Consider the following 72,089-nt stretch of genomic DNA (forward strand, 5'->3'; position numbering starts at 1 on the left):
ACATAAACCAAACATTGGAGGTGGTCATTTCTTCATGCGCAGTGAATAACTCGGCACTCTAAAGCACCCGAGAGCGTTTTTTTCGATGCCAACCTAACCAGAGTGACGGGAGCGGCACAATTCAGAAAAAGCGCTCAGCTCGCCGAGAAAATGCGATTTAAGCAATAAAATTAGAAATGCTTATAAAACATAAACCAAACGTTGGAGGTGGTCATTTCTTCATGCGCAGTGATAAACTCGGCACTCTAAAGCACCCGAGAGCGTTTTTTTCGATGCCAACCTAACCAGAGTTACGGGAGCGGCACAATTCAGAAAAAGCGCTCAGCTCGCCGAGAAAATGCGATTTAAGCAATAAAATTAAAAATGCTTATAAAACATAAACCGAACGTTGGAGGTGGTCATTTCTTAATGCGCAGTAATAAACTCGGCACTCTAAGCACCCGAGAGCGTTTTTTTCGATGCCAACCTAACCAGAGTGACGGGAGCGGCACAATTCAGAAAAAGCGCTCAGCTCGCCGAGAAAATGCGATTTAAGCAATAAAATTAAAAATGCTTATAAAACATAAACCAAACGTTGGAGGTGGTCATTTCTTCATGCGCAGTGATAAACTCGGCACTCTAAAGCACCCGAGAGCGTTTTTTTCGATGCCAACCTAACCAGAGTGACGGGAGCGGCACAATTCAGAAAAAGTGCTCAGCTCGCCGAGAAAATGCGATTTAAGCAATAAAATTAAAAATGCTTACAAAACATAAACCAAACGTTGGAGGTGGTCATTTCTTCATGCGCAGTGATAAACTCGGCACTCTAAAGCACCCGAGAGCGTTTTTTTCGATGCCAACCTAACCAGAGTGACGGGAGCGGCACAATTCAGAAAAAGTGCTCAGCTCGCCGAGAAAATGCGATTCAAGCAATAAAATTAAAAATGCTTATTAAACATAAACCAAACGTTGGAGGTGGTCATTTCTTCATGCGCAGTGAATAACTCGGCACTCTAAAGCACCCGAGAGCGTTTTTTTCGATGCCAACCTAACCAGAGTGACGGGAGCGGCACAATTCAGAAAAAGTGCTCAGCTCGCCGAGAAAATGCGATTTAAGCAATAAAATTAAAAATGCTTATAAAACATAAACCAAACGTTGGAGGTGGTCATTTCTTAATGCGCAGTAATAAACTCGGCACTCTAAAGCACCCGAGAGCGTTTTTTTCGATGCCAACCTAACCAGAGTGACGGGAGCGGCACAATTCAGAAAAAGTGCTCAGCTCGCCGAGAAAATGCGATTTAAGCAATAAAATTAAAAAGGCTTATAAAACATAAACCAAACGTTGGAGGTGGTCATTTCTTAATGCGCAGTAATAAACTCGGCACTCTAAAGCACCCGAGAGCGTTTTTTTCGATGCCAACCTAACCAGAGTGACGGGAGCGGCACAATTCAGAAAAAGTGCTCAGCTCGCCGAGAAAATGCGATTTAAGCAATAAAATTAAAAATGCTTATAAAACATAAACCAAACGTTGGAGGTGGTCATTTCTTAATGCGCAGTAATAAACTCGGCACTCTAAAGCACCCGAGAGCGTTTTTTTCGATGCCAACCTAACCAGAGTGACGGGAGCGGCACAATTCAGAAAAAGTGCTCAGCTCGCCGAGAAAATGCGATTTAAGCAATAAAATTAAAAATGCTTATAAAACATAAACCAAACGTTGGAGGTGGTCATTTCTTAATGCGCAGTAATAAACTCGGCACTCTAAAGCACCCGAGAGCGTTTTTTTCGATGCCAACCTAACCAGAGTGACGGGAGCGGCACAATTCAGAAAAAGCGCTCAGCTCGCCGAGAAAATGCGATTTAGGCAATAAAATTAAAAATGCTTATAAAACATAAACCAAACGTTGGAGGTGGTCATTTCTTAATGCGCAGTAATAAACTCAGCACTCTAAAGCACCCGAGAGCGTTTTTTTCGATGCCAACCTAACCAGAGTGACGGGAGCGGCACAATTCAGAAAAAGCGCTCAGCTCGCCGAGAAAATGTGATTTAAGCAATAAAATTAAAAATGCTTATAAAACATAAACCAAACGTTGGAGGTGGTCATTTCTTCATGCGCAGTGAATAACTCGGCACTCTAAAGCACCCGAGAGCGTTTTTTTCGATGCCAAGTGACGGGAGCGGCACAATTCAGAAAAAGTGCTCAGCTCGCCGAGAAAATGCGATTTAAGCAATAAAATTAAAAATGCTTATAAAACATAAACCAAACGTTGGAGGTGGTCATTTCTTAATGCGCAGTAATAAACTCGGCACTCTAAAGCACCCGAGAGCGTTTTTTTCGATGCCAACCTAACCAGAGTGACGGGAGCGGCACAATTCAGAAAAAGTGCTCAGCTCGCCGAGAAAATGCGATTTAAGCAATAAAATTAAAAATGCTTATAAAACACAAACCAAACGTTGGAGGTGGTCATTTCTTAATGCGCAGTAATAAACTCGGCACTCTAAAGCACCCGAGAGCGTTTTTTTCGATGCCAACCTAACCAGAGTGACGGGAGCGGCACAATTCAGAAAAAGTGCTCAGCTCGCCGAGAAAATGCGATTTAAGCAATAAAATTAAAAATGCTTATTAAACATAAACCAAACGTTGGAGGTGGTCATTTCTTCATGCGCAGTGAATAACTCGGCACTCTAAAGCACCCGATAGCGTTTTTTTCGATGCCAACCTAACCAGAGTGACGGGAGCGGCACAATTCAGAAAAAGAGCTCGCCGAGAAAATGCGATTTAAGCAATAAAATTAAAAATGCTTATAAAACATAAACCAAACGTTGGAGGTGGTCATTTCTTAATGCGCAGTAATAAACTCGGCACTCTAAAGCACCCGAGAGCGTTTTTTTCGATGCCAACCTAACCAGAGTGACGGGAGCGGCACAATTCAGAAAAAGTGCTCAGCTCGCCGAGAAAATGCGATTTAAGCAATAAAATTAAAAATGCTTATAAAACACAAACCAAACGTTGGAGGTGGTCATTTCTTAATGCGCAGTAATAAACTCGGCACTCTAAAGCACCCGAGAGCGTTTTTTTCGATGCCAACCTAACCAGAGTGACGGGAGCGGCACAATTCAGAAAAAGTGCTCAGCTCGCCGAGAAAATGCGATTTAAGCAATAAAATTAAAAATGCTTATTAAACATAAACCAAACGTTGGAGGTGGTCATTTCTTCATGCGCAGTGAATAACTCGGCACTCTAAAGCACCCGATAGCGTTTTTTTCGATGCCAACCTAACCAGAGTGACGGGAGCGGCACAATTCAGAAAAAGAGCTCGCCGAGAAAATGCGATTTAAGCAATAAAATTAAAAATGCTTATAAAACATAAACCAAACGTTGGAGGTGGTCATTTCTTAATGCGCAGTAATAAACTCGGCACTCTAAAGCACCCGAGAGCGTTTTTTTCGATGCCAACCTAACCAGAGTGACGGGAGCGGCACAATTCAGAAAAAGTGCTCAGCTCGCCGAGAAAATGCGATTTAAGCAATAAAATTAAAAATGCTTATAAAACATAAACCAAACGTTGGAGGTGGTTATTTCTTAATGCGCAGTAATAAACTCGGCACTCTAAGCACCCGAGAGCGTTTTTTTCGATGCCAACCTAACCAGAGTGACGGGAGCGGCACAATTCAGAAAAAGCGCTCAGCTCGCCGAGAAAATGCGATTTAAGCAATTAAATTAAAAATGCTTATAAAACATAAACCAAACGTTGGAGGTGGTCATTTCTTCATGCGCAGTGATAAACTCGGCACTCTAAAGCACCCGAGAGCGTTTTTTTCGATGCCAACCTAACCAGAGTGACGGGAGCGGCACAATTCAGAAAAAGTGCTCAGCTCGCCGAGAAAATGCGATTTAAGCAATAAAATTAAAAATGCTTATAAAACATAAACCAAACGTTGGAGGTGGTCATTTCTTCATGCGCAGTGATAAACTCGGCACTCTAAAGCACCCGAGAGCGTTTTTTTCGATGCCAACCTAACCAGAGTGACGGGAGCGGCACAATTCAGAAAAAGTGCTCAGCTCGCCGAGAAAATGCGATTCAAGCAATAAAATTAAAAATGCTTATTAAACATAAACCAAACGTTGGAGGTGGTCATTTCTTCATGCGCAGTGAATAACTCGGCACTCTAAAGCACCCGAGAGCGTTTTTTTCGATGCCAACCTAACCAGAGTGACGGGAGCGGCACAATTCAGAAAAAGTGCTCAGCTCGCCGAGAAAATGCGATTTAAGCAATAAAATTAAAAATGCTTATAAAACATAAACCAAACGTTGGAGGTGGTCATTTCTTAATGCGCAGTAATAAACTCGGCACTCTAAAGCACCCGAGAGCGTTTTTTTCGATGCCAACCTAACCAGAGTGACGGGAGCGGCACAATTCAGAAAAAGTGCTCAGCTCGCCGAGAAAATGCGATTTAAGCAATAAAATTAAAAATGCTTATAAAACATAAACCAAACGTTGGAGGTGGTCATTTCTTAATGCGCAGTAATAAACTCGGCACTCTAAAGCACCCGAGAGCGTTTTTTTCGATGCCAACCTAACCAGAGTGACGGGAGCGGCACAATTCAGAAAAAGTGCTCAGCTCGCCGAGAAAATGCGATTTAAGCAATAAAATTAAAAATGCTTATAAAACATAAACCAAACGTTGGAGGTGGTCATTTCTTAATGCGCAGTAATAAACTCGGCACTCTAAAGCACCCGAGAGCGTTTTTTTCGATGCCAACCTAACCAGAGTGACGGGAGCGGCACAATTCAGAAAAAGTGCTCAGCTCGCCGAGAAAATGCGATTTAAGCAATAAAATTAAAAATGCTTATTAAACATAAACCAAACGTTGGAGGTGGTCATTTCTTCATGCGCAGGGAATAACTCGGCACTCTAAAGCACCCGAGAGCGTTTTTTTCGATGCCAAGTGACGGGAGCGGCACAATTCAGAAAAAGTGCTCAGCTCGCCGAGAAAATGCGATTTAAGCAATAAAATTAAAAATGCTTATTAAACATAAACCAAACGTTGGAGGTGGTCATTTCTTCATGCGCAGTGAATAACTCGGCACTCTAAAGCACCCGATAGCGTTTTTTTCGATGCCAACCTAACCAGAGTGACGGGAGCGGCACAATTCAGAAAAAGTGCTCAGCTCGCCGAGAAAATGCGATTTAAGCAATAAAATTAAAAATGCTTATTAAACAAAAACCAAACGTTGGAGGTGGTCATTTCTTAATGCGCAGTAATAAACTCGGCACTCTAAAGCACCCGAGAGCGTTTTTTTCGATGCCAACCTAACCAGAGTGACGGGAGCGGCACAATTCAGAAAAAGTGCTCAGCTCGCCGAGAAAATGCGATTTAAGCAATAAAATTAAAAATGCTTATAAAACATAAACCAAACGTTGGAGGTGGTCATTTCTTAATGCGCAGTAATAAACTCGGCACTCTAAAGCACCCGAGAGCGTTTTTTTTCGATGCCAACCTAACCAGAGTGACGGGAGCGGCACAATTCAGAAAAAGCGCTCAGCTCGCCGAGAAAATGCGATTTAAGCAATAAAATTAAAAATGCTTATAAAACATAAACCAAACGTTGGAGGTGGTCATTTCTTCATGCGCAGTGATAAACTCGGCACTCTAAAGCACCCGAGAGCGTTTTTTTCGATGCCAACCTAACCAGAGTGACGGGAGCGGCACAATTCAGAAAAAGTGCTCAGCTCGCCGAGAAAATGCGATTTAAGCAATAAAATTAAAAATGCTTATAAAACATAAACCAAACGTTGGAGGTGGTCATTTCTTCATAAGAAGTGAATAACTCGGCACTCTAAAGCACCCGAGAGCGTTTTTTTCGATGCCAACCTAACCAGAGTGACGGGAGCGGCACAATTCAGAAAAAGTGCTCAGCTCGCCGAGAAAATGCGATTTAAGCAATAAAATTAAAAATGCTTATAAAACATAAACCAAACGTTGGAGGTGGTCATTTCTTAATGCGCAGTAATAAACTCGGCACTCTAAAGCACCCGAGAGCGTTTTTTTCGATGCCAACCTAACCAGAGTGACGGGAGCGGCACAATTCAGAAAAAGTGCTCAGCTCGCCGAGAAAATGCGATTTAAGCAATAAAATTAAAAATGCTTATAAAACATAAACCAAACGTTGGAGGTGGTCATTTCTCCATGCGCAGTGAATAACTCGGCACTCTAAAGCACCCGAGAGCGTTTTTTTCGATGCCAACCTAACCAGAGTGACGGGAGCGGCACAATTCAGAAAAAGTGCTCAGCTCGCCGAGAAAATGCGATTTAAGCAATAAAATTAAAAATGCTTATAAAACATAAACCAAACGTTGGAGGTGGTCATTTCTTAATGCGCAGTAATAAACTCGGCACTCTAAAGCACCCGTGAGCGTTTTTTTCGATGCCAACCTAACCAGAGTGACGGGAGCGGCACAATTCAGAAAAAGTGCTCAGCTCGCCGAGAAAATGCGATTTAAGCAATAAAATTAAAAATGCTTATAAAACATAAACCAAACGTTGGAGGTGGTCATTTCTTAATGCGCAGTAATAAACTCGGCACTCTAAAGCACCCGAGAGCGTTTTTTTCGATGCCAACCTAACCAGAGTGACGGGAGCGGCACAATTCAGAAAAAGTGCTCAGCTCGCCGAGAAAATGCGATTTAAGCAATGAAATTAAAAATGCTTATAAAACATAAACCAAACGTTGGAGGTGGTCATTTCTTAATGCGCAGTAATAAACTCGGCACTCTAAAGCACCCGAGAGCGTTTTTTTCGATGCCAACCTAACCAGAGTGACGGGAGCGGCACAATTCAGAAAAAGCGCTCAGCTCGCCGAGAAAATGCGATTTAAGCAATAAAATTAAAAATGCTTATTAAACATAAACCAAACATTGGAGGTGGTCATTTCTTCATGCGCAGTGAATAACTCGGCACTCTAAAGCACCCGAGAGCGTTTTTTTCGATGCCAACCTAACCAGAGTGACGGGAGCGGCACAATTCAGAAAAAGTGCTCAGCTCGCCGAGAAAATGCGATTTAAGCAATAAAATTAAAAATGCTTATAAAACATAAACCAAACGTTGGAGGTGGTCATTTCTTAATGCGCAGTAATAAACTCGGCACTCTAAAGCACCCGTGAGCGTTTTTTTCGATGCCAACCTAACCAGAGTGACGGGAGCGGCACAATTCAGAAAAAGTGCTCAGCTCGCCGAGAAAATGCGATTTAAGCAATAAAATTAAAAATGCTTATAAAACATAAACCAAACGTTGGAGGTGGTCATTTCTTCATGCGCAGTGATAAAGTCGGCACTCTAAAGCACCCGAGAGCGTTTTTTTCGATGCCAACCTAACCAGAGTGACGGGAGCGGCACAATTCAGAAAAAGTGCTCAGCTCGCCGAGAAAATGCGATTTAAGCAATAAAATTAAAAATGCTTATTAAACATAAACCAAACGTTGGAGGTGGTCATTTCTTCATGCGCAGTGATAAACTCGGCACTCTAAAGCACCCGAGAGCGTTTTTTTCGATGCCAACCTAACCAGAGTGACGGGAGCGGCACAATTCAGAAAAAGTGCTCAGCTCGCCGAGAAAATGCGATTTAAGCAATAAAATTAAAAATTCTTATAAAACATAAACCAAACGTTGGAGGTGGTCATTTCTTAATGCGCAGTAATAAACTCGGCACTCTAAAGCACCCGAGAGCGTTTTTTTTCGATGCCAACCTAACCAGAGTGACGGGAGCGGCACAATTCAGAAAAAGTGCTCAGCTCGCCGAGAAAATGCGATTTAAGCAATAAAATTAAAAATGCTTATAAAACATAAACCAAACGTTGGAGGTGGTCATTTCTTCATGCGCAGTGAATAACTCGGCACTCTAAAGCACCCGAGAGCGTTTTTTTCGATGTTAACCTAACCAGAGTGACGGGAGCGGCACAATTCAGAAAAAGTGCTCAGCTCGCCGAGAAAATGCGATTTAAGCAATAAAATTAAAAATGCTTATAAAACATAAACCAAACGTTGGAGGTCGTCATTTCTTAATGCGCAGTAATAAACTCGGCACTCTAAAGCACCCGAGAGCGTTTTTTTCGATGCCAACCTAACCAGAGTGACGGGAGCGGCACAATTCAGAAAAAGTGCTCAGCTCGCCGAGAAAATGCGATTTAAGCAATAAAATTAAAAATGCTTATTAAACATAAACCAAACGTTGGAGGTGGTCATTTCTTCATGCGCAGTGAATAACTCGGCACTCTAAAGCACCCGATAGCGTTTTTTTCGATGCCAACCTAACCAGAGTGACGGGAGCGGCACAATTCAGAAAAAGTGCTCAGCTCGCCGAGAAAATGCGATTTAAGCAATAAAATTAAAAATGCTTATTAAACAAAAACCAAACGTTGGAGGTGGTCATTTCTTAATGCGCAGTAATAAACTCGGCACTCTAAAGCACCCGAGAGCGTTTTTTTCGATGCCAACCTAACCAGAGTGACGGGAGCGGCACAATTCAGAAAAAGTGCTCAGCTCGCCGAGAAAATGCGATTTAAGCAATAAAATTAAAAATGCTTATAAAACATAAACCAAACGTTGGAGGTGGTCATTTCTTAATGCGCAGTAATAAACTCGGCACTCTAAAGCACCCGAGAGCGTTTTTTTTCGATGCCAACCTAACCAGAGTGACGGGAGCGGCACAATTCAGAAAAAGCGCTCAGCTCGCCGAGAAAATGCGATTTAAGCAATAAAATTAAAAATGCTTATAAAACATAAACCAAACGTTGGAGGTGGTCATTTCTTCATGCGCAGTGATAAACTCGGCACTCTAAAGCACCCGAGAGCGTTTTTTTCGATGCCAACCTAACCAGAGTGACGGGAGCGGCACAATTCAGAAAAAGTGCTCAGCTCGCCGAGAAAATGCGATTTAAGCAATAAAATTAAAAATGCTTATAAAACATAAACCAAACGTTGGAGGTGGTCATTTCTTCATAAGAAGTGAATAACTCGGCACTCTAAAGCACCCGAGAGCGTTTTTTTCGATGCCAACCTAACCAGAGTGACGGGAGCGGCACAATTCAGAAAAAGTGCTCAGCTCGCCGAGAAAATGCGATTTAAGCAATAAAATTAAAAATGCTTATAAAACATAAACCAAACGTTGGAGGTGGTCATTTCTTAATGCGCAGTAATAAACTCGGCACTCTAAAGCACCCGAGAGCGTTTTTTTCGATGCCAACCTAACCAGAGTGACGGGAGCGGCACAATTCAGAAAAAGTGCTCAGCTCGCCGAGAAAATGCGATTTAAGCAATAAAATTAAAAATGCTTATAAAACATAAACCAAACGTTGGAGGTGGTCATTTCTCCATGCGCAGTGAATAACTCGGCACTCTAAAGCACCCGAGAGCGTTTTTTTCGATGCCAACCTAACCAGAGTGACGGGAGCGGCACAATTCAGAAAAAGTGCTCAGCTCGCCGAGAAAATGCGATTTAAGCAATAAAATTAAAAATGCTTATAAAACATAAACCAAACGTTGGAGGTGGTCATTTCTTAATGCGCAGTAATAAACTCGGCACTCTAAAGCACCCGTGAGCGTTTTTTTCGATGCCAACCTAACCAGAGTGACGGGAGCGGCACAATTCAGAAAAAGTGCTCAGCTCGCCGAGAAAATGCGATTTAAGCAATAAAATTAAAAATGCTTATAAAACATAAACCAAACGTTGGAGGTGGTCATTTCTTAATGCGCAGTAATAAACTCGGCACTCTAAAGCACCCGAGAGCGTTTTTTTCGATGCCAACCTAACCAGAGTGACGGGAGCGGCACAATTCAGAAAAAGTGCTCAGCTCGCCGAGAAAATGCGATTTAAGCAATGAAATTAAAAATGCTTATAAAACATAAACCAAACGTTGGAGGTGGTCATTTCTTAATGCGCAGTAATAAACTCGGCACTCTAAAGCACCCGAGAGCGTTTTTTTCGATGCCAACCTAACCAGAGTGACGGGAGCGGCACAATTCAGAAAAAGCGCTCAGCTCGCCGAGAAAATGCGATTTAAGCAATAAAATTAAAAATGCTTATTAAACATAAACCAAACATTGGAGGTGGTCATTTCTTCATGCGCAGTGAATAACTCGGCACTCTAAAGCACCCGAGAGCGTTTTTTTCGATGCCAACCTAACCAGAGTGACGGGAGCGGCACAATTCAGAAAAAGTGCTCAGCTCGCCGAGAAAATGCGATTTAAGCAATAAAATTAAAAATGCTTATAAAACATAAACCAAACGTTGGAGGTGGTCATTTCTTAATGCGCAGTAATAAACTCGGCACTCTAAAGCACCCGTGAGCGTTTTTTTCGATGCCAACCTAACCAGAGTGACGGGAGCGGCACAATTCAGAAAAAGTGCTCAGCTCGCCGAGAAAATGCGATTTAAGCAATAAAATTAAAAATGCTTATAAAACATAAACCAAACGTTGGAGGTGGTCATTTCTTCATGCGCAGTGATAAAGTCGGCACTCTAAAGCACCCGAGAGCGTTTTTTTCGATGCCAACCTAACCAGAGTGACGGGAGCGGCACAATTCAGAAAAAGTGCTCAGCTCGCCGAGAAAATGCGATTTAAGCAATAAAATTAAAAATGCTTATTAAACATAAACCAAACGTTGGAGGTGGTCATTTCTTCATGCGCAGTGATAAACTCGGCACTCTAAAGCACCCGAGAGCGTTTTTTTCGATGCCAACCTAACCAGAGTGACGGGAGCGGCACAATTCAGAAAAAGTGCTCAGCTCGCCGAGAAAATGCGATTTAAGCAATAAAATTAAAAATTCTTATAAAACATAAACCAAACGTTGGAGGTGGTCATTTCTTAATGCGCAGTAATAAACTCGGCACTCTAAAGCACCCGAGAGCGTTTTTTTTCGATGCCAACCTAACCAGAGTGACGGGAGCGGCACAATTCAGAAAAAGTGCTCAGCTCGCCGAGAAAATGCGATTTAAGCAATAAAATTAAAAATGCTTATAAAACATAAACCAAACGTTGGAGGTGGTCATTTCTTCATGCGCAGTGAATAACTCGGCACTCTAAAGCACCCGAGAGCGTTTTTTTCGATGTTAACCTAACCAGAGTGACGGGAGCGGCACAATTCAGAAAAAGTGCTCAGCTCGCCGAGAAAATGCGATTTAAGCAATAAAATTAAAAATGCTTATAAAACATAAACCAAACGTTGGAGGTCGTCATTTCTTAATGCGCAGTAATAAACTCGGCACTCTAAAGCACCCGAGAGCGTTTTTTTCGATGCCAACCTAACCAGAGTGACGGGAGCGGCACAATTCAGAAAAAGTGCTCAGCTCGCCGAGAAAATGCGATTTAAGCAATAAAATTAAAAATGCTTATAAAACATAAACCAAACGTTGGAGGTGGTCATTTCTTAATGCGCAGTAATAAACTCGGCACTCTAAGCACCCGAGAGCGTTTTTTTCGATGCCAACCTAACCAGAGTGACGGGAGCGGCACAATTCAGAAAAAGCGCTCAGCTCGCCGAGAAAATGCGATTTAAGCAATAAAATTAAAAATGCTTATAAAACATAAACCAAACGTTGGAGGTGGTCATTTCTTCATGCGCAGTGATAAACTCGGCACTCTAAAGCACCCGAGAGCGTTTTTTTCGATGCCAACCTAACCAGAGTGACGGGAGCGGCACAATTCAGAAAAAGTGCTCAGCTCGCCGAGAAAATGCGATTTAAGCAATAAAATTAAAAATGCTTATAAAACATAAACCAAACGTTGGAGGTGGTCATTTCTTCATGCGCAGTGATAAACTCGGCACTCTAAAGCACCCGAGAGCGTTTTTTTCGATGCCAACCTAACCAGAGTGACGGGAGCGGCACAATTCAGAAAAAGTGCTCAGCTCGCCGAGAAAATGCGATTCAAGCAATAAAATTAAAAATGCTTATTAAACATAAACCAAACGTTGGAGGTGGTCATTTCTTCATGCGCAGTGAATAACTCGGCACTCTAAAGCACCCGAGAGCGTTTTTTTCGATGCCAACCTAACCAGAGTGACGGGAGCGGCACAATTCAGAAAAAGTGCTCAGCTCGCCGAGAAAATGCGATTTAAGCAATAAATTAAAAATGCTTATAAAACATAAACCAAACGTTGGAGGTGGTCATTTCTTAATGCGCAGTAATAAACTCGGCACTCTAAAGCACCCGAGAGCGTTTTTTTCGATGCCAACCTAACCAGAGTGACGGGAGCGGCACAATTCAGAAAAAGTGCTCAGCTCGCCGAGAAAATGCGATTTAAGCAATACAATTAAAAATGCTTATAAAACATAAACCAAACGTTGGAGGTGGTCATTTCTTAATGCGCAGTAATAAACTCGGCACTCTAAAGCACCCGAGAGCGTTTTTTTCGATGCCAACCTAACCAGAGTGACGGGAGCGGCACAATTCAGAAAAAGTGCTCAGCTCGCCGAGAAAATGCGATTTAAGCAATAAAATTAAAAATGCTTATAAAACATAAACCAAACGTTGGAGGTGGTCATTTCTTAATGCGCAGTAATAAACTCGGCACTCTAAAGCACCCGAGAGCGTTTTTTTCGATGCCAACCTAACCAGAGTGACGGGAGCGGCACAATTCAGAAAAAGTGCTCAGCTCGCCGAGAAAATGCGATTTAAGCAATAAAATTAAAAATGCTTATAAAACATAAACCAAACGTTGGAGGTGGTCATTTCTTAATGCGCAGTAATAAACTCGGCACTCTAAGCACCCGAGAGCGTTTTTTTCGATGCCAACCTAACCAGAGTGACGGGAGCGGCACAATTCAGAAAAAGCGCTCAGCTCGCCGAGAAAATGCGATTTAAGCAATAAAATTAAAAATGCTTATAAAACATAAACCAAACGTTGGAGGTGGTCATTTCTTCATGCGCAGTGATAAACTCGGCACTCTAAAGCACCCGAGAGCGTTTTTTTCGATGCCAACCTAACCAGAGTGACGGGAGCGGCACAATTCAGAAAAAGTGCTCAGCTCGCCGAGAAAATGCGATTTAAGCAATAAAATTAAAAATGCTTACAAAACATAAACCAAACGTTGGAGGTGGTCATTTCTTCATGCGCAGTGATAAACTCGGCACTCTAAAGCACCCGAGAGCGTTTTTTTCGATGCCAACCTAACCAGAGTGACGGGAGCGGCACAATTCAGAAAAAGTGCTCAGCTCGCCGAGAAAATGCGATTCAAGCAATAAAATTAAAAATGCTTATTAAACATAAACCAAACGTTGGAGGTGGTCATTTCTTCATGCGCAGTGAATAACTCGGCACTCTAAAGCACCCGAGAGCGTTTTTTTCGATGCCAACCTAACCAGAGTGACGGGAGCGGCACAATTCAGAAAAAGTGCTCAGCTCGCCGAGAAAATGCGATTTAAGCAATAAAATTAAAAATGCTTATAAAACATAAACCAAACGTTGGAGGTGGTCATTTCTTAATGCGCAGTAATAAACTCGGCACTCTAAAGCACCCGAGAGCGTTTTTTTCGATGCCAACCTAACCAGAGTGACGGGAGCGGCACAATTCAGAAAAAGTGCTCAGCTCGCCGAGAAAATGCGATTTAAGCAATAAAATTAAAAAGGCTTATAAAACATAAACCAAACGTTGGAGGTGGTCATTTCTTAATGCGTAGTAATAAACTCGGCACTCTAAAGCACCCGAGAGCGTTTTTTTCGATGCCAACCTAACCAGAGTGACGGGAGCGGCACAATTCAGAAAAAGTGCTCAGCTCGCCGAGAAAATGCGATTTAAGCAATAAAATTAAAAATGCTTATAAAACATAAACCAAACGTTGGAGGTGGTCATTTCTTAATGCGCAGTAATAAACTCGGCACTCTAAAGCACCCGAGAGCGTTTTTTTCGATGCCAACCTAACCAGAGTGACGGGAGCGGCACAATTCAGAAAAAGTGCTCAGCTCGCCGAGAAAATGCGATTTAAGCAATAAAATTAAAAATGCTTATAAAACATAAACCAAACGTTGGAGGTGGTCATTTCTTAATGCGCAGTAATAAACTCGGCACTCTAAAGCACCCGAGAGCGTTTTTTTCGATGCCAACCTAACCAGAGTGACGGGAGCGGCACAATTCAGAAAAAGCGCTCAGCTCGCCGAGAAAATGCGATTTAGGCAATAAAATTAAAAATGCTTATAAAACATAAACCAAACGTTGGAGGTGGTCATTTCTTAATGCGCAGTAATAAACTCAGCACTCTAAAGCACCCGAGAGCGTTTTTTTCGATGCCAACCTAACCAGAGTGACGGGAGCGGCACAATTCAGAAAAAGCGCTCAGCTCGCCGAGAAAATGTGATTTAAGCAATAAAATTAAAAATGCTTATAAAACATAAACCAAACGTTGGAGGTGGTCATTTCTTCATGCGCAGTGAATAACTCGGCACTCTAAAGCACCCGAGAGCGTTTTTTTCGATGCCAAGTGACGGGAGCGGCACAATTCAGAAAAAGTGCTCAGCTCGCCGAGAAAATGCGACTTAAGCAATAAAATTAAAAATGCTTATAAAACATAAACCAAACGTTGGAGGTGGTCATTTCTTAATGCGCAGTAATAAACTCGGCACTCTAAAGCACCCGAGAGCGTTTTTTTCGATGCCAACCTAACCAGAGTGACGGGAGCGGCACAATTCAGAAAAAGTGCTCAGCTCGCCGAGAAAATGCGATTTAAGCAATAAAATTAAAAATGCTTATAAAACACAAACCAAACGTTGGAGGTGGTCATTTCTTAATGCGCAGTAATAAACTCGGCACTCTAAAGCACCCGAGAGCGTTTTTTTCGATGCCAACCTAACCAGAGTGACGGGAGCGGCACAATTCAGAAAAAGTGCTCAGCTCGCCGAGAAAATGCGATTTAAGCAATAAAATTAAAAATGCTTATTAAACATAAACCAAACGTTGGAGGTGGTCATTTCTTCATGCGCAGTGAATAACTCGGCACTCTAAAGCACCCGATAGCGTTTTTTTCGATGCCAACCTAACCAGAGTGACGGGAGCGGCACAATTCAGAAAAAGAGCTCGCCGAGAAAATGCGATTTAAGCAATAAAATTAAAAATGCTTATAAAACATAAACCAAACGTTGGAGGTGGTCATTTCTTAATGCGCAGTAATAAACTCGGCACTCTAAAGCACCCGAGAGCGTTTTTTTCGATGCCAACCTAACCAGAGTGACGGGAGCGGCACAATTCAGAAAAAGTGCTCAGCTCGCCGAGAAAATGCGATTTAAGCAATAAAATTAAAAATGCTTATAAAACACAAACCAAACGTTGGAGGTGGTCATTTCTTAATGCGCAGTAATAAACTCGGCACTCTAAAGCACCCGAGAGCGTTTTTTTCGATGCCAACCTAACCAGAGTGACGGGAGCGGCACAATTCAGAAAAAGTGCTCAGCTCGCCGAGAAAATGCGATTTAAGCAATAAAATTAAAAATGCTTATTAAACATAAACCAAACGTTGGAGGTGGTCATTTCTTCATGCGCAGTGAATAACTCGGCACTCTAAAGCACCCGATAGCGTTTTTTTCGATGCCAACCTAACCAGAGTGACGGGAGCGGCACAATTCAGAAAAAGAGCTCGCCGAGAAAATGCGATTTAAGCAATAAAATTAAAAATGCTTATAAAACATAAACCAAACGTTGGAGGTGGTCATTTCTTAATGCGCAGTAATAAACTCGGCACTCTAAAGCACCCGAGAGCGTTTTTTTCGATGCCAACCTAACCAGAGTGACGGGAGCGGCACAATTCAGAAAAAGTGCTCAGCTCGCCGAGAAAATGCGATTTAAGCAATAAAATTAAAAATGCTTATAAAACATAAACCAAACGTTGGAGGTGGTTATTTCTTAATGCGCAGTAATAAACTCGGCACTCTAAGCACCCGAGAGCGTTTTTTTCGATGCCAACCTAACCAGAGTGACGGGAGCGGCACAATTCAGAAAAAGCGCTCAGCTCGCCGAGAAAATGCGATTTAAGCAATTAAATTAAAAATGCTTATAAAACATAAACCAAACGTTGGAGGTGGTCATTTCTTCATGCGCAGTGATAAACTCGGCACTCTAAAGCACCCGAGAGCGTTTTTTTCGATGCCAACCTAACCAGAGTGACGGGAGCGGCACAATTCAGAAAAAGTGCTCAGCTCGCCGAGAAAATGCGATTTAAGCAATAAAATTAAAAATGCTTATAAAACATAAACCAAACGTTGGAGGTGGTCATTTCTTCATGCGCAGTGATAAACTCGGCACTCTAAAGCACCCGAGAGCGTTTTTTTCGATGCCAACCTAACCAGAGTGACGGGAGCGGCACAATTCAGAAAAAGTGCTCAGCTCGCCGAGAAAATGCGATTCAAGCAATAAAATTAAAAATGCTTATTAAACATAAACCAAACGTTGGAGGTGGTCATTTCTTCATGCGCAGTGAATAACTCGGCACTCTAAAGCACCCGAGAGCGTTTTTTTCGATGCCAACCTAACCAGAGTGACGGGAGCGGCACAATTCAGAAAAAGTGCTCAGCTCGCCGAGAAAATGCGATTTAAGCAATAAAATTAAAAATGCTTATAAAACATAAACCAAACGTTGGAGGTGGTCATTTCTTAATGCGCAGTAATAAACTCGGCACTCTAAAGCACCCGAGAGCGTTTTTTTCGATGCCAACCTAACCAGAGTGACGGGAGCGGCACAATTCAGAAAAAGTGCTCAGCTCGCCGAGAAAATGCGATTTAAGCAATAAAATTAAAAATGCTTATAAAACATAAACCAAACGTTGGAGGTGGTCATTTCTTAATGCGCAGTAATAAACTCGGCACTCTAAAGCACCCGAGAGCGTTTTTTTCGATGCCAACCTAACCAGAGTGACGGGAGCGGCACAATTCAGAAAAAGTGCTCAGCTCGCCGAGAAAATGCGATTTAAGCAATAAAATTAAAAATGCTTATAAAACATAAACCAAACGTTGGAGGTGGTCATTTCTTAATGCGCAGTAATAAACTCGGCACTCTAAAGCACCCGAGAGCGTTTTTTTCGATGCCAACCTAACCAGAGTGACGGGAGCGGCACAATTCAGAAAAAGTGCTCAGCTCGCCGAGAAAATGCGATTTAAGCAATAAAATTAAAAATGCTTATTAAACATAAACCAAACGTTGGAGGTGGTCATTTCTTCATGCGCAGGGAATAACTCGGCACTCTAAAGCACCCGAGAGCGTTTTTTTCGATGCCAAGTGACGGGAGCGGCACAATTCAGAAAAAGTGCTCAGCTCGCCGAGAAAATGCGATTTAAGCAATAAAATTAAAAATGCTTATTAAACATAAACCAAACGTTGGAGGTGGTCATTTCTTCATGCGCAGTGAATAACTCGGCACTCTAAAGCACCCGATAGCGTTTTTTTCGATGCCAACCTAACCAGAGTGACGGGAGCGGCACAATTCAGAAAAAGTGCTCAGCTCGCCGAGAAAATGCGATTTAAGCAATAAAATTAAAAATGCTTATTAAACAAAAACCAAACGTTGGAGGTGGTCATTTCTTAATGCGCAGTAATAAACTCGGCACTCTAAAGCACCCGAGAGCGTTTTTTTCGATGCCAACCTAACCAGAGTGACGGGAGCGGCACAATTCAGAAAAAGTGCTCAGCTCGCCGAGAAAATGCGATTTAAGCAATAAAATTAAAAATGCTTATAAAACATAAACCAAACGTTGGAGGTGGTCATTTCTTAATGCGCAGTAATAAACTCGGCACTCTAAAGCACCCGAGAGCGTTTTTTTCGATGCCAACCTAACCAGAGTGACGGGAGCGGCACAATTCAGAAAAAGCGCTCAGCTCGCCGAGAAAATGCGATTTAAGCAATAAAATTAAAAATGCTTATAAAACATAAGCCAAACGTTGGAGGTGGTCATTTCTTCATGCGCAGTGATAAACTCGGCACTCTAAAGCACCCGAGAGCGTTTTTTTCGATGCCAACCTAACCAGAGTGACGGGAGCGGCACAATTCAGAAAAAGTGCTCAGCTCGCCGAGAAAATGCGATTTAAGCAATAAAATTAAAAATGCTTATAAAACATAAACCAAACGTTGGAGGTGGTCATTTCTTAATGCGCAGTAATAAACTCGGCACTCTAAAGCACCCGAGAGCGTTTTTTTCGATGCCAACCTAACCAGAGTGACGGGAGCGGCACAATTCAGAAAAAGTGCTCAGCTCGCCGAGAAAATGCGATTTAAGCAATAAAATTAAAAATGCTTATAAAACATAAACCAAACGTTGGAAGCGGTCATTTCTTCATGCGCAGTGATAAACTCGGCACTCTAAAGCACCCGAGAGCGTTTTTTTCGATGCCAACCTAACCAGAGTTACGGGAGCGGCACAATTCAGAAAAAGCGCTCAGCTCGCCGAGAAAATGCGATTTAAGCAATAAAATTAAAAATGCTTATAAAACATAAACCAAACGTTGGAGGTGGTCATTTCTTCATGCGCAGTGATAAACTCGGCACTCTAAAGCACCCGAGAGCGTTTTTTTCGATGCCAACCTAACCAGAGTGACGGGAGCGGCACAATTCAGAAAAAGCGCTCAGCTCGCCGAGAAAATGCGATTTAAGCAATAAAATTAAAAATGCTTATAAAACATAAACCAAACGTTGGAGGTGGTCATTTCTTAATGCGCAGTAATAAACTCGGCACTCTAAAGCACCCGAGAGCGTTTTTTTCGATGCCAACCTAACCAGAGTGACGGGAGCGGCACAATTCAGAAAAAGTGCTCAGCTCGCCGAGAAAATGCGATTTAAGCAATAAAATTAAAAATGCTTATAAAACATAAACCAAACGTTGGAGGTGGTCATTTCTCAATGCGCAGTAATAAACTCGGCACTCTAAAGCACCCGAGAGCGTTTTTTTCGATGCCAACCTAACCAGAGTGACGGGAGCGGCACAATTCAGAAAAAGTGCTCAGCTCGCCGAGAAAATGCGATTTAAGCAATAAAATTAAAAATGCTTATAAAACATAAACCAAACGTTGGAGGTGGTCATTTCTTAATGCGCAGTAATAAACTCGGCACTCTAAAGCACCCGAGAGCGTTTTTTTCGATGCCAACCTAACCAGAGTGACGGGAGCGGCACAATTCAGAAAAAGCGCTCAGCTCGCCGAGAAAATGCGATTTAAGCAATAAAATTAAAAATGCTTATAAAACATAAACCAAACGTTGGAGGTGGTCATTTCCTAATGCGCAGTAATAAACTCGGCACTCTAAAGCACCCGAGAGCGTTTTTTTCGATGCCAACCTAACCAGAGTGACGGGAGCGGCACAATTCAGAAAAAGTGCTCAGCTCGCTGAGAAAATGCGATTTAAGCAATAAAATTAAAAATGCTTATTAAACATAAACCAAACGTTGGAGGTGGTCATTTCTTCATGCGCAGTGAATAACTCGGCACTCTAAAGCACCCGAGAGCGTTTTTTTCGATGCCAACCTAACCAGAGTGACGGGAGCGGCACAATTCAGAAAAAGTGCTCAGCTCGCCGAGAAAATGCGATTTAAGCAATAAAATTAAAAATGCTTATAAAACATAAACCAAACGTTGGAGGTGGTCATTTCTTCATGCGCAGTGAATAACTCGGCACTCTAAAGCACCCGAGAGCGTTTTTTTCGATGCCAACTGTTAGAGTGGTGCTCACTTTAACTTATTTTGCAAGAACCACACGGAGACAAGTTAGTCGTTTTGGGCACCTGCAGGTGGAGAGTTCACTCGTCGCTGTTGTCACAGCGATGGTCGAATGAAGTCTAACTCTCCCTTCCCACAAGAGCATCTTTAGTAAGAGGAAAAGGGTGGGGGTGACAGTAGACTGAATAAACAAGTTAAAGCTCTTGACCTCTAGGTAAACAGAGCAGGGGATGTTTTACGACATTATTTAGGATGGGACAGAGTTAGGTGGTTTATTACCGGTTACATACCAACGTAAGCATAAAACTAATCTACCTAAGTTATTTATTACCGGTTATATACATTCCAACATAATCATAGATCAAGATAGTTTGGAAAACCCTGACACCAACCTAACCAGAGTGACGGGAGCGGCACAATTCAGAAAAAGTGCTCAGCTCGCCGAGAAAATGCGATTTAAGCAATAAAATTAAAAATGCTTATAAAACATAAACCAAACGTTGGAGGTGGTCATTTCTTAATGCGCAGTAATAAACTCGGCACTCTAAAGCACCCGAGAGCGTTTTTTTCGATGCCAACCTAACCAGAGTGACGGGAGCGGCACAAATCAGAAAAAGTGCTCAGCTCGCCGAGAAAATGCGATTTAAGCAATAAAATTAAAAATGCTTATAAAACATAAACCAAACGTTGGAGGTGGTCATTTCTTAATGCGCAGTAATAAACTCGGCACTCTAAAGCACCCGAGAGCGTTTTTTTCGATGCCAACCTAACCAGAGTGACGGGAGCGGCACAATTCAGAAAAAGTGCTCAGCTCGCCGAGAAAATGCGATTTAAGCAATAAAATTAAAAATGCTTATAAAACATAAACCAAACGTTGGAGGTGGTCATTTCTTAGTGCGCAGTAATATACTCGGCACTCTAAAGCACCCGAGAGCGTTTTTTTCGATGCCAACCTAACCAGAGTGACGGGAGCGGCACAATTCAGAAAAAGTGCTCAGCTCGCCGAGAAAATGCGATTTAAGCAATAAAATTAAAAATGCTTATTAAACATAAACCAAACGTTGGAGGTGGTCATTTCTTCATGCGCAGTGAATAACTCGGCACTCTAAAGCACCCGAGAGCGTTTTTTTCGATGCCAACCTAACCAGAGTGACGGGAGCGGCACAATTCAGAAAAAGCGCTCAGCTCGCCGAGAAAATGCGATTTAAGCAATAAAATTAAAAATGCTTATTAAACATAAACCAAACATTGGAGGTGGTCATTTCTTCATGCGCAGTGAATAACTCGGCACTCTAAAGCACCCGAGAGCGTTTTTTTCGATGCCAACCTAACCAGAGTGACGGGAGCGGCACAATTCAGAAAAAGCGCTCAGCTCGCCGAGAAAATGCGATTTAAGCAATAAAATTAAAAATGCTTATAAAACATAAACCAAACGTTGGAGGTGGTCATTTCTTCATGCGCAGTGATAAACTCGGCACTCTAAAGCACCCGAGAGCGTTTTTTTCGATGCCAACCTAACCAGAGTGACGGGAGCGGCACAATTCAGAAAAAGTGCTCAGCTCGCCGAGAAAATGCGATTTAAGCAATAAAATTAAAAATGCTTATAAAACATAAACCAAACGTTGGAGGTGGTCATTTCTTCATGCGCAGTGAATAACTCGGCACTCTAAAGCACCCGAGAGCGTTTTTTTCGATGCCAACCTAACCAGAGTGACGGGAGCGGCACAATTCAGAAAAAGTGCTCAGCTCGCCGAGAAAATGCGATTTAAGCAATAAAATTAAAAATGCTTATAAAACATAAACCAAACGTTGGAGGTGGTCATTTCTTAATGCGCAGTAATAAACTCGGCACTCTAAAGCACCCGAGAGCGTTTTTTTCTATGCCAACCTAACCAGAGTGACGGGAGCGGCACAATTCAGAAAAAGTGCTCAGCTCGCCGAGAAAATGCGATTTAAGCAATAAAATTAAAAATGCTTATAAAACATAAACCAAACGTTGGAGGTGGTCATTTCTTAATGCGCAGTAATAAACTCGGCACTCTAGAGCACCCGAGAGCGTTTTTTTCGATGCCAACCTAACCAGAGTGACGGGAGCGGCACAATTCAGAAAAAGTGCTCAGCTCGCCGAGAAAATGCGATTTAAGCAATAAAATTAAAAATGCTTATAAAACATAAACCAAACGTTGGAAGTGGTCATTTCTTCATGCGCAGTGATAAACTCGGCACTCTAAAGCACCCGAGAGCGTTTTTTTCGATGCCAACCTAACCAGAGTTACGGGAGCGGCACAATTCAGAAAAAGCGCTCAGCTCGCCGAGAAAATGCGATTTAAGCAATAAAATTAAAAATGCTTATAAAACATAAACCAAACGTTGGAGGTGGTCATTTCTTCATGCGCAGTGATAAACTCGGCACTCTAAAGCACCCGAGAGCGTTTTTTTCGATGCCAACCTAACCAGAGTGACGGGAGCGGCACAATTCAGAAAAAGCGCTCAGCTCGCCGAGAAAATGCGATTTAAGCAATAAAATTAAAAATGCTTATAAAACATAAACCAAACGTTGGAGGTGGTCATTTCTTAATGCGCAGTAATAAACTCGGCACTCTAAAGCACCCGAGAGCGTTTTTTTCGATGCCAACCTAACCAGAGTGACGGGAGCGGCACAATTCAGAAAAAGTGCTCAGCTCGCCGAGAAAATGCGATTTAAGCAATAAAATTAAAAATGCTTATAAAACATAAACCAAACGTTGGAAGTGGTCATTTCTTCATGCGCAGTGATAAACTCGGCACTCTAAAGCACCCGAGAGCGTTTTTTTCGATGCCAACCTAACCAGAGTGACGGGAGCGGCACAATTCAGAAAAAGTGCTCAGCTCGCCGAGAAAATGCGATTTAAGCAATAAAATTAAAAATGCTTATAAAACATAAACCAAACGTTGGAGGTGGTCATTTCTTAATGCGCAGTAATAAACTCGGCACTCTAAAGCACCCGAGAGCGTTTTTTTCGATGCCAACCTAACCAGAGTGACGGGAGCGGCACAATTCAGAAAAAGCGCTCAGCTCGCCGAGAAAATGCGATTTAAGCAATAAAATTAAAAATGCTTATAAAACATAAACCAAACGTTGGAGGTGGTCATTTCTTAATGCGCAGTAATAAACTCAGCACTCTAAAGCACCCGAGAGCGTTTTTTTCGATGCCAACCTAACCAGAGTGACGGGAGCGGCACAATTCAGAAAAAGCGCTCAGCTCGCCGAGAAAATGCGATTTAAGCAATAAAATTAAAAATGCTTATAAAACATAAACCAAACGTTGGAGGTGGTCATTTCTTCATGCGCAGTGAATAACTCGGCACTCTAAAGCACCCGAGAGCGTTTTTTTCGATGCCAAGTGACGGGAGCGGCACAATTCAGAAAAAGTGCTCAGCTCGCCGAGAAATTGCGATTTAAGCAATAAAATTAAAAATGCTTATAAAACATAAACCAAACTTTGGAGGTGGTCATTTCTTAATGCGCAGTAATAAACTCGGCACTCTAAAGCACCCGAGAGAGTTTTTTTCGATGCCAACCTAACCAGAGTGACGGGAGCGGCACAATTCAGAAAAAGTGCTCAGCTCGCCGAGAAAATGCGATTTAAGCAATAAAATTAAAAATGCTTATTAAACATAAACCAAACGTTGGAGGTGGTCATTTCTTCATGCGCAGTGAATATCTCGGCACTCTAAAGCACCCGAGAGCGTTTTTTTCGATGCCAACCTAACCAGAGTGACGGGAGCGGCACAATTCAGAAAAAGCGCTCAGCTCGCCGAGAAAATGCGATTTAAGCAATAAAATTAAAAATGCTTATAAAACATAAACCAAACGTTGGAGGTGGTCATTTCTTAATGCGCAGTGAATAACTCGGCACTCTAAAGCACCCGAGAGCGTTTTTTTCGATGCCAACCTAACCAGAGTGACGGGAGCGGCACAATTCAGAAAAAGCGCTCAGCTCGCCGAGAAAATGCGATTTAAGCAATAAAATTAAAAATGCTTATTAAACATAAACCAAACATTGGAGGTGGTCATTTCTTCATGCGCAGTGAATAACTCGGCACTCTAAAGCACCCGAGAGCGTTTTTTTCGATGCCAACCTAACCAGAGTGACGGGAGCGGCACAATTCAGAAAAAGCGCTCAGCTCGCCGAGAAAATGCGATTTAAGCAATAAAATTAAAAATGCTTATAAAACATAAACCAAACGTTGGAGGTGGTCATTTCTTCATGCGCAGTGATAAACTCGGCACTCTAAAGCACCCGAGAGCGTTTTTTTCGATGCCAACCTAGTGACGGGAGCGGCACAATTCAGAAAAAGTGCTCAGCTCGCCGAGAAAATGCGATTTAAGCAATAAAATTAAAAATGCTTATAAAACATAAACCAAACGTTGGAGGTGGTCATTTCTTCATGCGCAGTGAATAACTCGGCACTCTAAAGCACCCGAGAGCGTTTTTCTCGATGCCAACCTAACCAGAGTGACGGGAGCGGCACAATTCAGAAAAAGTGCTCAGCTCGCCGAGAAAATGCGATTTAAGAAATAAAATTAAAAATGCTTATAAAACATAAACCAAACGTTGGAGGTGGTCATTTCTTAATGCGCAGTAATAAACTCGGCACTCTAAAGCACCCGAGAGCGTTTTTTTCGATGCCAACCTAACCAGAGTGACGGGAGCGGCACAATTCAGAAAAAGTGCTCAGCTCGCCGAGAAAATGCGATTTAAGCAATAAAATTAAAAATGCTTATAAAACATAAACCAAACGTTGGAGGTGGTCATTTCTTAATGCGCAGTAATAAACTCGGCACTCTAGAGCACCCGAGAGCGTTTTTTTCGATGCCAACCTAACCAGAGTGACGGGAGCGGCACAATTCAGAAAAAGTGCTCAGCTCGCCGAGAAAATGCGATTTAAGCAATAAAATTAAAAATGCTTATAAAACATAAACCAAACGTTGGAAGTGGTCATTTCTTCATGCGCAGTGATAAACTCGGCACTCTAAAGCACCCGAGAGCGTTTTTTTCGATGCCAACCTAACCAGAGTTACGGGAGCGGCACAATTCAGAAAAAGCGCTCAGCTCGCCGAGAAAATGCGATTTAAGCAATAAAATTAAAAATGCTTATAAAACATAAACCAAACGTTGGAGGTGGTCATTTCTTCATGCGCAGTGATAAACTCGGCACTCTAAAGCACCCGAGAGCGTTTTTTTCGATGCCAACCTAACCAGAGTGACGGGAGCGGCACAATTCAGAAAAAGCGCTCAGCTCGCCGAGAAAATGCGATTTAAGCAATAAAATTAAAAATGCTTATAAAACATAAACCAAACGTTGGAGGTGGTCATTTCTTAATGCGCAGTAATAAACTCGGCACTCTAAAGCACCCGAGAGCGTTTTTTTCGATGCCAACCTAACCAGAGTGACGGGAGCGGCACAATTCAGAAAAAGTGCTCAGCTCGCCGAGAAAATGCGATTTAAGCAATAAAATTAAAAATGCTTATAAAACATAAACCAAACGTTGGAGGTGGTCATTTCTTAATGCGCAGTAATAAACTCGGCACTCTAAAGCACCCGAGAGCGTTTTTTTCGATGCCAACCTAACCAGAGTGACGGGAGCGGCACAATTCAGAAAAAGTGCTCAGCTCGCCGAGAAAATGCGATTTAAGCAATAAAATTAAAAATGCTTATTAAACATAAACCAAACGTTGGAGTTGGTCATTTCTTCATGCGCAGTGAATAACTCGGCACTCTGAAGCACCCGATAGCGTTTTTTTCGATGCCAACCTAACCAGAGTGACGGGAGCGGCACAATTCAGAAAAAGTGCTCAGCTCGCCGAGAAAATGCGATTTAAGCAATAAAATTAAAAATGCTTATAAAACATAAACCAAACGTTGGAGGTGGTCATTTCTTAATGCGCAGTAATAAACTCGGCACTCTAAAGCACCCGAGAGCGTTTTTTTCGATGCCAACCTAACCAGAGTGACGGGAGCGGCACAATTCAGAAAAAGTGCTCAGCTCGCGGAGAAAATGCGATTTAAGCAATAAAATTAAAAATGCTTATAAAACATAAACCAAACGTTGGAGGTGGTCATTTCTTAATGCGCAGTAATAAACTCGGCACTCTAAGCACCCGAGAGCGTTTTTTTCGATGCCAACCTAACCAGAGTGACGGGAGCGGCACAATTCAGAAAAACCGCTCAGCTCGCCGAGAAAATGCGATTTAAGCAATAAAATTAAAAATGCTTATAAAACATAAACCAAACGTTGGAGGTGGTCATTTCTTCATGCGCAGTGATAAACTCGGCACTCTAAAGCACCCGAGAGCGTTTTTTTCGATGCCAACCTAACCAGAGTGACGGGAGCGGCACAATTCAGAAAAAGTGCTCAGCTCGCCGAGAAAATGCGATTTAAGCAATAAAATTAAAAATGCTTATAAAACATAAACCAAACGTTGGAGGTGGTCATTTCTTCATGCGCAGTGATAAACTCGGCACTCTAAAGCACCCGAGAGCGTTTTTTTCGATGCCAACCTAACCAGACTGACGGGAGCGGCACAATTCAGAAAAAGTGCTCAGCTCGCCGAGAAAATGCGATTCAAGCAATAAAATTAAAAATGCTTATTAAACATAAACCAAACGTTGGAGGTGGTCATTTCTTCATGCGCAGTGAATAACTCGGCACTCTAAAGCACCCGAGAGCGTTTTTTTCGATGCCAACCTAACCAGAGTGACGGGAGCGGCACAATTCAGAAAAAGTGCTCAGCTCGCCGAGAAAATGCGATTTAAGCAATAAAATTGAAAATGCCTATAAAACATAAACCAAACGTTGGAGGTGGTCATTTCTTAATGCGCAGTAATAAACTCGGCACTCTAAAGCACCCGAGAGCGTTTTTTTCGATGCCAACCTAACCAGAGTGACGGGAGCGGCACAATTCAGAAAAAGTGCTCAGCTCGCCGAGAAAATGCGATTTAAGCAATAAAATTAAAAATGCTTATAAAACATAAACCAAACGTTGGAGGTGGTCATTTCTCAATGCGCAGTAATAAACTCGGCACTCTAAAGCACCCGAGAGCGTTTTTTTCGATGCCAACCTAACCAGAGTGACGGGAGCGGCACAATTCAGAAAAAGTGCTCAGCTCGCCGAGAAAATGCGATTTAAGCAATAAAATTAAAAATGCTTATAAAACATAAACCAAACGTTGGAGGTGGTCATTTCTTAATGCGCAGTAATAAACTCGGCACTCTAAAGCACCCGAGAGCGTTTTTTTCGATGCCAACCTAACCAGAGTGACGGGAGCGGCACAATTCAGAAAAAGCGCTCAGCTCGCCGAGAAAATGCGATTTAAGCAATAAAATTAAAAATGCTTATAAAACATAAACCAAACGTTGGAGGTGGTCATTTCCTAATGCGCAGTAATAAACTCGGCACTCTAAAGCACCCGAGAGCGTTTTTTTCGATGCCAACCTAACCAGAGTGACGGGAGCGGCACAATTCAGAAAAAGTGCTCAGCTCGCCGAGAAAATGCGATTTAAGCAATAAAATTAAAAATGCTTATTAAACATAAACCAAACGTTGGAGGTGGTCATTTCTTCATGCGCAGTGAATAACTCGGCACTCTAAAGCACCCGAGAGCGTTTTTTTCGATGCCAACCTAACCAGAGTGACGGGAGCGGCACAATTCAGAAAAAGCGCTCAGCTCGCCGAGAAAATGCGATTTAAGCAATAAAATTAAAAATGCTTATTAAACATAAACCAAACATTGGAGGTGGTCATTTCTTCATGCGCAGTGAATAACTCGGCACTCTAAAGCACCCGAGAGCGTTTTTTTCGATGCCAACCTAACCAGAGTGACGGGAGCGGCACAATTCAGAAAAAGCGCTCAGCTCGCCGAGAAAATGCGATTTAAGCAATAAAATTAAAAATGCTTATAAAACATAAACCAAACGTTGGAGGTGGTCATTTCTTCATGCGCAGTGATAAACTCGGCACTCTAAAGCACCCGAGAGCGTTTTTTTCGATGCCAACCTAACCAGAGTGACGGGAGCGGCACAATTCAGAAAAAGTGCTCAGCTCGCCGAGAAAATGCGATTTAAGCAATAAAATTAAAAATGCTTATAAAACATAAACCAAACGTTGGAGGTGGTCATTTCTTCATAAGCAGTGAATAACTCGGCACTCTAAAGCACCCGAGAGCGTTTTTTTCGATGCCAACCTAACCAGAGTGACGGGAGCGGCACAATTCAGAAAAAGTGCTCAGCTCGCCGAGAAAATGCGATTTAAGCAATAAAATTAAAAATGCTTATAAAACATAAACCAAACGTTGGAGGTGGTCATTTCTTAATGCGCAGTAATAAACTCGGCACTCTAAAGCACCCGAGAGCGTTTTTTTCGATGCCAACCTAACCAGAGTGACGGGAGCGGCACAATTCAGAAAAAGTGCTCAGCTCGCCGAGAAAATGCGATTTAAGCAATAAAATTAAAAATGCTTATAAAACATAAACCAAACGTTGGAGGTGGTCATTTCTCCATGCGCAGTGAATAACTCGGCACTCTAAAGCACCCGAGAGCGTTTTTTTCGATGCCAACCTAACCAGAGTGACGGGAGCGGCACAATTCAGAAAAAGTGCTCAGCTCGCCGAGAAAATGCGATTTAAGCAATAAAATTAAAAATGCTTATAAAACATAAACCAAACGTTGGAGGTGGTCATTTCTTAATGCGCAGTAATAAACTCGGCACTCTAAAGCACCCGTGAGCGTTTTTTTCGATGCCAACCTAACCAGAGTGACGGGAGCGGCACAATTCAGAAAAAGTGCTCAGCTCGCCGAGAAAATGCGATTTAAGCAATAAAATTAAAAATGCTTATAAAACATAAACCAAACGTTGGAGGTGGTCATTTCTTAATGCGCAGTAATAAACTCGGCACTCTAAAGCACCCGAGAGCGTTTTTTTCGATGCCAACCTAACCAGAGTGACGGGAGCGGCACAATTCAGAAAAAGTGCTCAGCTCGCCGAGAAAATGCGATTTAAGCAATGAAATTAAAAATGCTTATAAAACATAAACCAAACGTTGGAGGTGGTCATTTCTTAATGCGCAGTAATAAACTCGGCACTCTAAAGCACCCGAGAGCGTTTTTTTCGATGCCAACCTAACCAGAGTTACGGGAGCGGCACAATTCAGAAAAAGCGCTCAGCTCGCCGAGAAAATGCGATTTAAGCAATAAAATTAAAAATGCTTATAAAACATAAACCAAACGTTGGAGGTGGTCATTTCTTCATGCGCAGTGAATAACTCGGCACTCTAAAGCACCCGAGAGCGTTTTTTTCGATGCCAACCTAACCAGAGTGACGGGAGCGGCACAATTCAGAAAAAGTGCTCAGCTCGCCGAGAAAATGCGATTTAAGCAATAAAATTAAAAATGCTTATAAAACATAAACCAAACGTTGGAGGTGGTCATTTCTTAATGCGCAGTAATAAACTCGGCACTCTAAAGCACCCGTGAGCGTTTTTTTCGATGCCAACCTAACCAGAGTGACGGGAGCGGCACAATTCAGAAAAAGTGCTCAGCTCGCCGAGAAAATGCGATTTAAGCAATAAAATTAAAAATGCTTATAAAACATAAACCAAACGTTGGAGGTGGTCATTTCTTCATGCGCAGTGATAAAGTCGGCACTCTAAAGCACCCGAGAGCGTTTTTTTCGATGCCAACCTAACCAGAGTGACGGGAGCGGCACAATTCAGAAAAAGTGCTCAGCTCGCCGAGAAAATGCGATTTAAGCAATAAAATTAAAAATGCTTATTAAACATAAACCAAACGTTGGAGGTGGTCATTTCTTCATGCGCAGTGATAAACTCGGCACTCTAAAGCACCCGAGAGCGTTTTTTTCGATGCCAACCTAACCAGAGTGACGGGAGCGGCACAATTCAGAAAAAGTGCTCAGCTCGCCGAGAAAATGCGATTTAAGCAATAAAATTAAAAATGCTTATAAAACATAAACCAAACGTTGGAGGTGGTCATTTCTTAATGCGCAGTAATAAACTCGGCACTCTAAAGCACCCGAGAGCGTTTTTTTCGATGCCAACCTAACCAGAGTGACGGGAGCGGCACAATTCAGAAAAAGTGCTCAGCTCGCCGAGAAAATGCGATTTAAGCAATAAAATTAAAAATGCTTATAAAACATAAACCAAACGTTGGAGGTGGTCATTTCTTCATGCGCAGTGAATAACTCGGCACTCTAAAGCACCCGAGAGCGTTTTTTTCGATACCAAGTGACGGGAGCGGCACAATTCAGAAAAAGTGCTCAGCTCGCCGAGAAAATGCGATTTAAGCAATAAAATTAAAAATGCTTATAAAACATAAACCAAACGTTGGAGGTGGTCATTTCTTAATGCGCAGTAATAAACTCGGCACTCTAAAGCACCCGAGAGCGTTTTTTTCGATGCCAACCTAACCAGAGTGACGGGAGCGGCACAATTCAGAAAAAGTGCTCAGCTCGCCGAGAAAATGCGATTTAAGCAATAATATTAAAAATGCTTATAAAACATAAACCAAACGTTGGAGGTGGTCATTTCTTAATGCGCAGTAATAAACTCGGCACTCTAAAGCACCCGAGAGCGTTTTTTTCGATGCCAACCTAACCAGAGTGACGGGAGCGGCACAATTCAGAAAAAGTGCTCAGCTCGCCGAGAAAATGCGATTTAAGCAATAAAATTAAAAATGCTTATTAAACATAAACCAAACGTTGGAGGTGGTCATTTCTTCATGCGCAGTGAATAACTCGGCACTCTAAAGCACCCGATAGCGTTTTTTTCGATGTTAACCTAACCAGAGTGACGGGAGCGGCACAATTCAGAAAAAGTGCTCAGCTCGCCGAGAAAATGCGATTTAAGCAATAAAATTAAAAATGCTTATAAAACATAAACCAAACGTTGGAGGTGGTCATTTCTTAATGCGCAGTAATAAACTCGGCACTCTAAAGCACCCGAGAGCGTTTTTTTCGATGCCAACCTAACCAGAGTGACGGGAGCGGCACAATTCAGAAAAAGTGCTCAGCTCGCCGAGAAAATGCGATTTAAGCAATAAAATTAAAAATGCTTATAAAACATAAACCAAACGTTGGAGGTGGTCATTTCTTAATGCGCAGTAATAAACTCGGCACTCTAAGCACCCGAGAGCGTTTTTTTCGATGCCAACCTAACCAGAGTGACGGGAGCGGCACAATTCAGAAAAAGCGCTCAGCTCGCCGAGAAAATGCGATTTAAGCAATAAAATTAAAAATGCTTATAAAACATAAACCAAACGTTGGAGGTGGTCATTTCTTCATGCGCAGTGATAAACTCGGCACTCTAAAGCACCCGAGAGCGTTTTTTTCGATGCCAACCTAACCAGAGTGACGGGAGCGGCACAATTCAGAAAAAGTGCTCAGCTCGCCGAGAAAATGCGATTTAAGCAATAAAATTAAAAATGCTTATAAAACATAAACCAAACGTTGGAGGTGGTCATTTCTTCATGCGCAGTGATAAACTCGGCACTCTAAAGCACCCGAGAGCGTTTTTTTCGATGCCAACCTAACCAGAGTGACGGGAGCGGCACAATTCAGAAAAAGTGCTCAGCTCGCCGAGAAAATGCGATTCAAGCAATAAAATTAAAAATGCTTATTAAACATAAACCAAACGTTGGAGGTGGTCATTTCTTCATGCGCAGTGAATAACTCGGCACTCTAAAGCACCCGAGAGCGTTTTTTTCGATGCCAACCTAACCAGAGTGACGGGAGCGGCACAATTCAGAAAAAGTGCTCAGCTCGCCGAGAAAATGCGATTTAAGCAATAAAATTAAAAATGCTTATAAAACATAAACCAAACGTTGGAGGTGGTCATTTCTTAATGCGCAGTAATAAACTCGGCACTCTAAAGCACCCGAGAGCGTTTTTTTCGATGCCAACCTAACCAGAGTGACGGGAGCGGCACAATTCAGAAAAAGTGCTCAGCTCGCCGAGAAAATGCGATTTAAGCAATAAAATTAAAAATGCTTATAAAACATAAACCAAATGCGCAGTAATAAACTCGGCACTCTAAAGCACCCGAGAGCGTTTTTTTCGATGCCAACCTAACCAGAGTGACGGGAGCGGCACAATTCAGAAAAAGTGCTCAGCTCGCCGAGAAAATGCGATTTAAGCAATAAAATTAAAAATGCTTATAAAACATAAACCAAACGTTGGAGGTGATCATTTCTTAATGCGCAGTAATAAACTCGGCACTCTAAAGCACCCGAGAGCGTTTTTTTCGATGCCAACCTAACCAGAGTGACGGGAGCGGCACAATTCAGAAAAAGTGCTCAGCTCGCCGAGAAAATAAGATTTAAGCAATAAAATTAAAAATGCTTATTAAACATAAACCAAACGTTGGAGGTGTTCATTTCTTCATGCGCAGTGAATAACTCGGCACTCTAAAGCACCCGAGAGCGTTTTTTTCGATGCCAACCTAACCAGAGTGACGGGAGCGGCACAATTCAGAAAAAGCGCTCAGCTCGCCGAGAAAATGCGATTTAAGCAATAAAATTAAAAATGCTTATTAAACATAAACCAAACATTGGAGGTGGTCATTTCTTCATGCGCAGTGAATAACTCGGCACTCTAAAGCACCCGAGAGCGTTTTTTTCGATGCCAACCTAACCAGAGTGACGGGAGCGGCACAATTCAGAAAAAGCGCTCAGCTCGCCGAGAAAATGCGATTTAAGCAATAAAATTAGAAATGCTTATAAAACATAAACCAAACGTTGGAGGTGGTCATTTCTTCATGCGCAGTGATAAACTCGGCACTCTAAAGCACCCGAGAGCGTTTTTTTCGATGCCAACCTAACCAGAGTGACGGGAGCGGCACAATTCAGAAAAAGTGCTCAGCTCGCCGAGAAAATGCGATTTAAGCAATAAAATTAAAAATGCTTATAAAACATAAACCAAACGTTGGAGGTGGTCATTTCTTCATGCGCAGTGAATAACTCGGCACTCTAAAGCACCCGAGAGCGTTTTTTTCGATGCCAACCTAACCAGAGTGACGGGAGCGGCACAATTCAGAAAAAGTGCTCAGCTCGCCGAGAAAATGCGATTTAAGCAATAAAATTAAAATTGCTTATAAAACATAAACCAAACGTTGGAGGTGGTCATTTCTTAATGCGCAGTAATAAACTCGGCACTCTAGAGCACCCGAGAGCGTTTTTTTCGATGCCAACCTAACCAGAGTGACGGGAGCGGCACAATTCAGAAAAAGTGCTCAGCTCGCCGAGAAAATGCGATTTAAGCAATAAAATTAAAAATGCTTATAAAACATAAACCAAACGTTGGAAGTGGTCATTTCTTCATGCGCAGTGATAAACTCGGCACTCTAAAGCACCCGAGAGCGTTTTTTTCGATGCCAACCTAACCAGAGTTACGGGAGCGGCACAATTCAGAAAAAGCGCTCAGCTCGCCGAGAAAATGCGATTTAAGCAATAAAATTAAAAATGCTTATAAAACATAAACCAAACGTTGGAGGTGGTCATTTCTTCATGCGCAGTGATAAACTCGGCACTCTAAAGCACCCGAGAGCGTTTTTTTCGATGCCAACCTAACCAGAGTGACGGGAGCGGCACAATTCAGAAAAAGCGCTCAGCTCGCCGAGAAAATGCGATTTAAGCAATAAAATTAAAAATGCTTATAAAACATAAACCAAACGTTGGAGGTGGTCATTTCTTAATGCGCAGTAATAAACTCGGCACTCTAAAGCACCCGAGAGCGTTTTTTTCGATGCCAACCTAACCAGAGTGACGGGAGCGGCACAATTCAGAAAAAGTGCTCAGCTCGCCGAGAAAATGCGATTTAAGCAATAAAATTAAAAATGCTTATAAAACATAAACCAAACGTTGGAGGTGGTCATTTCTCAATGCGCAGTAATAAACTCGTCACTCTAAAGCACCCGAGAGCGTTTTTTTCGATGCCAACCTAACCAGAGTGACGGGAGCGGCACAATTCAGAAAAAGTGCTCAGCTCGCCGAGAAAATGCGATTTAAGCAATAAAATTAAAAATGCTTATAAAACATAAACCAAACGTTGGAGGTGGTCATTTCTTAATGCGCAGTAATAAACTCGGCACTCTAAAGCACCCGAGAGCGTTTTTTTCGATGCCAACCTAACCAGAGTGACGGGAGCGGCACAATTCAGAAAAAGCGCTCAGCTCGCCGAGAAAATGCGATTTAAGCAATAAAATTAAAAATGCTTATAAAACATAAACCAAACGTTGGAGGTGGTCATTTCCTAATGCGCAGTAATAAACTCGGCACTCTAAAGCACCCGAGAGCGTTTTTTTCGATGCCAACCTAACCAGAGTGACGGGAGCGGCACAATTCAGAAAAAGTGCTCAGCTCGCCGAGAAAATGCGATTTAAGCAATAAAATTAAAAATGCTTATTAAACATAAACCAAACGTTGGAGGTGGTCATTTCTTCATGCGCAGTGAATAACTCGGCACTCTAAAGCACCCGAGAGCGTTTTTTTCGATGCCAACCTAACCAGAGTGACGGGAGCGGCACAATTCAGAAAAAGCGCTCAGCTCGCCGAGAAAATGCGATTTAAGCAATAAAATTAAAAATGCTTATTAAACATAAACCAAACATTGGAGGTGGTCATTTCTTCATGCGCAGTGAATAACTCGGCACTCTAAAGCACCCGAGAGCGTTTTTTTTCGATGCCAACCTAACCAGAGTGACGGGAGCGGCACAATTCAGAAAAAGCGCTCAGCTCGCCGAGAAAATGCGATTTAAGCAATAAAATTAAAAATGCTTATAAAACATAAACCAAACGTTGGAGGTGGTCATTTCTTCATGCGCAGTGATAAACTCGGCACTCTAAAGCACCCGAGAGCGTTTTTTTCGATGCCAACCTAACCAGAGTGACGGGAGCGGCACAATTCAGAAAAAGTGCTCAGCTCGCCGAGAAAATGCGATTTAAGCAATAAAATTAAAAATGCTTATAAAACATAAACCAAACGTTGGAGGTGGTCATTTCTTCATAAGCAGTGAATAACTCGGCACTCTAAAGCACCCGAGAGCGTTTTTTTCGATGCCAACCTAACCAGAGTGACGGGAGCGGCACAATTCAGAAAAAGTGCTCAGCTCGCCGAGAAAATGCGATTTAAGCAATAAAATTAAAAATGCTTATAAAACATAAACCAAACGTTGGAGGTGGTCATTTCTTAATGCGCAGTAATAAACTCGGCACTCTAAAGCACCCGAGAGCGTTTTTTTCGATGCCAACCTAACCAGAGTGACGGGAGCGGCACAATTCAGAAAAAGTGCTCAGCTCGCCGAGAAAATGCGATTTAAGCAATAAAATTAAAAATGCTTATAAAACATAAACCAAACGTTGGAGGTGGTCATTTCTCCATGCGCAGTGAATAACTCGGCACTCTAAAGCACCCGAGAGCGTTTTTTTCGATGCCAACCTAACCAGAGTGACGGGAGCGGCACAATTCAGAAAAAGTGCTCAGCTCGCCGAGAAAATGCGATTTAAGCAATAAAATTAAAAATGCTTATAAAACATAAACCAAACGTTGGAGGTGGTCATTTCTTAATGCGCAGTAATAAACTCGGCACTCTAAAGCACCCGTGAGCGTTTTTTTCGATGCCAACCTAACCAGAGTGACGGGAGCGGCACAATTCAGAAAAAGTGCTCAGCTCGCCGAGAAAATGCGATTTAAGCAATAAAATTAAAAATGCTTATAAAACATAAACCAAACGTTGGAGGTGGTCATTTCTTAATGCGCAGTAATAAACTCGGCACTCTAAAGCACCCGAGAGCGTTTTTTTCGATGCCAACCTAACCAGAGTGACGGGAGCGGCACAATTCAGAAAAAGTGCTCAGCTCGCCGAGAAAATGCGATTTAAGCAATGAAATTAAAAATGCTTATAAAACATAAACCAAACGTTGGAGGTGGTCATTTCTTAATGCGCAGTAATAAACTCGGCACTCTAAAGCACCCGAGAGCGTTTTTTTCGATGCCAACCTAACCAGAGTGACGGGAGCGGCACAATTCAGAAAAAGCGCTCAGCTCGCCGAGAAAATGCGATTTAAGCAATAAAATTAAAAATGCTTATTAAACATAAACCAAACATTGGAGGTGGTCATTTCTTCATGCGCAGTGAATAACTCGGCACTCTAAAGCACCCGAGAGCGTTTTTTTCGATGCCAACCTAACCAGAGTGACGGGAGCGGCACAATTCAGAAAAAGTGCTCAGCTCGCCGAGAAAATGCGATTTAAGCAATAAAATTAAAAATGCTTATAAAACATAAACCAAACGTTGGAGGTGGTCATTTCTTAATGCGCAGTAATAAACTCGGCACTCTAAAGCACCCGTGAGCGTTTTTTTCGATGCCAACCTAACCAGAGTGACGGGAGCGGCACAATTCAGAAAAAGTGCTCAGCTCGCCGAGAAAATGCGATTTAAGCAATAAAATTAAAAATGCTTATAAAACATAAACCAAACGTTGGAGGTGGTCATTTCTTAATGCGCAGTAATAAACTCAGCACTCTAAAGCACCCGAGAGCGTTTTTTTCGATGCCAACCTAACCAGAGTGACGGGAGCGGCACAATTCAGAAAAAGTGCTCAGCTCGCCGAGAAAATGCGATTTAAGCAATAAAATTAAAAATGCTTATTAAACATAAACCAAACGTTGGAGGTGGTCATTTCTTCATGCGCAGTGATAAACTCGGCACTCTAAAGCACCCGAGAGCGTTTTTTTCGATGCCAACCTAACCAGAGTGACGGGAGCGGCACAATTCAGAAAAAGTGCTCAGCTCGCCGAGAAAATGCGATTTAAGCAATAAAATTAAAAATGCTTATAAAACATAAACCAAACGTTGGAGGTGGTCATTTCTTAATGCGCAGTAATAAACTCGGCACTCTAAAGCACCCGAGAGCGTTTTTTTCGATGCCAACCTAACCAGAGTGACGGGAGCGGCACAATTCAGAAAAAGTGCTCAGCTCGCCGAGAAAATGCGATTTAAGCAATAAAATTAAAAATGCTTATAAAACATAAACCAAACGTTGGAGGTGGTCATTTCTTCATGCGCAGTGAATAACTCGGCACTCTAAAGCACCCGAGAGCGTTTTTTTCGATACCAAGTGACGGGAGCGGCACAATTCAGAAAAAGTGCTCAGCTCGCCGAGAAAATGCGATTTAAGCAATAAAATTAAAAATGCTTATAAAACATAAACCAAACGTTGGAGGTGGTCATTTCTTAATGCGCAGTAATAAACTCGGCACTCTAAAGCACCCGAGAGCGTTTTTTTCGATGCCAACCTAACCAGAGTGACGGGAGCGGCACAATTCAGAAAAAGTGCTCAGCTCGCCGAGAAAATGCGATTTAAGCAATAAAATTAAAAATGCTTATAAAACACAAACCAAACGTTGGAGGTGGTCATTTCTTAATGCGCAGTAATAAACTCGGCACTCTAAAGCACCCGAGAGCGTTTTTTTCGATGCCAACCTAACCAGAGTGACGGGAGCGGCACAATTCAGAAAAAGTGCTCAGCTCGCCGAGAAAATGCGATTTAAGCAATAAAATTAAAAATGCTTATTAAACATAAACCAAACGTTGGAGGTGGTCATTTCTTCATGCGCAGTGAATAACTCGGCACTCTAAAGCACCCGATAGCGTTTTTTTCGATGTTAACCTAACCAGAGTGACGGGAGCGGCACAATTCAGAAAAAGTGCTCAGCTCGCCGAGAAAATGCGATTTAAGCAATAAAATTAAAAATGCTTATAAAACATAAACCAAACGTTGGAGGTGGTCATTTCTTAATGCGCAGTAATAAACTCGGCACTTTAAAGCACCCGAGAGCGTTTTTTTCGATGCCAACCTAACCAGAGTGACGGGAGCGGCACAATTCAGAAAAAGTGCTCAGCTCGCCGAGAAAATGCGATTTAAGCAATAAAATTAAAAATGCTTATAAAACATAAACCAAACGTTGGAGGTGGTCATTTCTTAATGCGCAGTAATAAATGTAGTGATAGGCGGGGTAGGAACCGTTGTGAGGGTTGTATGTTGCTGGGGGGAGAGCACAATAAAGTATGTTCCGTCTTGACATGAACGAGCGTCTGTCCCGTCTCTGCCTTAAGGGTTTCTATGTACCTATTAAACAATAGAACATGGTGTCAGAAGTGGGATCCAAAAGTGTCGAAGCGAAGAGACTACTGGACTAGAGTAAGTCCCAAGCAAGACAGGACGTTGAAAGTGATAAAAGTAACTTCAGTCCGCTAGCACGGCTAGGCAGGAGCTAACGCTAAGGGAGACGAGGAAGAAAACAACGAGGCTCGAAAAGATGGCGCAATATCAAGTAATGCCACCGGAAAAATTCACGTTCAAGGCAGAAGACTGGCCCAAATGGATAAAACGCTTTGAGAGGTTTCGCATCGCATCAGGTTTGGAAACTCAAGCGGAGGAGAACCAAGTGAATGCACTAATCTACAGTATGGGAGAAGAAGCGGAGGACATTTTGGTTTCCCTCCACCTCACCCCAGAACAAATGAGTGAGTACGGCAGAGTCACGCAGAGACTGGATGCTCACTTTGTAGCTCGGAGAAATATAATTTTTGAAAGAGCTAAGTTTAATCAGCGGCAGCAAGAGATAGGCGAGTCGGCAGACAGCTTTATCACCGCGCTTCATTGTTTAGCTGAACACTGTGGATATGGACAACTACACGATGAGATGGTCAGAGATAGGCTTGTAGTTGGACTTCGAGACAAGCGTTTGTCAGAACTGTTGCAACTGGATCCAGAACTTACATTAGAAAAAGCAGTTACAAAAGCCAAACAGAGTGAAATGGTCAAGAAACAACAAGAAATGCTGAAAACGAACTTCAAGGGAGACGTCGTTAATACTCACCTTGATAGTGTACGCATCAAACCACAAGGGGGCGCCAGACCCAAACAAAACAAAATGCAGTGGAAACCAGGATTTTCCACCAAAGCCAAACCATGCACAAGATGTGGAGACACAAAAGGTCACGCTTATCAGCAATGCCCGGCTAAAGATGCCTCATGCAATAATTGCAAGAAGAAGGGACATTTTGCTAGAATGTGCAGGTCCACGAAAATGTATGAGGTCAATCTAGAAAGATTAGAGGATTTTTCTTCAGAGGATATTTCATTTTTGGGTTCATTGGCTTGTGAATCTTCAGATCCGTGGATGACAGAAATAGAAATGGACAAGTCTAACGCTGTGTTTAAAATTGACACAGGCGCGGATGTGACAGCAGTTCCAGCTGGCATGTATGTAAAAGGACAATTCAAAGAACTAAAGCAAACCAGAAAAGTGCTGATGGGGCCAGGCAGGTCGCAGTTAAAGGTTAAAGGCAAGTTTTCGGCGACTCTCAAAAGAAGAGACAAAAGCATAATGGAGGACATTTATGTGGTTGAAGGACTAAGTACAGCTTTACTGAGCAGACAAGCAGCCACTGCATTACAGCTAGTGGCTAGGCTTGATACAGCTACTTTGGACAATAAAGAGACAATCAAGCAGGAATTTCCAGAGCTATTCACAGGGCTTGGAATCATGAAAGGAGAATACCATATTGTACTTAAACCAGAAGCACAACCATTCTCCGTTTCAACTCCACGACGCATTTCTATCCCTTTACTGCCAAAGGTTAAAGAGGAACTTTCTCGTATGGAGCAACAAGGAGTCATCTCCAAGGTGGAGCAGCCTACAGAATGGTGTGCACCTATGGTGGTGGTTCCCAAGCCCGCACGTGACAGAGTGAGAATATGTTCAGACCTCACTCAACTAAATAAGTCTGTTTTGAGAGAAAGGCACCAGCTACCTTCAGTTGAAAACACGCTTGGACAGCTTTCAGGTGCCAAGGTCTTTTCAAAACTAGATGCCAATGCAGGTTTCTGGCAGATTCCTCTTTCAAAAGACTCATCACTGCTCACAACCTTTATCACTCCTTTTGGTCGCTATTGCTACAATCGACTGTGCTTTGGACTATCTTCAGCACCAGAACACTTTCAGAAACGCATGCAGCAAATCCTAGAAGGCCTGGAGGGAGTGGTGTGTCAGATGGATGACGTCCTCATCTGGGGAGTGGATCAGATAGAGCACGACAAAAGACTGAGGGAAGCTCTCACACGTCTACGGGACGCGGGCGTGACACTTAATGATAAGTGTGAGTTTTCAAAGACTAAAATCAAGTTCCTGGGTCAGATCATTCAGGCAACTGGAGTTAGCCCCGACCCAGAGAAATTAAATGCGGTGAAAGCCATGAAGGAACCGACCAACATTTCCGAGGTGAGAAGATTTCTGGGAATGGCAAATCACTTGGGAAAGTTTTTGCCACACTTAGCAGAAAAGACACGTCCACTCAGAGATCTGTTAAGAAAAACAAACATGTGGTCATGGGGACCTCAGCAGATTCAGGCTTTTGAAAGCATAAAAATAGACTTGACAACACCTCCTGGGCTGGCATTGTATGATCCTTCAGCTGATACGCTAGTCTCAGCAGATTCATCTTCTTATGGACTGGGTGCTGTATTGTTGCAGAAAACAAGCAGTATGGACTGGAAACCAGTGGCGTATGCATCACGCGCATTGAGCACCACCGAGCAGCGCTACGCGCAAATTGAGAAGGAAGCGCTAGCCACAACGTGGGCATGTGAGAGGTTTGCAGAGTTTTTGATTGGAAAGGACTTTCACATTCAAACTGACCACAAACCTCTAGTCCCTCTGCTGGGCGCGAGAAATCTGGACGAACTACCTCCACGTATACAACGCCTGAAAATGCGTCTCATGAGATTTTCATTCACCATATCCCATGTGGCGGGCAAAGAAATCGCAACGGCTGATGTTCTATCAAGAGCACCGGTGACGTCTTCGGAGGACAGATTACGGGAGGAGGAGATCAACCTCTACGCCGACGCCGTAGTGGACAGCCTCCCTGCAACTGAGAAGAGACTTAAAGAGATTCAGTCTCATCAGGACAAAGATGACATTTTGCGACAGCTTAAGCAGTTCTGTGTAAGTGGTTGGCCAGACAAGTTTTCGATTGAAAAGACTTTTATGCCATATTTCCCTTTTGCAGGTGAACTGACTGTTCAGAATGGGTTGTTGTTATTAGGCTGTAGGCTGGTCATTCCAAAAACACTCAGAGATGACATGCTAAACAAACTTCACGAAGGTCACTTAGGAATTACCAAGTGCAGGGAACGTGCTAAACAATCTGTGTGGTGGCCAGGTCTTAGCAAAGATTTAAAGCAACTCATTGAGAAGTGTGACACATGTGCCCGTGAGCGAGTTAACAACAGAGAGACAATGTTAGGAACTGAGTTTCCTTCAAGACCATGGTGTACAGTCGGGGTAGATTTGTTTCAGTTCGGTAAAAACCAGTATCTTGCGGTTGTAGATTACTTTTCACGGTTTTGTGAGGTAGCCAAGCTTTCGTGTACAACTTCGGACGCTGTGATTACCCACTGTAAATCTATTTTTGCTCGACATGGTATCCCTGAGGTTGTACGCTCAGATAATGGTCCGCAATTTGCATCTGAAGAGTTCAGAAGGTTTGCACGGATGTGGGGGTTTTCACATGTCACATCCAGTCCACATTTCCCACAGAGTAATGGGGAGGTGGAGCGGGCAATAAGGACTGTCAAAAGTCTACTAAAAAAGTCCAGTGATCCCTACTTAGCTTTAATGGCTTACCGTGCCGCACCTTTAGCAAATGGTTGTAGTCCAACTGAACTGCTAATGGGGCGTAAAATACGTACTACTGTTCCGGTCATTCCCTCTCAGCTAGATCCGAAAGGAGCGGATTTGGAAGATGTGAAGAGGAAGGAGCAGAGCTACAGACAAAAACAAAAACTGAATTTTGACAAACGACATAGAGCTCACACATTGCCTGCCTTACAACCTGGAGACCATGTGTGGGTCAAGGACATGCAACAGAGAGGTACTGTAGTGTCCACAGCGAACACACCAAGATCCTACATCGTCGAAACATCTGGGGGAAATCTCCGGCGAAACAGGTATCATCTCTCACGCACACCTGTGGCTCCAGAACCACACATCACTGTCCCTGATATGGGGGAAAGCAACTCTACAGAGACTCTGAAAGGACCGGTCTCTCCTGTTGTACTCTCTGGTTCACCAGAATCTGAGAGACGCTATCCTTCTCGCGTCGGGAAGACCCCAGAGTACCTTAAAGATTATGTTACTTGAGTTCACATGTTTAACTTCAGGGTCTGGGCTGTCAGATTTGGTAATACCAATTATTTAATAGTTAAGTTGTTGCCACTGGGTTCATATATTGGGATGGTATTGAGTTGTAAAACATTTCACCTTTTTCAGCTTGTTGTTGAGGAAATAATCTGTTGTACTAATTTTCGACACAAAGTTTATTTCCCATTGAGAAAGGGGGATGTAGTGATAGGCGGGGTAGGAACCGTTGTGAGGGTTGTATGTTGCTGGGGGGAGAGCACAATAAAGTATGTTCCGTCTTGACATGAACGAGCGTCTGTCCCGTCTCTGCCTTAAGGGTTTCTATGTACCTATTAAACAATAGAACAATAAACTCGGCACTCTAAGCACCCGAGAGCGTTTTTTTCGATGCCAACCTAACCAGAGTGACGGGAGCGGCACAATTCAGAAAAAGCGCTCAGCTCGCCGAGAAAATGCGATTTAAGCAATAAAATTAAAAATGCTTATAAAACATAAACCAAACGTTGGAGGTGGTCATTTCTTCATGCGCAGTGATAAACTCGGCACTCTAAAGCACCCGAGAGCGTTTTTTTCGATGCCAACCTAACCAGAGTGACGGGAGCGGCACAATTCAGAAAAAGTGCTCAGCTCGCCGAGAAAATGCGATTTAAGCAATAAAATTAAAAATGCTTATAAAACATAAACCAAACGTTGGAGGTGGTCATTTCTTCATGCGCAGTGATAAACTCGGCACTCTAAAGCACCCGAGAGCGTTTTTTTCGATGCCAACCTAACCAGAGTGACGGGAGCGGCACAATTCAGAAAAAGTGCTCAGCTCGCCGAGAAAATGCGATTCAAGCAATAAAATTAAAAATGCTTATTAAACATAAACCAAACGTTGGAGGTGGTCATTTCTTCATGCGCAGTGAATAACTCGGCACTCTAAAGCACCCGAGAGCGTTTTTTTCGATGCCAACCTAACCAGAGTGACGGGAGCGGCACAATTCAGAAAAAGTGCTCAGCTCGCCGAGAAATTGCGATTTAAGCAATAAAATTAAAAATGCTTATAAAACATAAACCAAACGTTGGAGGTGGTCATTTCTTAATGCGCAGTAATAAACTCGGCACTCTAAAGCACCCGAGAGCGTTTTTTTCGATGCCAACCTAACCAGAGTGACGGGAGCGGCACAATTCAGAAAAAGTGCTCAGCTCGCCGAGAAAATGCGATTTAAGCAATAAAATTAAAAATGCTTATAAAACATAAACCAAACGTTGGAGGTGGTCATTTCTTAATGCGCAGTAATAAACTCGGCACTCTAAAGCACCCGAGAGCGTTTTTTTCGATGCCAACCTAACCAGAGTGACGGGAGCGGCACAATTCAGAAAAAGTGCTCAGCTCGCCGAGAAAATGCGATTTAAGCAATAAAATTAAAAATGCTTATAAAACATAAACCAAACGTTGGAGGTGGTCATTTCTTAATGCGCAGTAATAAACTCGGCACTCTAAAGCACCCGAGAGCGTTTTTTTCGATGCCAACCTAACCAGAGTGACGGGAGCGGCACAATTCAGAAAAAGTGCTCAGCTCGCCGAGAAAATGCGATTTAAGCAATAAAATTAAAAATGCTTATTAAACATAAACCAAACGTTGGAGGTGGTCATTTCTTCATGCGCAGTGAATAACTCGGCACTCTAAAGCACCCGAGAGCGTTTTTTTCGATGCCAACCTAACCAGAGTGACGGGAGCGGCACAATTCAGAAAAAGCGCTCAGCTCGCCGAGAAAATGCGATTTAAGCAATAAAATTAAAAATGCTTATTAAACATAAACCAAACATTGGAGGTGGTCATTTCTTCATGCGCAGTGAATAACTCGGCACTCTAAAGCACCCGAGAGCGTTTTTTTCGATGCCAACCTAACCAGAGTGACGGGAGCGGCACAATTCAGAAAAAGCGCTCAGCTCGCCGAGAAAATGCGATTTAAGCAATAAAATTAGAAATGCTTATAAAACATAAACCAAACGTTGGAGGTGGTCATTTCTTCATGCGCAGTGATAAACTCGGCACTCTAAAGCACCCGAGAGCGTTTTTTTCGATGCCAACCTAACCAGAGTGACGGGAGCGGCACAATTCAGAAAAAGTGCTCAGCTCGCCGAGAAAATGCGATTTAAGCAATAAAATTAAAAATGCTTATAAAACATAAACCAAACGTTGGAGGTGGTTATTTCTTCATGCGCAGTGAATAACTCGGCACTCTAAAGCACCCGAGAGCGTTTTTTTCGATGCCAACCTAACCAGAGTGACGGGAGCGGCACAATTCAGAAAAAGTGCTCAGCTCGCCGAGAAAATGCGATTTAAGCAATAAAATTAAAAATGCTTATAAAACATAAACCAAACGTTGGAGGTGGTCATTTCTTAATGCGCAGTAATAAACTCGGCACTCTAAAGCACCCGAGAGCGTTTTTTTCGATGCCAACCTAACCAGAGTGACGGAAGCGGCACAATTCAGAAAAAGTGCTCAGCTCGCCGAGAAAATGCGATTTAAGCAATAAAATTAAAAATGCTTATAAAACATAAACCAAACGTTGGAGGTGGTCATTTCTCCATGCGCAGTGAATAACTCGGCACTCTAAAGCACCCGAGAGCGTTTTTTTCGATGCCAACCTAACCAGAGTGACGGGAGCGGCACAATTCAGAAAAAGTGCTCAGCTCGCCGAGAAAATGCGATTTAAGCAATAAAATTAAAAATGCTTATAAAACATAAACCAAACGTTGGAGGTGGTCATTTCTTAATGCGCAGTAATAAACTCGGCACTCTAAAGCACCCGTGAGCGTTTTTTTCGATGCCAACCTAACCAGAGTGACGGGAGCGGCACAATTCAGAAAAAGTGCTCAGCTCGCCGAGAAAATGCGATTTAAGCAATAAAATTAAAAATGCTTATAAAACATAAACCAAACGTTGGAGGTGGTCATTTCTTAATGCGCAGTAATAAACTCGGCACTCTAAAGCACCCGAGAGCGTTTTTTTCGATGCCAACCTAACCAGAGTGACGGGAGCGGCACAATTCAGAAAAAGTGCTCAGCTCGCCGAGAAAATGCGATTTAAGCAATAAAATTAAAAATGCTTATAAAACATAAACCAAACGTTGGAGGTGGTCATTTCTTAATGCGCAGTAATAAACTCGGCACTCTAAGCACCCGAGAGCGTTTTTTTCGATGCCAACCTAACCAGAGTGACGGGAGCGGCACAATTCAGAAAAAGCGCTCAGCTCGCCGAGAAAATGCGATTTAAGCAATAAAATTAAAAATGCTTATAAAACATAAACCAAACGTTGGAGGTGGTCATTTCTTCATGCGCAGTGATAAACTCGGCACTCTAAAGCACCCGAGAGCGTTTTTTTCGATGCCAACCTAACCAGAGTGACGGGAGCGGCACAATTCAGAAAAAGTGCTCAGCTCGCCGAGAAAATGCGATTTAAGCAATAAAATTAAAAATGCTTACAAAACATAAACCAAACGTTGGAGGTGGTCATTTCTTCATGCGCAGTGATAAACTCGGCACTCTAAAGCACCCGAGAGCGTTTTTTTCGATGCCAACCTAACCAGAGTGACGGGAGCGGCACAATTCAGAAAAAGTGCTCAGCTCGCCGAGAAAATGCGATTCAAGCAATAAAATTAAAAATGCTTATTAAACATAAACCAAACGTTGGAGGTGGTCATTTCTTCATGCGCAGTGAATAACTCGGCACTCTAAAGCACCCGAGAGCGTTTTTTTCGATGCCAACCTAACCAGAGTGACGGGAGCGGCACAATTCAGAAAAAGTGCTCAGCTCGCCGAGAAAATGCGATTTAAGCAATAAAATTAAAAATGCTTATAAAACATAAACCAAACGTTGGAGGTGGTCATTTCTTAATGCGCAGTAATAAACTCGGCACTCTAAAGCACCCGAGAGCGTTTTTTTCGATGCCAACCTAACCAGAGTGACGGGAGCGGCACAATTCAGAAAAAGTGCTCAGCTCGCCGAGAAAATGCGATTTAAGCAATAAAATTAAAAAGGCTTATAAAACATAAACCAAACGTTGGAGGTGGTCATTTCTTAATGCGCAGTAATAAACTCGGCACTCTAAAGCACCCGAGAGCGTTTTTTTCGATGCCAACGTAACCAGAGTGACGGGAGCGGCACAATTCAGAAAAAGTGCTCAGCTCGCCGAGAAAATGCGATTTAAGCAATAAAATTAAAAATGCTTATAAAACATAAACCAAACGTTGGAGGTGGTCATTTCTTAATGCGCAGTAATAAACTCGGCACTCTAAAGCACCCGAGAGCGTTTTTTTCGATGCCAACCTAACCAGAGTGACGGGAGCGGCACAATTCAGAAAAAGTGCTCAGCTCGCCGAGAAAATGCGATTTAAGCAATAAAATTAAAAATGCTTATAAAACATAAACCAAACGTTGGAGGTGGTCATTTCTTAATGCGCAGTAATAAACTCGGCACTCTAAAGCACCCGAGAGCGTTTTTTTCGATGCCAACCTAACCAGAGTGACGGGAGCGGCACAATTCAGAAAAAGCGCTCAGCTCGCCGAGAAAATGCGATTTAGGCAATAAAATTAAAAATGCTTATAAAACATAAACCAAACGTTGGAGGTGGTCATTTCTTAATGCGCAGTAATAAACTCAGCACTCTAAAGCACCCGAGAGCGTTTTTTTCGATGCCAACCTAACCAGAGTGACGGGAGCGGCACAATTCAGAAAAAGCACTCAGCTCGCCGAGAAAATGTGATTTAAGCAATAAAATTAAAAATGCTTATAAAACATAAACCAAACGTTGGAGGTGGTCATTTCTTCATGCGCAGTGAATAACTCGGCACTCTAAAGCACCCGAGAGCGTTTTTTTCGATGCCAAGTGACGGGAGCGGCACAGTTCAGAAAAAGTGCTCAGCTCGCCGAGAAAATGCGATTTAAGCAATACAATTAAAAATGCTTATAAAACATAAACCAAACGTTGGAGGTGGTCATTTCTTAATGCGCAGTAATAAACTCGGCACTCTAAAGCACCCGAGAGCGTTTTTTTCGATGCCAACCTAACCAGAGTGACGGGAGCGGCACAATTCAGAAAAAGTGCTCAGCTCGCCGAGAAAATGCGATTTAAGCAATAAAATTAAAAATGCTTATAAAACACAAACCAAACGTTGGAGGTGGTCATTTCTTAATGCGCAGTAATAAACTCGGCACTCTAAAGCACCCGAGAGCGTTTTTTTCGATGCCAACCTAACCAGAGTGACGGGAGCGGCACAATTCAGAAAAAGTGCTCAGCTCGCCGAGAAAATGCGATTTAAGCAATAAAATTAAAAATGCTTATTAAACATAAACCAAACGTTGGAGGTGGTCATTTCTTCATGCGCAGTGAATAACTCGGCACTCTAAAGCACCCGATAGCGTTTTTTTCGATGCCAACCTAACCAGAGTGACGGGAGCGGCACAATTCAGAAAAAGAGCTCGCCGAGAAAATGCGATTTATGCAATAAAATTACAAATGCTTATAAAACATAAACCAAACGTTGGAGGTGGTCATTTCTTAATGCGCAGTAATAAACTCGGCACTCTAAAGCACCCGAGAGCGTTTTTTTCGATGCCAACCTAACCAGAGTGACGGGAGCGGCACAATTCAGAAAAAGTGCTCAGCTCGCCGAGAAAATGCGATTTAAGCAATAAAATTAAAAATGCTTATAAAACACAAACCAAACGTTGGAGGTGGTCATTTCTTAATGCGCAGTAATAAACTCGGCACTCTAAAGCACCCGAGAGCGTTTTTTTCGATGCCAACCTAACCAGAGTGACGGGAGCGGCACAATTCAGAAAAAGTGCTCAGCTCGCCGAGAAAATGCGATTTAAGCAATAAAATTAAAAATGCTTATTAAACATAAACCAAACGTTGGAGGTGGTCATTTCTTCATGCGCAGTGAATAACTCGGCACTCTAAAGCACCCGATAGCGTTTTTTTCGATGCCAACCTAACCAGAGTGACGGGAGCGGCACAATTCAGAAAAAGAGCTCGCCGAGAAAATGCGATTTAAGCAATAAAATTAAAAATGCTTATAAAACATAAACCAAACGTTGGAGGTGGTCATTTCTTAATGCGCAGTAATAAACTCGGCACTCTAAAGCACCCGAGAGCGTTTTTTTCGATGCCAACCTAACCAGAGTGACGGGAGCGGCACAATTCAGAAAAAGTGCTCAGCTCGCCGAGAAAATGCGATTTAAGCAATAAAATTAAAAATGCTTATAAAACATAAACCAAACGTTGGAGGTGGTCATTTCTTAATGCGCAGTAATAAACTCGGCACTCTAAGCACCCGAGAGCGTTTTTTTCGATGCCAACCTAACCAGAGTGACGGGAGCGGCACAATTCAGAAAAAGCGCTCAGCTCGCCGAGAAAATGCGATTTAAGCAATTAAATTAAAAATGCTTATAAAACATAAACCAAACGTTGGAGGTGGTCATTTCTTCATGCGCAGTGATAAACTCGGCACTCTAAAGCACCCGAGAGCGTTTTTTTCGATGCCAACCTAACCAGAGTGACGGGAGCGGCACAATTCAGAAAAAGTGCTCAGCTCGCCGAGAAAATGCGATTTAAGCAATAAAATTAAAAATGCTTATAAAACATAAACCAAACGTTGGAGGTGGTCATTTCTTCATGCGCAGTGATAAACTCGGCACTCTAAAGCACCCGAGAGCGTTTTTTTCGATGCCAACCTAACCAGAGTGACGGGAGCGGCACAATTCAGAAAAAGTGCTCAGCTCGCCGAGAAAATGCGATTCAAGCAATAAAATTAAAAATGCTTATTAAACATAAACCAAACGTTGGAGGTGGTCATTTCTTCATGCGCAGTGAATAACTCGGCACTCTAAAGCACCCGAGAGCGTTTTTTTCGATGCCAACCTAACCAGAGTGACGGGAGCGGCACAATTCAGAAAAAGTGCTCAGCTCGCCGAGAAAATGCGATTTAAGCAATAAAATTAAAAATGCTTATAAAACATAAACCAAACGTTGGAGGTGGTCATTTCTTAATGCGCAGTAATAAACTCGGCACTCTAAAGCACCCGAGAGCGTTTTTTTCGATGCCAACCTAACCAGAGTGACGGGAGCGGCACAATTCAGAAAAAGTGCTCAGCTCGCCGAGAAAATGCGATTTAAGCAATAAAATTAAAAATGCTTATAAAACATAAACCAAACGTTGGAGGTGGTCATTTCTTAATGCGCAGTAATAAACTCGGCACTCTAAAGCACCCGAGAGCGTTTTTTTCGATGCCAACCTAACCAGAGTGACGGGAGCGGCACAATTCAGAAAAAGTGCTCAGCTCGCCGAGAAAATGCGATTTAAGCAATAAAATTAAAAATGCTTATAAAACATAAACCAAACGTTGGAGGTGGTCATTTCTTAATGCGCAGTAATAAACTCGGCACTCTAAAGCACCCGAGAGCGTTTTTTTCGATGCCAACCTAACCAGAGTGACGGGAGCGGCACAATTCAGAAAAAGTGCTCAGCTCGCCGAGAAAATGCGATTTAAGCAATAAAATTAAAAATGCTTATTAAACATAAACCAAACGTTGGAGGTGGTCATTTCTTCATGCGCAGTGAATAACTCGGCACTCTAAAGCACCCGAGAGCGTTTATTTCGATGCCAAGTGACGGGAGCGGCACAATTCAGAAAAAGTGCTCAGCTCGCCGAGAAAATGCGATTTAAGCAATAAAATTAAAAATGCTTATAAAACATAAACCAAACGTTGGAGGTGGTCATTTCTTAATGCGCAGTAATAAACTCGGCACTCTAAAGCACCCGAGAGCGTTTTTTTCGATGCCAACCTAACCAGAGTGACGGGAGCGGCACAATTCAGAAAAAGTGCTCAGCTCGCCGAGAAAATGCGATTTAAGCAATAAAATTAAAAATGCTTATAAAACATAAACCAAACGTTGGAGGTGGTCATTTCTTAATGCGCAGTAATAAACTCGGCACTCTAAGCACCCGAGAGCGTTTTTTTCGATGCCAACCTAACCAGAGTGACGGGAGCGGCACAATTCAGAAAAAGCGCTCAGCTCGCCGAGAAAATGCGATTTAAGCAATAAAATTAAAAATGCTTATAAAACATAAACCAAACGTTGGAGGTGGTCATTTCTTCATGCGCAGTGATAAACTCGGCACTCTAAAGCACCCGAGAGCGTTTTTTTCGATGCCAACCTAACCAGAGTGACGGGAGCGGCACAATTCAGAAAAAGTGCTCAGCTCGCCGAGAAAATGCGATTTAAGCAATAAAATTAAAAATGCTTATAAAACATAAACCAAACGTTGGAGGTGGTCATTTCTTCATGCGCAGTGATAAACTCGGCACTCTAAAGCACCCGAGAGCGTTTTTTTCGATGCCAACCTAACCAGAGTGACGGGAGCGGCACAATTCAGAAAAAGTGCTCAGCTCGCCGAGAAAATGCGATTCAAGCAATAAAATTAAAAATGCTTATTAAACATAAACCAAACGTTGGAGGTGGTCATTTCTTCATGCGCAGTGAATAACTCGGCACTCTAAAGCACCCGAGAGCGTTTTTTTCGATGCCAACCTAACCAGAGTGACGGGAGCGGCACAATTCAGAAAAAGTGCTCAGCTCGCCGAGAAAATGCGATTTAAGCAATAAAATTAAAAATGCTTATAAAACATAAACCAAACGTTGGAGGTGGTCATTTCTTAATGCGCAGTAATAAACTCGGCACTCTAAAGCACCCGAGAGCGTTTTTTTCGATGCCAACCTAACCAGAGTGACGGGAGCGGCACAATTCAGAAAAAGTGCTCAGCTCGCCGAGAAAATGCGATTTAAGCAATAAAATTAAAAATGCTTATAAAACATAAACCAAACGTTGGAGGTGGTCATTTCTTAATGCGCAGTAATAAACTCGGCACTCTAAAGCACCCGAGAGCGTTTTTTTCGATGCCAACCTAACCAGAGTGACGGGAGCGGCACAATTCAGAAAAAGTGCTCAGCTCGCCGAGAAAATGCGATTTAAGCAATAAAATTAAAAATGCTTATAAAACATAAACCAAACGTTGGAGGTGGTCATTTCTTAATGCGCAGTAATAAACTCGGCACTCTAAAGCACCCGAGAGCGTTTTTTTCGATGCCAACCTAACCAGAGTGACGGGAGCGGCACAATTCAGAAAAAGTGCTCAGCTCGCCGAGAAAATGCGATTTAAGCAATAAAATTAAAAATGCTTATTAAACATAAACCAAACGTTGGAGGTGGTCATTTCTTCATGCGCAGTGAATAACTCGGCACTCTAAAGCACCCGAGAGCGTTTTTTTTCGATGCCAACCTAACCAGAGTGACGGGAGCGGCACAATTCAGAAAAAGCGCTCAGCTCGCCGAGAAAATGCGATTTAAGCAATAAAATTAAAAATGCTTATTAAACATAAACCAAACATTGGAGGTGGTCATTTCTTCATGCGCAGTGAATAACTCGGCACTCTAAAGCACCCGAGAGCGTTTTTTTCGATGCCAACCTAACCAGAGTGACGGGAGCGGCACAATTCAGAAAAAGCGCTCAGCTCGCCGAGAAAATGCGATTTAAGCAATAAAATTAAAAATGCTTATAAAACATAAACCAAACGTTGGAGGTGGTCATTTCTTCATGCGCAGTGATAAACTGGGCACTCTAAAGCACCCGAGAGCGTTTTTTTCGATGCCAACCTAACCAGAGTGACGGGAGCGGCACAATTCAGAAAAAGTGCTCAGCTCGCCGAGAAAATGCGATTTAAGCAATAAAATTAAAAATGCTTATAAAACATAAACCAAACGTTGGAGGTGGTCTTTTCTTCATGCGCAGTGAATAACTCGGCACTCTAAAGCACCCGAGAGCGTTTTTTTCGATGCCAACCTAACCAGAGTGACGGGAGCGGCACAATTCAGAAAAAGTGCTCAGCTCGCCGAGAAAATGCGATTTAAGCAATAAAATTAAAAATGCTTATAAAACATAAACCAAACGTTGGAGGTGGTCATTTCTTAATGCGCAGTAATAAACTCGGCACTCTAAAGCACCCGAGAGCGTTTTTTTCGATGCCAACCTAACCAGAGTGACGGGAGCGGCACAATTCAGAAAAAGCGCTCAGCTCGCCGAGAAAATGCGATTTAAGCAATAAAATTAAAAATGCTTATAAAACATAAACCAAACGTTGGAGGTGGTCATTTCCTAATGCGCAGTAATAAACTCGGCACTCTAAAGCACCCGAGAGCGTTTTTTTCGATGCCAACCTAACCAGAGTGACGGGAGCGGCACAATTCAGAAAAAGTGCTCAGCTCGCCGAGAAAATGCGATTTAAGCAATAAAATTAAAAATGCTTATTAAACATAAACCAAACGTTTCAGGTGGTCATTTCTTCATGCGCAGTGAATAACTCGGCACTCTAAAGCACCCGAGAGCGTTTTTTTCGATGCCAACCTAACCAGAGTGACGGGAGCGGCACAATTCAGAAAAAGCGCTCAGCTCGCCGAGAAAATGCGATTTAAGCAATAAAATTAAAAATGCTTATTAAACATAAACCAAACATTTGAGGTGGACATTTCTTCATGCGCAGTGAATAACTCGGCACTCTAAAGCACCCGAGAGCGTTTTTTTCGATGCCAACCTAACCAGAGTGACGGGAGCGGCACAATTCAGAAAAAGCGCTCAGCTCGCCGAGAAAATGCGATTTAAGCAATAAAATTAAAAATGCTTATAAAACATAAACCAAACGTTGGAGGTGGTCATTTCTTCATGCGCAGTGATAAACTCGGCACTCTAAAGCACCCGAGAGCGTTTTTTTCGATGCCAACCTAACCAGAGTGACGGGAGCGGCACAATTCAGAAAAAGTGCTCAGCTCGCCGAGAAAATGCGATTTAAGCAATAAAATTAAAAATGCTTATAAAACATAAACCAAACGTTGGAGGTGGTCATTTCTTAATGCGCAGTAATAAACTCGGCACTCTAAAGCACCCGAGAGCGTTTTTTTCGATGCCAACCTAACCAGAGTGACGGGAGCGGCACAATTCAGAAAAAGTGCTCAGCTCGCCGAGAAAATGCGATTTAAGCAATAAAATTAAAAATGCTTATAAAACATAAACCAAACGTTGGAGGTGGTCATTTCTTAATGCGCAGTAATAAACTCGGCACTCTAGAGCACCCGAGAGCGTTTTTTTCGATGCCAACCTAACCAGAGTGACGGGAGCGGCACAATTCAGAAAAAGTGCTCAGCTCGCCGAGAAAATGCGATTTAAGCAATAAAATTAAAAATGCTTATAAAACATAAACCAAACGTTGGAAGTGGTCATTTCTTCATGCGCAGTGATAAACTCGGCACTCTAAAGCACCCGAGAGCGTTTTTTTCGATGCCAACCTAACCAGAGTTACGGGAGCGGCACAATTCAGAAAAAGCGCTCAGCTCGCCGAGAAAATGCGATTTAAGCAATAAAATTAAAAATGCTTATAAAACATAAACCAAACGTTGGAGGTGGTCATTTCTTCATGCGCAGTGATAAACTCGGCACTCTAAAGCACCCGAGAGCGTTTTTTTCGATGCCAACCTAACCAGAGTGACGGGAGCGGCACAAATCAGAAAAAGCGCTCAGCTCGCCGAGAAAATGCGATTTAAGCAATAAAATTAAAAATGCTTATAAAACATAAACCAAACGTTGGAGGTGGTCATTTCTTCATGCGCAGTGATAAACTCGGCACTCTAAAGCACCCGAGAGCGTTTTTTTCGATGCCAACCTAACCAGAGTGACGGGAGCGGCACAATTCAGAAAAAGTGCTCAGCTCGCCGAGAAAATGCGATTTAAGCAATAAAATTAAAAATGCTTATAAAACATAAACCAAACGTTGGAGGTGGTCATTTCTCCATGCGCAGTGAATAACTCGGCACTCTAAAGCACCCGAGAGCGTTTTTTTTCGATGCCAACCTAACCAGAGTGACGGGAGCGGCACAATTCAGAAAAAGCGCTCAGCTCGCCGAGAAAATGCGATTTAAGCAATAAAATTAAAAATGCTTATAAAACATAAACCAAACGTTGGAGGTGGTCATTTCTTCATGCGCAGTGATAAACTCGGCACTCTAAAGCACCCGAGAGCGTTTTTTTCGATGCCAACCTAACCAGAGTGACGGGAGCGGCACAATTCAGAAAAAGTGCTCAGCTCGCCGAGAAAATGCGATTTAAGCAATAAAATTAAAAATGCTTATTAAACATAAACCAAACGTTTCAGGTGGTCATTTCTTCATGCGCAGTGAATAACTCGGCACTCTAAAGCACCCGAGAGCGTTTTTTTCGATGCCAACCTAACCAGAGTGACGGGAGCGGCACAATTCAGAAAAAGCGCTCAGCTCGCCGAGAAAATGCGATTTAAGCAATAAAATTAAAAATGCTTATTAAACATAAACCAAACATTTGAGGTGGACATTTCTTCATGCGCAGTGAATAACTCGGCACTCTAAAGCACCCGAGAGCGTTTTTTTCGATGCCAACCTAACCAGAGTGACGGGAGCGGCACAATTCAGAAAAAGCGCTCAGCTCGCCGAGAAAATGCGATTTAAGCAATAAAATTAAAAATGCTTATAAAACATAAACCAAACGTTGGAGGTGGTCATTTCTTCATGCGCAGTGATAAACTCGGCACTCTAAAGCACCCGAGAGCGTTTTTTTCGATGCCAACCTAACCAGAGTGACGGGAGCGGCACAATTCAGAAAAAGTGCTCAGCTCGCCGAGAAAATGCGATTTAAGCAATAAAATTAAAAATGCTTATAAAACATAAACCAAACGTTGGAGGTGGTCATTTCTTAATGCGCAGTAATAAACTCGGCACTCTAAAGCACCCGAGAGCGTTTTTTTCGATGCCAACCTAACCAGAGTGACGGGAGCGGCACAATTCAGAAAAAGTGCTCAGCTCGCCGAGAAAATGCGATTTAAGCAATAAAATTAAAAATGCTTATAAAACATAAACCAAACGTTGGAGGTGGTCATTTCTTAATGCGCAGTAATAAACTCGGCACTCTAGAGCACCCGAGAGCGTTTTTTTCGATGCCAACCTAACCAGAGTGACGGGAGCGGCACAATTCAGAAAAAGTGCTCAGCTCGCCGAGAAAATGCGATTTAAGCAATAAAATTAAAAATGCTTATAAAACATAAACCAAACGTTGGAAGTGGTCATTTCTTCATGCGCAGTGATAAACTCGGCACTCTAAAGCACCCGAGAGCGTTTTTTTCGATGCCAACCTAACCAGAGTTACGGGAGCGGCACAATTCAGAAAAAGCGCTCAGCTCGCCGAGAAAATGCGATTTAAGCAATAAAATTAAAAATGCTTATAAAACATAAACCAAACGTTGGAGGTGGTCATTTCTTCATGCGCAGTGATAAACTCGGCACTCTAAAGCACCCGAGAGCGTTTTTTTCGATGCCAACCTAACCAGAGTGACGGGAGCGGCACAAATCAGAAAAAGCGCTCAGCTCGCCGAGAAAATGCGATTTAAGCAATAAAATTAAAAATGCTTATAAAACATAAACCAAACGTTGGAGGTGGTCATTTCTTCATGCGCAGTGATAAACTCGGCACTCTAAAGCACCCGAGAGCGTTTTTTTCGATGCCAACCTAACCAGAGTGACGGGAGCGGCACAATTCAGAAAAAGTGCTCAGCTCGCCGAGAAAATGCGATTTAAGCAATAAAATTAAAAATGCTTATAAAACATAAACCAAACGTTGGAGGTGGTCATTTCTCCATGCGCAGTGAATAACTCGGCACTCTAAAGCACCCGAGAGCGTTTTTTTTCGATGCCAACCTAACCAGAGTGACGGGAGCGGCACAATTCAGAAAAAGCGCTCAGCTCGCCGAGAAAATGCGATTTAAGCAATAAAATTAAAAATGCTTATAAAACATAAACCAAACGTTGGAGGTGGTCATTTCTTCATGCGCAGTGATAAACTCGGCACTCTAAAGCACCCGAGAGCGTTTTTTTCGATGCCAACCTAACCAGAGTGACGGGAGCGGCACAATTCAGAAAAAGTGCTCAGCTCGCCGAGAAAATGCGATTTAAGCAATAAAATTAAAAATGCTTATAAAACATAAACCAAACGTTGGAGGTGGTCATTTCTTCATGCGCAGTGAATAACTCGGCACTCTAAAGCACTCGAGAGCGTTTTTTTCGATGCCAACCTAACCAGAGTGACGGGAGCGGCACAATTCAGAAAAAGTGCTCAGCTCGCCGAGAAAATGCGATTTAAGCAATAAAATTAAAAATGCTTATAAAACATAAACCAAACGTTGGAGGTGGTCATTTCTTAATGCGCAGTAATAAACTCGGCACTCTAAAGCACCCGAGAGCGTTTTTTTCGATGCCAACCTAACCAGAGTGACGGGAGCGGCACAATTCAGAAAAAGTGCTCAGCTCGCCGAGAAAATGCGATTTAAGCAATCAAATTAAAAATGCTTATAAAACATAAACCAAACGTTGGAGGTGGTCATTTCTTAATGCGCAGTAATAAACTCGGCACTCTAGAGCACCCGAGAGCGTTTTTTTCGATGCCAACCTAACCAGAGTGACGGGAGCGGCACAATTCAGAAAAAGTGCTCAGCTCGCCGAGAAAATGGGATTTAAGCAATAAAATTAAAAATGCTTATAAAACATAAACCAAACGTTGGAAGTGGTCATTTCTTCATGCGCAGTGATAAACTCGGCACTCTAAAGCACCCGAGAGCGTTTTTTTCGATGCCAACCTAACCAGAGTTACGGGATTGGCACAATTCAGAAAAAGCGCTCAGCTCGCCGAGAAAATGCGATTTAAGCAATAAAATTAAAAATGCTTATAAAACATAAACCAAACGTTGGAGGTGGTCATTTCTTCATGCGCAGTGATAAACTCGGCACTCTAAAGCACCCGAGAGCGTTTTTTTCGATGCCAACCTAACCAGAGTGACGGGAGCGGCACAATTCAGAAAAAGCGCTCAGCTCGCCGAGAAAATGCGATTTAAGCAATAAAATTAAAAATGCTTATAAAACATAAACCAAACGTTGGAGGTGGTCATTTCTTAATGCGCAGTAATAAACTCGGCACTCTAAAGCACCCGAGAGCGTTTTTTTCGATGCCAACCTAACCAGAGTGACGGGAGCGGCACAATTCAGAAAAAGTGCTCAGCTCGCCGAGAAAATGCGATTTAAGCAATAAAATTAAAAATGCTTATAAAACATAAACCAAACGTTGGAGGTGGTCATTTCTTAATGCGCAGTAATAAACTCGGCACTCTAAAGCACCCGAGAGCGTTTTTTTCGATGCCAACCTAACCAGAGTGACGGGAGCGGCACAATTCAGAAAAAGTGCTCAGCTCGCCGAGAAAATGCGATTTAAGCAATAAAATTAAAAATGCTTATAAAACATAAACCAAACGTTGGAGTTGGTCATTTCTTAATGCGCAGTAATAAACTCGGCACTCTAAAGCACCCGAGAGCGTTTTTTTCGATGCCAACCTAACCAGAGTGACGGGAGCGGCACAATTCAGAAAAAGTGCTCAGCTCGCCGAGAAAATGCGATTTAAGCAATAAAATTAAAAATGCTTATAAAACATAAACCAAACGTTGGAGTGGTCATTTCTTAATGCGCAGTAATAAACTCGGCACTCTAAAGCACCCGAGAGCGTTTTTTTCGATGCCAACCTAACCAGAGTGACGGGAGCGGCACAATTCAGAAAAAGTGCTCAGCTCGCCGAGAAAATGCGATTTAAGCAATAAAATTAAAAATGCTTATAAAACATAAACCAAACGTTGGAGGTGGTCATTTCTTAATGCGCAGTAATAAACTCGGCACTCTAGAGCACCCGAGAGCGTTTTTTTCGATGCCAACCTAACCAGAGTTACGGGAGCGGCACAATTCAGAAAAAGCGCTCAGCTCGCCGAGAAAATGCGATTTAAGCAATAAAATTAAAAATGCTTATAAAACATAAACCAAACGTTGGAGGTGGTCATTTCTTCATGCGCAGTGATAAACTCGGCACTCTAAAGCACCCGAGAGCGTTTTTTTCGATGCCAACCTAACCAGAGTGACGGGAGCGGCACAATTCAGAAAAAGCGCTCAGCTCGCCGAGAAAATGCGATTTAAGCAATAAAATTAAAAATGCTTATAAAACATAAACCAAACGTTGGAGGTGGTCATTTCTTAATGCGCAGTAATAAACTCGGCACTCTAAAGCACCCGAGAGCGTTTTTTTCGATGCCAACCTAACCAGAGTGACGGGAGCGGCACAATTCAGAAAAAGTGCTCAGCTCGCCGAGAAAATGCGATTTAAGCAATAAAATTAAAAATGCTTATAAAACATAAACCAAACGTTGGAGGTGGTCATTTCTCAATGCGCAGTAATAAACTCGGCACTCTAAAGCACCCGAGAGCGTTTTTTTTCGATGCCAACCTAACCAGAGTGACGGGAGCGGCACAATTCAGAAAAAGTGCTCAGCTCGCCGAGAAAATGCGATTTAAGCAATAAAATTAAAAATGCTTATAAAACATAAACCAAACGTTGGAGGTGGTCATTTCTTAATTCGCAGTAATAAACTCGGCACTCTAAAGCACCCGAGAGCGTTTTTTTCGATGCCAACCTAACCAGAGTGACGGGAGTGGCACAATTCAGAAAAAGCGCTCAGCTCGCCGAGAAAATGCGATTTAAGCAATAAAATTAAAAATGCTTATAAAACATAAACCAAACGTTGGAGGTGGTCATTTCCTAATGCGCAGTAATAAACTCGGCACTCTAAAGCACCCGAGAGCGTTTTTTTCGATGCCAACCTAACCAGAGTGACGGGAGCGGCACAATTCAGAAAAAGTGCTCAGCTCGCCGAGAAAATGCGATTTAAGCAATAAAATTAAAAATGCTTATTAAACATAAACCAAACGTTGGAGGTGGTCATTTCTTCATGCGCAGTGAATAACTCGGCACTCTAAAGCACCCGAGAGCGTTTTTTTCGATGCCAACCTAACCAGAGTGACGGGAGCGGCACAATTCAGAAAAAGCGCTCAGCTCGCCGAGAAAATGCGATTTAAGCAATAAAATTAAAAATGCTTATTAAACATAAACCAAACATTGGAGGTGGTCATTTCTTCATGCGCAGTGAATAACTCGGCACTCTAAAGCACCCGAGGGTTTTTTTTTCGATGCCAACCTAACCAGAGTGACGGGAGCGGCACAATTCAGAAAAAGCGCTCAGCTCGCCGAGAAAATGCGATTTAAGCAATAAAATTAAAAATGCTTATAAAACATAAACCAAACGTTGGAGGTGGTCATTTCTTCATGCGCAGTGATAAACTCGGCACTCTAAAGCACCCGAGAGCGTTTTTTTCGATGCCAACCTAACCAGAGTGACGGGAGCGGCACAATTCAGAAAAAGTGCTCAGCTCGCCGAGAAAATGCGATTTAAGCAATAAAATTAAAAATGCTTATAAAACATAAACCAAACGTTGGAGGTGGTCATTTCTTAATGCGCAGTAATAAACTCGGCACTCTAAGCACCCGAGAGCGTTTTTTTCGATGCCAACCTAACCAGAGTGACGGGAGCGGCACAATTCAGAAAAAGAGCTCGCCGAGAAAATGCGATTTAAGCAATAAAATTAAAAATGCTTATAAAACATAAACCAAACGTTGGAGGTGGTCATTTCTTAATGCGCAGTAATAAACTCGGCACTCTAAAGCACCCGAGAGCGTTTTTTTCGATGCCAACCTAACCAGAGTGACGGGAGCGGCACAATTCAGAAAAAGTGCTCAGCTCGCCGAGAAAATGCGATTTAAGCAATAAAATTAAAAATGCTTATAAAACATAAACCAAACGTTGGAGGTGGTCATTTCTTAATGCGCAGTAATAAACTCGGCACTCTAAGCACCCGAGAGCGTTTTTTTCGATGCCAACCTAACCAGAGTGACGGGAGCGGCACAATTCAGAAAAAGCGCTCAGCTCGCCGAGAAAATGCGATTTAAGCAATTAAATTAAAAATGCTTATAAAACATAAACCAAACGTTGGAGGTGGTCATTTCTTCATGCGCAGTGATAAACTCGGCACTCTAAAGCACCCGAGAGCGTTTTTTTCGATGCCAACCTAACCAGAGTGACGGGAGCGGCACAATTCAGAAAAAGTGCTCAGCTCGCCGAGAAAATGCGATTTAAGCAATAAAATTAAAAATGCTTATAAAACATAAACCAAACGTTGGAGGTGGTCATTTCTTCATGCGCAGTGATAAACTCGGCACTCTAAAGCACCCGAGAGCGTTTTTTTCGATGCCAACCTAACCAGAGTGACGGGAGCGGCACAATTCAGAAAAAGTGCTCAGCTCGCCGAGAAAATGCGATTCAAGCAATAAAATTAAAAATGCTTATTAAACATAAACCAAACGTTGGAGGTGGTCATTTCTTCATGCGCAGTGAATAACTCGGCACTCTAAAGCACCCGAGAGCGTTTTTTTCGATGCCAACCTAACCAGAGTGACGGGAGCGGCACAATTCAGAAAAAGTGCTCAGCTCGCCGAGAAAATGCGATTTAAGCAATAAAATTAAAAATGCTTATAAAACATAAACCAAACGTTGGAGGTGGTCATTTCTTAATGCGCAGTAATAAACTCGGCACTCTAAAGCACCCGAGAGCGTTTTTTTCGATGCCAACCTAACCAGAGTGACGGGAGCGGCACAATTCAGAAAAAGTGCTCAGCTCGCCGAGAAAATGCGATTTAAGCAATAAAATTAAAAATGCTTATAAAACATAAACCAAACGTTGGAGGTGGTCATTTCTTAATGCGCAGTAATAAACTCGGCACTCTAAAGCACCCGAGAGCGTTTTTTTCGATGCCAACCTAACCAGAGTGACGGGAGCGGCACAATTCAGAAAAAGTGCTCAGCTCGCCGAGAAAATGCGATTTAAGCAATAAAATTAAAAATGCTTATAAAACATAAACCAAACGTTGGAGGTGGTCATTTCTTAATGCGCAGTAATAAACTCGGCACTCTAAGCACCCGAGAGCGTTTTTTTCGATGCCAACCTAACCAGAGTGACGGGAGCGGCACAATTCAGAAAAAGCGCTCAGCTCGCCGAGAAAATGCGATTTAAGCAATTAAATTAAAAATGCTTATAAAACATAAACCAAACGTTGGAGGTGGTCATTTCTTCATGCGCAGTGATAAACTCGGCACTCTAAAGCACCCGAGAGCGTTTTTTTCGATGCCAACCTAACCAGAGTGACGGGAGCGGCACAATTCAGAAAAAGTGCTCAGCTCGCCGAGAAAATGCGATTTAAGCAATAAAATTAAAAATGCTTATAAAACATAAACCAAACGTTGGAGGTGGTCATTTCTTCATGCGCAGTGATAAACTCGGCACTCTAAAGCACCCGAGAGCGTTTTTTTCGATGCCAACCTAACCAGAGTGACGGGAGCGGCACAATTCAGAAAAAGTGCTCAGCTCGCCGAGAAAATGCGATTCAAGCAATAAAATTAAAAATGCTTATTAAACATAAACCAAACGTTGGAGGTGGTCATTTCTTCATGCGCAGTGAATAACTCGGCACTCTAAAGCACCCGAGAGCGTTTTTTTCGATGCCAACCTAACCAGAGTGACGGGAGCGGCACAATTCAGAAAAAGTGCTCAGCTCGCCGAGAAAATGCGATTTAAGCAATAAAATTAAAAATGCTTATAAAACATAAACCAAACGTTGGAGGTGGTCATTTCTTAATGCGCAGTAATAAACTCGGCACTCTAAAGCACCCGAGAGCGTTTTTTTCGATGCCAACCTAACCAGAGTGACGGGAGCGGCACAATTCAGAAAAAGTGCTCAGCTCGCCGAGAAAATGCGATTTAAGCAATAAAATTAAAAATGCTTATAAAACATAAACCAAACGTTGGAGGTGGTCATTTCTTAATGCGCAGTAATAAACTCGGCACTCTAAAGCACCCGAGAGCGTTTTTTTCGATGCCAACCTAACCAGAGTGACGGGAGCGGCACAATTCAGAAAAAGTGCTCAGCTCGCCGAGAAAATGCGATTTAAGCAATAAAATTAAAAATGCTTATAAAACATAAACCAAACGTTGGAGGTGGTCATTTCTTAATGCGCAGTAATAAACTCGGCACTCTAAAGCACCCGAGAGCGTTTTTTTCGATGCCAACCTAACCAGAGTGACGGGAGCGGCACAATTCAGAAAAAGTGCTCAGCTCGCCGAGAAAATGCGATTTAAGCAATAAAATTAAAAATGCTTATTAAACATAAACCAAACGTTGGAGGTGGTCATTTCTTCATGCGCAGTGAATAACTCGGCACTCTAAAGCACCCGAGAGCGTTTTTTTCGATGCCAAGTGACGGGAGCGGCACAATTCAGAAAAAGTGCTCAGCTCGCCGAGAAAATGCGATTTAAGCAATAAAATTAAAAATGCTTATAAAACATAAACCAAACGTTGGAGGTGGTCATTTCTTAATGCGCAGTAATAAACTCGGCACTCTAAAGCACCCGAGAGCGTTTTTTTCGATGCCAACCTAACCAGAGTGACGGGAGCGGCACAATTCAGAAAAAGTGCTCAGCTCGCCGAGAAAATGCGATTTAAGCAATAAAATTAAAAATGCTTATAAAACATAAACCAAACGTTGGAGGTGGTCATTTCTTAATGCGCAGTAATAAACTCGGCACTCTAAGCACCCGAGAGCGTTTTTTTCTATGCCAACCTAACCAGAGTGACGGGAGCGGCACAATTCAGAAAAAGCGCTCAGCTCGCCGAGAAAATGCGATTTAAGCAATAAAATTAAAAATGCTTATAAAACATAAACCAAACGTTGGAGGTGGTCATTTCTTCATGCGCAGTGATAAACTCGGCACTCTAAAGCACCCGAGAGCGTTTTTTTCGATGCCAACCTAACCAGAGTGACGGGAGCGGCACAATTCAGAAAAAGTGCTCAGCTCGCCGAGAAAATGCGATTTAAGCAATAAAATTAAAAATGCTTATAAAACATAAACCAAACGTTGGAGGTGGTCATTTCTTCATGCGCAGTGATAAACTCGGCACTCTAAAGCACCCGAGAGCGTTTTTTTCGATGCCAACCTAACCAGAGTGACGGGAGCGGCACAATTCAGAAAAAGTGCTCAGCTCGCCGAGAAAATGCGATTCAAGCAATAAAATTAAAAATGCTTATTAAACATAAACCAAACGTTGGAGGTGGTCATTTCTTCATGCGCAGTGAATAACTCGGCACTCTAAAGCACCCGAGAGCGTTTTTTTCGATGCCAACCTAACCAGAGTGACGGGAGCGGCACAATTCAGAAAAAGTGCTCAGCTCGCCGAGAAAATGCGATTTAAGCAATAAAATTAAAAATGCTTATAAAACATAAACCAAACGTTGGAGGTGGTCATTTCTTAATGCGCAGTAATAAACTCGGCACTCTAAAGCACCCGAGAGCGTTTTTTTCGATGCCAACCTAACCAGAGTGACGGGAGCGGCACAATTCAGAAAAAGTGCTCAGCTCGCCGAGAAAATGCGATTTAAGCAATAAAATTAAAAATGCTTATAAAACATAAACCAAACGTTGGAGGTGGTCATTTCTTAATGCGCAGTAATAAACTCGGCACTCTAAAGCACCCGAGAGCGTTTTTTTCGATGCCAACCTAACCAGAGTGACGGGAGCGGCACAATTCAGAAAAAGTGCTCAGCTCGCCGAGAAAATGCGATTTAAGCAATAAAATTAAAAATGCTTATTAAACATAAACCAAACGTTGGAGGTGGTCATTTCTTCATGCGCAGTGAATAACTCGGCACTCTAAAGCACCCGAGAGCGTTTTTTTTCGATGCCAACCTAACCAGAGTGACGGGAGCGGCACAATTCAGAAAAAGCGCTCAGCTCGCCGAGAAAATGCGATTTAAGCAATAAAATTAAAAATGCTTATTAAACATAAACCAAACATTGGAGGTGGTCATTTCTTCATGCGCAGTGAATAACTCGGCACTCTAAAGCACCCGAGAGCGTTTTTTTCGATGCCAACCTAACCAGAGTGACGGGAGCGGCACAATTCAGAAAAAGCGCTCAGCTCGCCGAGAAAATGCGATTTAAGCAATAAAATTAAAAATGCTTATAAAACATAAACCAAACGTTGGAGGTGGTCATTTCTTCATGCGCAGTGATAAACTCGGCACTCTAAAGCACCCGAGAGCGTTTTTTTCGATGCCAACCTAACCAGAGTGACGGGAGCGGCACAATTCAGAAAAAGTGCTCAGCTCGCCGAGAAAATGCGATTTAAGCAATAAAATTAAAAATGCTTATAAAACATAAACCAAACGTTGGAGGTGGTCTTTTCTTCATGCGCAGTGAATAACTCGGCACTCTAAAGCACCCGAGAGCGTTTTTTTCGATGCCAACCTAACCAGAGTGACGGGAGCGGCACAATTCAGAAAAAGTGCTCAGCTCGCCGAGAAAATGCGATTTAAGCAATAAAATTAAAAATGCTTATAAAACATAAACCAAACGTTGGAGGTGGTCATTTCTTAATGCGCAGTAATAAACTCGGCACTCTAAAGCACCCGAGAGCGTTTTTTTCGATGCCAACCTAACCAGAGTGACGGGAGCGGCACAATTCAGAAAAAGCGCTCAGCTCGCCGAGAAAATGCGATTTAAGCAATAAAATTAAAAATGCTTATAAAACATAAACCAAACGTTGGAGGTGGTCATTTCCTAATGCGCAGTAATAAACTCGGCACTCTAAAGCACCCGAGAGCGTTTTTTTCGATGCCAACCTAACCAGAGTGACGGGAGCGGCACAATTCAGAAAAAGTGCTCAGCTCGCCGAGAAAATGCGATTTAAGCAATAAAATTAAAAATGCTTATTAAACATAAACCAAACGTTTCAGGTGGTCATTTCTTCATGCGCAGTGAATAACTCGGCACTCTAAAGCACCCGAGAGCGTTTTTTTCGATGCCAACCTAACCAGAGTGACGGGAGCGGCACAATTCAGAAAAAGCGCTCAGCTCGCCGAGAAAATGCGATTTAAGCAATAAAATTAAAAATGCTTATTAAACATAAACCAAACATTTGAGGTGGACATTTCTTCATGCGCAGTGAATAACTCGGCACTCTAAAGCACCCGAGAGCGTTTTTTTCGATGCCAACCTAACCAGAGTGACGGGAGCGGCACAATTCAGAAAAAGCGCTCAGCTCGCCGAGAAAATGCGATTTAAGCAATAAAATTAAAAATGCTTATAAAACATAAACCAAACGTTGGAGGTGGTCATTTCTTCATGCGCAGTGATAAACTCGGCACTCTAAAGCACCCGAGAGCGTTTTTTTCGATGCCAACCTAACCAGAGTGACGGGAGCGGCACAATTCAGAAAAAGTGCTCAGCTCGCCGAGAAAATGCGATTTAAGCAATAAAATTAAAAATGCTTATAAAACATAAACCAAACGTTGGAGGTGGTCATTTCTTAATGCGCAGTAATAAACTCGGCACTCTAAAGCACCCGAGAGCGTTTTTTTCGATGCCAACCTAACCAGAGTGACGGGAGCGGCACAATTCAGAAAAAGTGCTCAGCTCGCCGAGAAAATGCGATTTAAGCAATAAAATTAAAAATGCTTATAAAACATAAACCAAACGTTGGAGGTGGTCATTTCTTAATGCGCAGTAATAAACTCGGCACTCTAGAGCACCCGAGAGCGTTTTTTTCGATGCCAACCTAACCAGAGTGACGGGAGCGGCACAATTCAGAAAAAGTGCTCAGCTCGCCGAGAAAATGCGATTTAAGCAATAAAATTAAAAATGCTTATAAAACATAAACCAAACGTTGGAAGTGGTCATTTCTTCATGCGCAGTGATAAACTCGGCACTCTAAAGCACCCGAGAGCGTTTTTTTCGATGCCAACCTAACCAGAGTTACGGGAGCGGCACAATTCAGAAAAAGCGCTCAGCTCGCCGAGAAAATGCGATTTAAGCAATAAAATTAAAAATGCTTATAAAACATAAACCAAACGTTGGAGGTGGTCATTTCTTCATGCGCAGTGATAAACTCGGCACTCTAAAGCACCCGAGAGCGTTTTTTTCGATGCCAACCTAACCAGAGTGACGGGAGCGGCACAAATCAGAAAAAGCGCTCAGCTCGCCGAGAAAATGCGATTTAAGCAATAAAATTAAAAATGCTTATAAAACATAAACCAAACGTTGGAGGTGGTCATTTCTTCATGCGCAGTGATAAACTCGGCACTCTAAAGCACCCGAGAGCGTTTTTTTCGATGCCAACCTAACCAGAGTGACGGGAGCGGCACAATTCAGAAAAAGTGCTCAGCTCGCCGAGAAAATGCGATTTAAGCAATAAAATTAAAAATGCTTATAAAACATAAACCAAACGTTGGAGGTGGTCATTTCTCCATGCGCAGTGAATAACTCGGCACTCTAAAGCACCCGAGAGCGTTTTTTTTCGATGCCAACCTAACCAGAGTGACGGGAGCGGCACAATTCAGAAAAAGCGCTCAGCTCGCCGAGAAAATGCGATTTAAGCAATAAAATTAAAAATGCTTATAAAACATAAACCAAACGTTGGAGGTGGTCATTTCTTCATGCGCAGTGATAAACTCGGCACTCTAAAGCACCCGAGAGCGTTTTTTTCGATGCCAACCTAACCAGAGTGACGGGAGCGGCACAATTCAGAAAAAGTGCTCAGCTCGCCGAGAAAATGCGATTTAAGCAATAAAATTAAAAATGCTTATAAAACATAAACCAAACGTTGGAGGTGGTCATTTCTTCATGCGCAGTGAATAACTCGGCACTCTAAAGCACCCGAGAGCGTTTTTTTCGATGCCAACCTAACCAGAGTGACGGGAGCGGCACAATTCAGAAAAAGTGCTCAGCTCGCCGAGAAAATGCGATTTAAGCAATAAAATTAAAAATGCTTATAAAACATAAACCAAACGTTGGAGGTGGTCATTTCTTAATGCGCAGTAATAAACTCGGCACTCTAAAGCACCCGAGAGCGTTTTTTTCGATGCCAACCTAACCAGAGTGACGGGAGCGGCACAATTCAGAAAAAGTGCTCAGCTCGCCGAGAAAATGCGATTTAAGCAATAAAATTAAAAATGCTTATAAAACATAAACCAAACGTTGGAGGTGGTCATTTCTTAATGCGCAGTAATAAACTCGGCACTCTAGAGCACCCGAGAGCGTTTTTTTCGATGCCAACCTAACCAGAGTGACGGGAGCGGCACAATTCAGAAAAAGTGCTCAGCTCGCCGAGAAAATGCGATTTAAGCAATAAAATTAAAAATGCTTATAAAACATAAACCAAACGTTGGAGGTGGTCATTTCTTAATGCGCAGTAATAAACTCGGCACTCTAGAGCACCCGAGAGCGTTTTTTTCGATGCCAACCTAACCAGAGTTACGGGAGCGGCACAATTCAGAAAAAGCGCTCAGCTCGCCGAGAAAATGCGATTTAAGCAATAAAATTAAAAATGCTTATAAAACATAAACCAAACGTTGGAGGTGGTCATTTCTTCATGCGCAGTGATAAACTCGGCACTCTAAAGCACCCGAGAGCGTTTTTTTCGATGCCAACCTAACCAGAGTGACGGGAGCGGCACAATTCAGAAAAAGCGCTCAGCTCGCCGAGAAAATGCGATTTAAGCAATAAAATTAAAAATGCTTATAAAACATAAACCAAACGTTGGAGGTGGTCATTTCTTAATGCGCAGTAATAAACTCGGCACTCTAAAGCACCCGAGAGCGTTTTTTTCGATGCCAACCTAACCAGAGTGACGGGAGCGGCACAATTCAGAAAAAGTGCTCAGCTCGCCGAGAAAATGCGATTTAAGCAATAAAATTAAAAATGCTTATAAAACATAAACCAAACGTTGGAGGTGGTCATTTCTCAATGCGCAGTAATAAACTCGGCACTCTAAAGCACCCGAGAGCGTTTTTTTTCGATGCCAACCTAACCAGAGTGACGGGAGCGGCACAATTCAGAAAAAGTGCTCAGCTCGCCGAGAAAATGCGATTTAAGCAATAAAATTAAAAATGCTTATAAAACATAAACCAAACGTTGGAGGTGGTCATTTCTTAATTCGCAGTAATAAACTCGGCACTCTAAAGCACCCGAGAGCGTTTTTTTCGATGCCAACCTAACCAGAGTGACGGGAGCGGCACAATTCAGAAAAAGCGCTCAGCTCGCCGAGAAAATGTGATTTAAGCAATAAAATTAAAAATGCTTATAAAACATAAACCAAACGTTGGAGGTGGTCATTTCCTAATGCGCAGTAATAAACTCGGCACTCTAAAGCACCCGAGAGCGTTTTTTTCGATGCCAACCTAACCAGAGTGACGGGAGCGGCACAATTCAGAAAAAGTGCTCAGCTCGCCGAGAAAATGCGATTTAAGCAATAAAATTAAAAATGCTTATTAAACATAAACCAAACGTTGGAGGTGGTCATTTCTTCATGCGCAGTGAATAACTCGGCACTCTAAAGCACCCGAGAGCGTTTTTTTTCGACGCCAACCTAACCAGAGTGACGGGAGCGGCACAATTCAGAAAAAGCGCTCAGCTCGCCGAGAAAATGCGATTTAAGCAATAAAATTAAAAATGCTTATTAAACATAAACCAAACATTGGAGGTGGTCATTTCTTCATGCGCAGTGAATAACTCGGCACTCTAAAGCACCCGAGGGTTTTTTTTTCGATGCCAACCTAACCAGAGTGACGGGAGCGGCACAATTCAGAAAAAGCGCTCAGCTCGCCGAGAAAATGCGATTTAAGCAATAAAATTAAAAATGCTTATAAAACATAAACCAAACGTTGGAGGTGGTCATTTCTTCATGCGCAGTGATAAACTCGGCACTCTAAAGCACCCGAGAGCGTTTTTTTCGATGCCAACCTAACCAGAGTGACGGGAGCGGCACAATTCAGAAAAAGTGCTCAGCTCGCCGAGAAAATGCGATTTAAGCAATAAAATTAAAAATGCTTATAAAACATAAACCAAACGTTGGAGGTGGTCATTTCTTCATGCGCAGTGAATAACTCGGCACTCTAAAGCACCCGAGAGCGTTTTTTTCGATGCCAACCTAACCAGAGTGACGGGAGCGGCACAATTCAGAAAAAGTGCTCAGCTCGCCGAGAAAATGCGATTTAAGCAATAAAATTAAAAATGCTTATAAAACATAAACCAAACGTTGGAGGTGGTCATTTCTTAATGCGCAGTAATAAACTCGGCACTCTAAAGCACCCGAGAGCGTTTTTTTCGATGCCAACCTAACCAGAGTGACGGGAGCGGCACAATTCAGAAAAAGTGCTCAGCTCGCCGAGAAAATGCGATTTAAGCAATAAAATTAAAAATGCTTATAAAACATAAACCAAACGTTGGAGGTGGTCATTTCTTAATGCGCAGTAATAAACTCGGCACTCTAAAGCACCCGAGAGCGTTTTTTTCGATGCCAACCTAACCAGAGTTACGGGAGCGGCACAATTCAGAAAAAGCGCTCAGCTCGCCGAGAAAATGCGATTTAAGCAATAAAATTAAAAATGTTTATAAAACATAAACCAAACGTTGGAGGTGGTCATTTCTTCATGCGCAGTGATAAACTCGGCACTCTAAAGCACCCGAGAGCGTTTTTTTCGATGCCAACCTAACCAGAGTGACGGGAGCGGCACAATTCAGAAAAAGCGCTCAGCTCGCCGAGAAAATGCGATTTAAGCAATAAAATTAAAAATGCTTATAAAACATAAACCAAACGTTGGAGGTGGTCATTTCTTCATGCGCAGTGATAAACTCGGCACTCTAAAGCACCCGAGAGCGTTTTTTTCGATGCCAACCTAACCAGAGTGACGGGAGCGGCACAATTCAGAAAAAGTGCTCAGCTCGCCGAGAAAATGCGATTTAAGCAATAAAATTAAAAATGCTTATAAAACATAAACCAAACGTTGGAGGTGGTCATTTCTCCATGCGCAGTGAATAACTCGGCACTCTAAAGCACCCGAGAGCGTTTTTTTCGATGCCAACCTAACCAGAGTGACGGGAGCGGCACAATTCAGAAAAAGTGCTCAGCTCGCCGAGAAAATGCGATTTAAGCAATAAAATTAAAAATGCTTATAAAACATAAACCAAACGTTGGAGGTGGTCATTTCTTAATGCGCAGTAATAAACTCGGCACTCTAAAGCACCCGTGAGCGTTTTTTTCGATGCGAGTGACGGGAGCGGCACAATTCAGAAAAAGTGCTCAGCTCGCCGAGAAAATGCGATTTAAGCAATAAAATTAAAAATGCTTATAAAACATAAACCAAACGTTGGAGGTGGTCATTTCTTAATGCGCAGTAATAAACTCGGCACTCTAAAGCACCCGAGAGCGTTTTTTTCGATGCCAACCTAACCAGAGTGACGGGAGCGGCACAATTCAGAAAAAGTGCTCAGCTCGCCGAGAAAATGCGATTTAAGCAATAAAATTAAAAATGCTTATAAAACATAAACCAAACGTTGGAGGTGGTCATTTCTTAATGCGCAGTAATAAACTCGGCACTCTAAAGCACCCGAGAGCGTTTTTTTCGATGCCAACCTAACCAGAGTTACGGGAGCGGCACAATTCAGAAAAAGCGCTCAGCTCGCCGAGAAAATGCGATTTAAGCAATAAAATTAAAAATGCTTATAAAACATAAACCAAACGTTGGAGGTGGTCATTTCTTCATGCGCAGTGAATAACTCGGCACTCTAAAGCACCCGAGAGCGTTTTTTTCGATGCCAACCTAACCAGAGTGACGGGAGCGGCACAATTCAGAAAAAGTGCTCAGCTCGCCGAGAAAATGCGATTTAAGCAATAAAATTAAAAATGCTTATAAAACATAAACCAAACGTTGGAGGTGGTCATTTCTTAATGCGCAGTAATAAACTCGGCACTCTAAAGCACCCGTGAGCGTTTTTTTCGATGCCAACCTATACGGGAGCGGCACAATTCAGAAAAAGTGCTCAGCTCGCCGAGAAAATGCGATTTAAGCAATAAAATTAAAAATGCTTATAAAACATAAACCAAACGTTGGAGGTGGTCATTTCCTAATGCGCAGTAATAAACTCGGCACTCTAAAGCACCCGAGAGCGTTTTTTTCGATGCCAACCTAACCAGAGTGACGGGAGCGGCACAATTCAGAAAAAGTGCTCAGCTCGCCGAGAAAATGCGATTTAAGCAATAAAATTAAAAATGCTTATAAAACATAAACCAAACGTTGGAGGTGGTCATTTCTTAATGCGCAGTAATAAACTCGGCACTCTAAAGCACCCGAGAGCGTTTTTTTCGATGCCAACCTAACCAGAGTGACGGGAGCGGCACAATTCAGAAAAAGTGCTCAGCTCGCCGAGAAAATGCGATTTAAGCAATAAAATTAAAAATGCTTATTAAACATAAACCAAACGTTGGAGGTGGTCATTTCTTCATGCGCAGTGAATAACTCGGCACTCTAAAGCACCCGAGAGCGTTTTTTTCGATGCCAACCTAACCAGAGTGACGGGAGCGGCACAATTCAGAAAAAGCGCTCAGCTCGCCGAGAAAATGCGATTTAAGCAATAAAATTAAAAATGCTTATTAAACATAAACCAAACATTGGAGGTGGTCATTTCTTCATGCGCAGTGAATAACTCGGCACTCTAAAGCACCCGAGAGCGTTTTTTTCGATGCCAACCTAACCAGAGTGAAGGGAGCGGCACAATTCAGAAAAAGCGCTCAGCTCGCCGAGAAAATGCGATTTAAGCAATAAAATTAAAAATGCTTATAAAACATAAACCAAACGTTGGAGGTGGTCATTTCTTCATGCGCAGTGATAAACTCGGCACTCTAAAGCACCCGAGAGCGTTTTTTTCGATGCCAACCTAACCAGAGTGACGGGAGCGACACAATTCAGAAAAAGTGCTCAGCTCGCCGAGAAAATGCGATTTAAGCAATAAAATTAAAAATGCTTATAAAACATAAACCAAACGTTGGAGGTGGTCATTTCTTCATGCGCAGTGAATAACTCGGCACTCTAAAGCACCCGAGAGCGTTTTTTCTCGATGCCAACCTAACCAGAGTGACGGGAGCGGCACAATTCAGAAAAAGTGCTCAGCTCGCCGAGAAAATGCGATTTAAGCAATAAAATTAAAAATGCTTA

The 72,089-nt window shown here is 42.5% G+C and overlaps 1 protein-coding gene across 1 annotated transcript; it reads left to right on the forward strand.

Annotated features, from left to right (window-relative positions):
• Positions 1–37,759: 37,759 nt before the first annotated feature.
• LOC133145621 (uncharacterized protein K02A2.6-like) lies at positions 37,760–42,222 on the forward strand. The gene has a single exon (XM_061269275.1). It carries the CDS (start codon positions 38,044–38,046, stop codon positions 41,932–41,934), a length of 3,891 nt encoding a protein of 1,296 aa, XP_061125259.1. The 5' UTR covers positions 37,760–38,043; the 3' UTR covers positions 41,935–42,222.
• The last annotated feature ends 29,867 nt before the right edge of the window (positions 42,223–72,089 follow it).

Source organism: Syngnathus typhle, linkage group LG2 (genome assembly GCF_033458585.1).
Source record: "Syngnathus typhle isolate RoL2023-S1 ecotype Sweden linkage group LG2, RoL_Styp_1.0, whole genome shotgun sequence".
Taxonomy (NCBI): Eukaryota; Metazoa; Chordata; class Actinopteri; order Syngnathiformes; family Syngnathidae; genus Syngnathus; species Syngnathus typhle.

Coding starts and splice junctions, on each gene's coding strand:
- LOC133145621 (XM_061269275.1), top strand. CDS start 38,044: ATGGCGCAATATCAAGTAATGCCACCGGAAAAATTCACGTTCAAGGCA.